At 39.1% G+C, this 72,089-nt stretch overlaps 2 protein-coding genes across 2 annotated transcripts; both read left to right on the forward strand.

Annotated features, from left to right (window-relative positions):
* Positions 1-17,225: 17,225 nt before the first annotated feature.
* TTPA (alpha tocopherol transfer protein) lies at positions 17,226-36,772 on the forward strand. The gene is made up of 5 exons (XM_082046319.1): positions 17,226-19,048; positions 27,423-27,576; positions 28,888-29,081; positions 31,797-31,907; positions 33,920-36,772. Exons 1-5 carry the CDS (start codon positions 18,854-18,856, stop codon positions 34,097-34,099), a joined length of 834 nt encoding a protein of 277 aa, XP_081902445.1. The 5' UTR covers positions 17,226-18,853; the 3' UTR covers positions 34,100-36,772.
* Positions 36,773-37,022: 250 nt separating this feature from the next.
* On the forward strand, positions 37,023-51,838 carry GGH (gamma-glutamyl hydrolase). Its single transcript, XM_082046654.1, has 9 exons — positions 37,023-37,210; positions 37,728-37,842; positions 39,054-39,104; positions 42,245-42,329; positions 45,146-45,284; positions 46,148-46,254; positions 46,360-46,450; positions 47,725-47,862; positions 49,894-51,838. Exons 1-9 carry the CDS (start codon positions 37,075-37,077, stop codon positions 50,013-50,015), a joined length of 984 nt encoding a protein of 327 aa, XP_081902780.1. The 5' UTR covers positions 37,023-37,074; the 3' UTR covers positions 50,016-51,838.
* The last annotated feature ends 20,251 nt before the right edge of the window (positions 51,839-72,089 follow it).

A 72,089-nucleotide genomic window follows, 5' to 3' on the forward strand; every position in this document is an offset into this window, starting at 1 on the left:
ATTTTGGGTTATTTCTCCACACTTCTTCCCAAGAAAGTCAAACCAACCCTCACCAAGCGAGGGTGCAATAAGACAGTAAGTGAAGAATTGTGTTCCTGAAAGATACTTGTCTTAAAAATATCTACAATAATTATATTTTTGCATCTCTGTCATCTAAGAGTATACACTAATTTTATAAATATCACTTTATATCATCACATTGTTAATGATTATGTAGTTATGTTGTCATCTTTGTTTATTTAAGAATATTCAGAAGATTCAGAATCACCTTTTTAGAATAAAACTTTTTTTACAATGAACTGTGGTAACTTTCTTTGTCCTCGGATAACATATTGCACATATCTCCTTATATGAGGTTCAACAAGGCCAAGTGCCATGTCCTGCACTTGGGTCATAACAACCCCAGGCAGCTCTACAGGCTCAGGCAAGAGTGGCTGGAAATCTGCCTGGGGGTGTTGATTGACAACCAGCTGAACATGAGCCAGCAGTGTGCCCAGGTGGCCAAAAAGGCCAACAGCATCCTGGCTTGTATCAAGAATGGTGTGGCCAGCAGGACTAGACAAGTGATCATCTCCTTGTACTCAGCACTGGTGAGGCCCCACCTCGAATCCTCTGTTCAGTTTTGGGCCCCTCACTACAGGAAAGACTTTGAGGTGCTGGAGAGAGTTCAGAGAAGGGCAACGAAGCTGGTGAGGGGTCTGGAGCACAAGTCTGATGAGGAGCAGCTGAGGGAACTGGGGCTGTTTAGCCTGGAGAAAAGGAGGCTGAGGGGAGACCTTATTGCTGTCTACAGCTACATAAAAGGAGGTTGTAGCATGGAGGGTATTGGTCTCTTCTCCTGAGTAACAAGTGACAGGACAAGGGGAAATAGCCTCAAGTTGTGACAGTGGAGGTTTAGATTGGATATTAGGAAAAAATTCTTCATGGAAAGGGTTGTCAGGCACTGGAACAGGCTGCCAGGGAAGTGATGGAGTCACCATCCCTGGAAATGTTTAAAAGGCATTTAGACGAGGCTCTTAGGGACATGGTTTAGTGCTAGAGTTTAGGTTATGGTTGGAGTCAATGATCCTGAGGGTCTCTTCCAACTGAAATGATTCTATGAAAAGCATCTACCTTGTGGGATGCTGCGATCTTGTTAATAAATCCTGATCGGCATACAAGCAAGAGTGAAGCATGGTTCTGACTGACCAGACAGGCTGCTGTTTTCCTCTGTGTCAGGGTCTCTTACTGAACAACCACCACCACCACAACCACCACCACAAATATGTACATCCATTCTCCCTGAGTATTGCAAGAGGTTAGATTCAACCCTGACATCAGTGTATGGTGACAGTGGAATTGTGCCCATTGACACCAGGCTGATTTCAACCCTCAAAAATAAAGAAGCTGCAGAAGGCACTTTATGATTTATATTATGTATTAGTTCTGCATTGCTAAACCATCATTATAATTTACCTTTGCAGGCACAAAATCCGGCCACCCACCCTTTTATCAGTATGATAATAAAAAGAATTAATCACCACGGGCTGAGAGAATTTAGTTAATTTCACTGTTTCACTATTTCCTTGACCACAGTATGTGGGAGAAGGGACCTATGAAGAAGAACACTTGATATTTTGTATTTGCGTCACTTTAAAATATTTAATACAAATCTGGAGAAGGAGGAAGTTTTGTTTTCTTTGAAATACGTAAGCCTCACACCTACTTTGTCAGCATGGCCACTCAGCGTCCCCAGTATAAAGGTATTATTTCTATAATTAGGAACAAAATAAAAGTTATTTATATTTTTTAATATTCAAATAATTACAAAATAATATCATGAACAGGCACAAAAATATGATTCCCCCATTGTTATTTGTAGGAAGAGTGCAACTTAATTTCTGTACTACATACAGACCAAAATAACTTAGGTAATTTCAAAATAGATATAAAATTGTGTTGATTAGTACATAGTACGTTGGTCATTTCCATTCAGTCAACTAAAAGTAACTACATTTCCTCATTAATGACAAATGTCTGTTCTTTATGACTACTTGTAGGTCTCTACTCTTTATATTCTTTATATATCTTATTGTATTGTTTCATGTTACATTATTTTTATTTTAGGAAATTGTTCAGATAGTAGGCCTATCAAGCATCTCTTGGTATAATATACTACTTACTGAATTATATAGCCACATTTTACTGACCAGCGAATAAGATTATAAGTACCTTCTTTCTTTGGTTAGGTATTTGCCATTATTAAAATAATGACATCTCAGTCTTTCTCACTTCTTTGCATTTAAAAGCAGAAGTTAATTTTTCTTTTACTCTGGGAATTCTGATCATCAAAGGACATATCTCAATGTTTTGGGCCTAATTAATTGGGAAGAGAATGTCCTATGCTGAGACTGAGTAAGAGCCAAATTTTGTACATGGATCAGCCCAACAGACTCGTATTTTTTCATTTTTCTTAATTTAGTGTTTTTCAGAGTTGTTGTGACTTGCTATTAACGAGCAATCAAATAGCAACATTTAAAGAGGGGATACTGACACCTGCCATTCCTACCTTCAAAAGCTAAAATATTTTGCTAATTGCTGCTTTTTTTTTTTGCTTTTTTTTTTTTTTTCTTTAAAGAGATCCACTAGGTGGTGCTTGAAATAAGCTACCTACTGTGACTCTCAGAAACCTATGGACAACTGGAAATTATTGTGGCTGTGAAGTATTAAACTGTAATTCAGTAGTCAAAACTCGAATAGGAATATTCTTGGCAACAGGAATAGTTTTGCTATCTAAGTGGTTGGTTTTCTCCTTTTCCAAAATTGAATTTTCTGTTTCAGGACTAAAACTAGGTGTTCACCATTATGGAGATGAACTGCTCTCCATTACAAATTTCAGTGTTTCTTCATCTGGTAGTCTCAGAATAGATCATTTTCCATTAGTATTTTTGACTTTTGAAGAACAAGTTTATCTCCAGACTCAAAGTGATTTGGATAAGTAGTTATTTAAATATATGAAATAACGATGAACCTTGGCATTATTGCTTCATCCGTCCTAAAAGAAGTTTAACTTCCAATAAGAAATGAAGGAAGACTGTTGTGATGTCGATGCCTGTGGCTGCGGGAAGGGGCAGGAAAGCAGTATGGCCAGTTATGCGGAGACTGAGGCTTGTTTTCTCAGGTTATTCTTTAGCCGTTTGCTGTGCAGTCACTCTTCTTAATGTAAACTGGCTTCTTCAGAGTTTTAAAAAAAGCAGGGTCGCTGCTCTGTGGTCAGCGCACCAATGCACCATGCACCAATTTGTTGCCTGATAATTCCCCTGCCTTTCAATCTGACAGTAAATCCTTCTGGCATAATTATTTGTTCATGGCATTCTTCTCTGTCAAAGATGGTGTTTGTTCTGTCAAACACCTGCTCAGTGCTCTGGTGGGAGCTTCAGAGCCCCTTCAGCTGCCAGGAGAAGCTGTGACACCTTCAGCCCTCAGGCCACTCTGATTTCCTCTCCTTCTGCCTTGATGGTGAAATTCTGGTGATCCGGGCTTCACTTGGCATGTGGTTTTGAGGAAAGAGTCCCTCAAAAGGCATTTCTGTGTTCGTTGCAGACCCCAGGAGAACAAGTTCCTGTAACCCACATGGTTAGCGGGGAATAGATGGAGAAGGAGATGGAGGAAATACAATAAGCGTGTTTCCATCCTTTCTGCCTGCCCATGCTGGTGGGCAGGTGGCTGAAGGCAGCTGCCCGGGCCATATCCATTCAGTGCTGACACACAGCCGATGTAAGTCTTACCCAAGAAGTTGGCCAGTGAAGGTGAGACCCATGAGAGGGAGGGCTCTGATTGCCAGGACAGGTCTAGAAGGGCTTCAGCTTTGGGGTGAAGGAGCTGGATAGCTGAAGTAGTGGAGCCCAGTGGGAAAGTGAAGGTCATACTGAGGAGGAGTCAGAGGTGCTGCACTAGTGACTGTTGAGGGTTGGCATGAAGGAAATTGGAAGTAAGCACAGTGGAATAGTTTAAGAGACAGTAAAAATTTAGAGTAAGCCAGGCGTCTGTTATTCATAGAAAAAATGTTCAAAATTGATGTTGAGACAGTGTATGAAGGAAAAGCATGTGTGAATTGCCAGGGGAAGAGACTCTAGATAGTCTATTATAAAAGTCTTTGAAGCATGCACATTTGAACCAGAGAATTCAGACCTAGTTATTGATAAATGCACTGCAGTCAAATGTGTTGTGTCATTTAGGTGTAACAAAAATTCTGGTTTGCTTATGGCCAAAGCACAAAAGGTGGGAAGCAGAGTAAGGTATATAAACTAGGGCGATGTACATGAGAAGCTAATATTTCACTCTTAGTGTGCCTACATCATGTCAGGTATTTTTCATATTTAAAACATAGTCTATGAAGAATCAGCCTAAGGATATTGATCTCACAGAAAAAAAAAGTAGGATTTGGTTCACTGGAAAGATATAGAGAAGAAATTAATCATAAACTCAGCATTTTGTGCAAAGATGATTTATAGGACATGAAAAAAATATGCTTAATTATCTGCAGTGCGTCATGGAATAATGCTGATGTCAGTAATCTGAAATATGCAGATTAGAAAATGTTAGTGCAACTCTCAATTAATATAAAGTTGATAGTTAAATGGCTTCCTCTTTTTCTTTGTTATTGTAATTCTGAAATGGATACACAAGTTTTATATATGTACTGTTTTCTTCCTTCAGTTTGTTGTTGCTGCTAAAGCATAACACCAGTTTCAGTTTTGTATCTAAGTATCTTCATATTTTGGTATGTATACTACCAAAAATTAAAGTCTTTTTTTAAAGCCAGAAGTCACATTTGGGTTGACCAGGTTAGTTGAGTTTATTCTTTATCTACATATTTATTAAATAGGGCAGGGGGCTACCAGCCTAATTCGTATTTTACCACTTCTGTTTCATTTTCGTGGCTAAAGAGGAGACTGATAATTTGCTCAGATGATGTCAGTGGCAGAACTACCAGAAGAACCACTGGTCAGCAACGTGAGTCTGCTGCAGAGGCAGGGCCAGAGCTGCAGGTGGGCATCTCAGCAGAGCGCCGAGAAAGAGGGAGGGAGCTGCTCCCTGTGCCAGGCTCAGGATAGAGTGTTTCCCTCTCCATGTGCAGAAGGAACATACTCTGATCTCTGAGCTTTAACATCGCGCTTATTGTTATCACCTATAACGTGATTCGAAGAGGAAGAATTCAGGTTCAAGAACTGAAAAAGCACAGAACAGATTGTATTTGCCTTGGCAGCACCTCAGCTAGGAATAGAAAGGAGTTAATTTCTATTTCAGTGGCATAAGGTTTGTAAATTTTCACTTGATTAAGCAAGTGGTTTAGTTAGTTTGCCATAGTTTATTGTAAAAACAGCTAAAAGCAACAACTAAACTTCAGGACAAAAACAAGAAAATATGGCTTTTTTGGTGTTTAATGATAAAGTAAGACAGGTGGTATTTTCTTCAGTGAATTTGTAAATTTTCCAGTGCAACCCCACTTAAAAAATATTTAGGTTAAATAAGGAAGTTTTTTCCCCTGTCATGTTCTGAAACTACTATTAGTTTTAAAATAGGCCAAAATAATTCTTGTTGTAACTCCACGCAACTGACCCATGTCAGTGTTCTAGAAACATCTTCTAGGATGATCTGTGAGACAGAAAGTATAAAGTTTAGATAGAAGTCAGTCTGAGGAGACAACTGCAGAAGTATACCTTGACAGAAAGCCAAACCAACACAGCCAGTGTCAAGGGGAAGAAACTTCTTTTGCTTTGCTAGCTTTTTAAAAGCTACTGAAATAGCAGGTAAAGATGTCCTAAAAGCATAGTTTCTGTAGTTTTTCAACAGACTGTCTCTCAGAATGAAGATTATTAAAGATGAATAATCATGGATTTTGCTATGAATTAAACATTGAATGTGTAAGGAAAACAAGCAAATAAAAAGCTAGAGAGAATGGCTGTTTCTCCTGACAGAAGGAGATTAGTAACCAGCCATCCCAGGGATCTGCACTAAGACCATATTATTTTTGTTTGGAAGCAAAACCTTTTACCCACTTAGTCTAAAAATAAGCTAATATGAGATGGAAATAACTCTGTTAGAATTCAAAGATGAGATACCTTACCCCTTTGCAACAAGATAGAGTTGACCAATAACTATTCTGAGATAGAATACAGTATGTGCTCTGTTTTCTGGTTACATTGCCTTCTCCGATACATATCAAATACCATTTATTACTATGCAATTGGTCATACCCTTTTGGGATTGTCACATCCACTTCTCACCTCCAAAACATTTATCAATGGCAACTAAAATATTAGTATGTCTGCCTGGCTTCCTCTCATGGATGATCAGCCAACAATCCTCTCAGCTCAACCCTTCTCTGCCTCTTCTTTGATATCATGGCAGATGTCATCTCTCTGCCTGTCATTTCGGCTATACCTGAACATCTATCAGGCTCCTCTGTATCTTCATCCCTAGTTCATACCTCTTTTTTTTTTTTTTAGCAATTCCCTCTGCATAATGTGTCCAGGGTAGAATTTTCTTTGTCTAATCGGAAAGGCCTGAAGTTCTCATTCATGTTATGGTTGTCTCCTTTATTGAGACCTTTTTCTGGTCTTCTCCTGCTCACACATACTCATGAGGCTGCACAAGTGTGTGTGCATCCTTACACTCTAATTTCCCTGTCATGTCAAACCGGAAATGCTTATCCTCAAATCAAAGCACTTTTTACTGTTGCCATCTAAGCTATGGCACTAGCTTTTCTTTAGCAGTGAGCTAGAATTAGGTGCAGGCCCTCTTTTGCCCTCACTGCTGGGAAGAGCGCCACAAAAGGAGGGTTTTTTCTTGCAAACCCTACTTGAAGCTCTTGTTTGGAACATTTCCACACTTCTCAAGGCCTAGATTGCAGACATGCAATAATTGAGGTTTGTTGTTATGACCAGTATGGTTTCGCTGTTCTCTTAACCTCTGTCTAGCTCTGTCTTTTTGTTTCATTTTTATATGTAGATGAAGGCTGCCCGAGGCCAGGGACCAACTTGTTCTATGTGTGCACAGAACCTAAGAGAACAAGGTAATACAGTAACATCAGCCATAGCAGTAATACCATCAATGCATACGTAATATTATTCATCTTACATGTCTTTTAGGAATCACAGACATCTTTTTGGGTTAACCACATCATGAAACTGCCTTTTCAGTCCTTCTATGCTCATGCCTTTCATTTAGTTTCACTGATACAATACCAAGTTCCCCTGCCTGGACAGCTGAAAGGGCATCACGGGGAAGGACTATTTCAGTCTAAGGATAGTTGTCTTCTGGCTACCTTCATGCACTAAAAGAAAGGAAAATGTTGACAGAAGATAGAAATGGCTGTAGTATATTTCCTGTAATGGTTTCACTATAGGGACTCTGAATGTGATTAATATAGGCAATATAGACAGCATCATCATTCTTTTTAGTTGAATTCACTGAAGAAACAGTAAAAAACAATCAAGAATAAAAATGTCTAATTCATTTATTAACTCACCTGAGTCACTGAATACCCAGTGATTGCCCACCTGGATTAAAGTTTATATGTAATTCAAGAACTCAAATATTGTTTCATTTGGCAGGCAAGGGTATAAGTAAACAGGATTTCCCTGAAGGTAGCAAGGAAAGATGATGCAATGAGGTTATTTATTAGCTTTGGTGTTACTGCCAGGAAGATGGGTAAATACTGCTCTAATGCTTAGAATTTAAATAGGTCAAAATATTTTCACTGCTTAGTCTCTGCCCAACTTCTTTAGAAGTTCCTAAAGATAAGCATCTCAATAAATATCATAATTTTTGGAAGCCCTTTACTCTCTTTTGTTACTTTGTGCCCATTTATCCACTTTTGAAAATCAAGCCATTCATTTAGGTTTTGCAGTAAAACTACTGAGAAACATTTATTTGCAGAAGATATTCCTCATTTAAGCTCAAAGCTTTCACAGAGATCTACCAATTTGGATTGCATTTTTTCCTGAAATGTCCCATGTTGACTGTCTAGTCACTGGAAGTGCAATATCTAACTATACGTCTGACATTTTAAATCCAAACTCAAATATTTTTACAGAGTATGATCTCATCGGCTTTGGTTTTTACAGTATGTAATGAAAGCAAATTTCATTATCTTGGAATACAGTAAATGGATGGTTGTCCTCCAAACAGATTTATTTACATCCCTAGCTTAAATTGGTTATTTGAAAAAAGAAAATATTAAAAAGCCCTCGTTCTTAGTTTTAAAAATTAACAATTTAAAACTAATTAGTGATCTTCTTAAAAAAACAAAACAAAACAAAACACCTGAGTGTGAGATGTTGGATGCACTGATAGAATCTGCTTTTCTTTTGACTAGGATAAGTTAATTCTGATAGTGGTGCATACCAGTCTTAGTTTCACAATGCCCAGCAGACGTGGGTATCACATCTATACTTGTAGTCACTCTGCCCACTGTCCTCTGCAATCCTTCTTGCAAAGTTCTCAGCCTGAATTTGCTCACAGGTCTTGAGAGTGTCTCTACATCTTGTCTATCATGACATATGGCTCCACCATACACCTCACATGTAGAAGTAATGCAAACCAAACTAAGACTTGCCTTGACTGTGCCTTTGAAACATGTAACTGGTCTTCCTCTCTGATATACCATGTGTTTTAACTAGCTATAGGAAAAGTGAGATCTATTATCTGTATATTTTTTATTTGTCTGGACCAATGTAAAAACTTGTGGGAACATTCCTTCAACATTGACTGTTTGGCACCAATCTAAGGCTTTGTTAGATTTTTACCATTAAGACAATGCATGTGAATTAAGGCATCTGATACTGTAACTCTAACTTTTTGAAGGTTTTCAGGCATTATCATTGCTTTTACATAAGCTTTATGAAATTATATACTCTTTTAAATCAGTGCCAAATCTCCTATCATCTACCATTTAAAATACAGCAAGTGGGATTAAGGCTACTCAAGTGATACAGCAAACCCCATTAAAGTAATTTAGGTTAGACTTCTAATGTTACTTAGGTACCTAATTCTCCTTTTATCTGAGTTAATACGAGGTGCATAAATAAATTTTTCGCTCTGGATCTTAGGAGCTTTTGAAGACCCCACCCACCAACATCCACAGTTTTGCATATGACTTACAGATCTGATTTCCTGAGGAAATAAATGTGATCACATTGCCTGCCTGTCTGTCTGTCTGTCAGTGAGTATCTGCTCTGTCTCTCCCGCTCCGAATTTTTGAAACTGACATATACCGTTGACTACATTTGACAGAAAGGCAAGTGCCCAAAGGTGTTAAGTCCTTACAAAGTAAAAGGATTTGATAAAGGGGAGAGGCAAACTTCTCTCTCCCCTTGGGAGCTGCAGCTTGAGCTCAGCTGTCCTCACTTCTCTCTTGTCTGCCCAGGTTCACCAGTCCGCATGTGTGTGGGTCACAACCAGCACAGCACCATTGTCTCTGCCAGATGAAGGGTCTCACCTCAGCTCCAGGAGCAAACAGCACAATGAATGCAGCTGACACTACTCGGCTGAAGATGGCGGAGGAACTTGAAATACAGGTTCACTGGAAACTAGAATGCATTAGTTTCATAGTGTAAAAGGAATCACTTACTAAATTCCAATAGCCAACAGTGAATGGTAGCTTCTCAACACAGCTTCTGAAAAATCGCTCTTGAAAACCACACATTTCGTCTCAAATTACATCAACAGAATTTCTTTAAAACGAGTTGTTCTCTGGACCTTCACAATTTTGCTGTCTTGCAAAGGGCAGAAATAATTTAACATGTCTCTGAGGCAGCAGCCGTACCGAAGAGGTGACATCAGTGCCTACCCTGTAGAAGGTCCTCCAATCTACATTGGTCCTGTGACGTGACACCAGCAGGAGATGCACTGTTGTCTAGTCTTGGTTCACACTGGATTATATTTCTCATTGTCCAGGTTTACCTCATCTTGATCCCAGGTGATGAGCCAGCAGGGTGAGTACCATGTCAGGAGGAACAGAATTCTGTCCACAGGCTCACAGGCTATGGCTCTAATTTGAGTTCTCATGCTTGGGTTTTTTTGTAAATAAAATATTAATGCCCAGGCCCATGAAGCTTTATGTCATCAAGGCAGTGGACAATGATATTACATGCTAAGTAAAAGTACATTATGAAAGTCAGTAGAGACAATTGACCTTCAGCTGGAAAGAGCTGGTTACACATCCTGGCATCCTGGTGTTAAATGAATTCAGGTTGTCAATGGCTCATCTTAAAGAATTCTGTGTTGAGACAGTACCAACTGGAGGCAGCATAGACCAGTTTTTAATCCAGTACATGGAAGGAAAATGAGGATAGAGGTGTAGCTATTTTTCTCACCTACTCAATATTTGAAAAGAGTATTTACAGAGAGTTGAAACCAGTGCTGTACCTGTCTGGAATCAACCAGTTTCTTTTCCAGTAAAGACACAGCATTTATTGATGCATGATTTTTGTCTAAGTATCTAAATAATGTAAAGGTAAATTATTTTTATTCACCTGGCGTAAAATGCAATAATGCAATATATTTCTCTCTACCTCACAAAGGTTTAGTCCAAGCATAATATAAACAGTGCAAAGATTCTACACAGCAGTTTGTTATAATGGCCCAATTCTGGTTGTTAGCACTTATGTTTTGGCAGTCCAAAGCTTGTGTAGGTGACAAGATGCCCATTGTTTCAAACAGGATGGCAGTTTTGCTACCTCTAATTGACTTGATGTATCCTAGAACTGCTTGTTAAAATATCTACTAACAGAATTGATTAGCAGCATGATTTAAAAAAATAAATAAATCTGGGTTTCACAAGAAAAAATACTTATAAACATATCTTTCAAGAAGGAAAATGAAAAAAAGAAATTGCATTTTCTGTGCTGTAAAACGAATCGTTATAATTTTAGATACAGCGTGATGTCGGTTTATTGTAAGAATTTATCTGTACAGGGATATTATTTCATAAAACTACAACAATATTAGTAGTAGCAGTCCAGACTTTAACACATATCTCAGTGTTCTCCAGAAAAAAAAAAATATCCCCTTTCCATATAGTTTAGAAAGAAGGACTGTGTTGAGCATCTCATTCTTATGGTATACCGGATTCTCTCCTATTTGGAATCAGAATGACAGCTGCATAAATTCATCAGGAGAGGTGATTTATTTGAAGCATAGGCAAAATAAAAACCTAAACCCTAGTAAAATGCCATACCCAAAGAAAAGTTTGCATTTAGTTTTACTGAGGTATATAGTATTATAATAGATATAAAACTAGAAGAACAGGAATATGTCTCAGATTAGCTGGTATGGAAGTGAAAGGTAACCATGCATGGTTACCTTTTCTATTTCTGCATGCACAAATGTGTTCATGGTGCACCTGGATACATTTTTGCAGTATTTGCAGGTGCCCTTTTCAATGTTAAGTTTCTATTTACAGGCTTCAACTTGCAAATAGTTTTCCGAATGTCTCAGAGAACCAATGCTATATGTTCTCGTGTCAAAAGCAGGCAGTAGGTCTGACACTGCTTTACTCAAAATTTTTAGACTTCACAGATTTCCAAGGAAGATAAATGTCTTCAAAGCTTCACAATCTCTGTTGAACAAAGTTTGCCATGTACTTATTAATTCTCTGGAAATCACTTTTAGTAGTCTTTGCTGTGCCATCTTATTTGCCAAAACCATCTATTTTTCTGTGACTGTGCTTACAAATAGATCATAGAAATGAAAATCACATCAATGAAAATCTCATTAGTGTCATCCTTATCTCCATAGCATGGTAATCAACATTATTCATTGATCACCAGAAAAAAATGCATGCCTGTTGAGGATATAAAATTAACCATTAATTTTGCTGGGTTTATAGAGCTGATTTCATTTCTAAGGTTTAAATTTCTACAGCAGTGATTCTTAAGCTTTTCCACTCCTGAAGCCCCTTTATTTCTTTGTATTCTGGTCCCCTTCTCATTTACCTGGAATCTAACACAGGCCCTTAGCCCATTTAGCAATGTGTCTGACACAGGGTGGATTTGGTTGGACAAGCTGATGATTATGAAGTTCTGATTATGGAGATTTCAAATCTGTTGAACAGTACAGAGGCACTGTTTATCTAACAGTTGACTGGGTCTCTGTTCTGGTTTATTACAATGTGAGCAGAATTGCACCCTCCTGTTTGAGAATTATGAAGTGCAGTATTTCACAACCAAATCAGTGAAGAACACTGGGTGGCTTAGATAAGAATTATGTTTCCATTAGGTATTTAAATCCCAATAGCTAGGTCTGGTAGCTGGCTTGTGTGAGACGCCTAACCCAGCTGCAGGGATTGTGTTTAATGGATGCCCAGGATTAATCAGTCCTTATGGTGCTAAGTAAATCAGTACATACCTCATGTATAAACCCCCGTTGGGTCCACAAACTGGTCCAGAACCAGGCTTTTTGTTGAGAGGCTGATCTGCAAAAGGGGTGTGTGGGGGGAACAAACAAACAAAAGTACAACAAAGCAGAAAACAAACATATGAACAAACAAATGCAAACAGAGAGAGAAAAAAAGAGAGGAAAAAAAAAAAAAAGAGGAAACCCCAGAAACTTTTGAGGCAAACCTTTTGTATTGTTTTCTCCTGCTTTATAAGGTCAGGCTTAGAAATGGCAAAATTTCAGAAGTTTCTACATGAAATATTTTCGCGCAAGGTAAAAACATGAATATTAACTTCAATATACTGGTTTGTCTTTGCATTTCAAATCTAAAAATGCTTTTTACGCATATTTTGTTTACAATATGTAAAATCTTGTGGGTTTCAGGCAATTGGAATTTGTGCATATTATAGGCTGATATAGTCTCTATGTTTATATAAATTCTTGAGGCTGCTTCTAATATGTAGAGATCATGCTCATTTTTCAAACTTTTCCTCTAGAAATAAATGGAACTAGAATAACTTGTTTGTTCAGAATCTGTATTATGACATTGGATCTCTAGTTATAAATCACTGTTGAACTTCTTAGGGACATGCTTTAGTGCCAGAGTTAGGTTATGGTTGGACTTGACGATCTTAAGGGTTTCCTCCAACCAAAATGATTCTATGTTTCTGTGATTCACTGGTTATAATCTCCATCTGTGTTTACTGTGAACAGTACTGATATTCTTGTATTGTTATTTTCTTCCTAATGTCTTCAGAGGCAAAAGCCTTTTTGAGAGGTAAATTTCTGTCTTGAGATAGAAAACAATGTTTTAATTCAAAAGTAGACTCATTTAATACACATATCTCAATAGTTTTTATGTATTAAATTATATTTAATACATTCCATATTTCCAAAGTAATAGTTTGCCAACAATTGCTGTGAATAACTACTATAGATGTTTTATTTCTCCCCAAATGTCTTCTTTTTGAAAGACAAAAATAACATTTTTCTGTGCCTTTGAGATTTCCATGCCGCCTGAAGGCTTCCAACACAACAGCAACATTTATTCAATGACAGGAGTACTGTTTGACCATCTCTCCTTCTGGATATCTCTGTGTATTATTTGTAAAATACACAAACAGTTTTTGGAGCACAATCCTGAACCAAATTGCCTACTCCTGTATGCCACTTGTTACTCTGATTGCTGTGTTGCCTCATCAGGCTCATCTGATTACGCCCTAAAATGCATATAATCCTAATGAACGATATGTTCACGATATAGCTAAGGGACAGAGTGTTCTCATAGTACGGTGTTTAAGGCGTGTTGTTTGAAGGCAGAGGGAGGAATCAAACCTGGAACTTTTGCAGTACTGGCAAATGTTGTGACCATCAAGTTAGCATTAATATGAAACAACCTGTCCCCTTCTCCAGTGACTATGTTTTAATAACAGAAATTGGTTTCCTTGTTTTGTTTTGTTTTGGTTTTGTTTGTTTGTTTGTTGGTTTGGTTTGGTTTTTTTCTCTTTCTTTTTGACATGTTTTAGTGCAGATTTCCAGCACAGGACTCTGAGATGAGCACATCTTGAGAGTGCAGAGTCAGCACCTAACTCCCTGGCTAGTCAAACTCCATTTAGAGTCATCTTCCCAGGCAAATGTTTCTTAAGTCGGGGCACTGAATACAGCTTCTATGCCAGGGCTTGTATTTATTCCCCCCTGTATCCTGCTGTATACCGTAAACAGGACTAAAAAGTCAACACCATCAAGTAGTTGCAGAGAGCAATCAAGTTCAGTACAAGGCAGCAAAGAACCATACTTGAAACAACACACTCTGAGGTCTTGGCATTAAAGTTAAAGGAAAGGGCAACTTGTTACAGCAAATCATAACACACAGACGGCTGCTGCTGCGGCTATATGGTACACAGTAACCTTATGCTGGAATACACACAGGCAGAAAGATGAGGCGTATAGATGCGCAAATATTCACCCTATCGATCCTGCTTGTTGATTCTGCTTGCAGCTTTTCAGTGACTGCCAGCTGCAGCGACCTGAGTTAGCATCTTTTATCACCTGTATGCTTATCCAGTGGAAATATTGAGAAGCTGCAAAAGCAGCCAAGAATTGTGAGCAGAGGTCCCAGGGAAGGACACTACAGCCAGCCAGACTAAGCGCACGGTCACAGACAGAAATTGTGAAACACGCAGATGCAGGGAATAACAAGAACTTTGCTGAAGAGCAGTTGTTTGATGTTTTTTCCTGGGGTTTTTTTTTTTGGCCCCTCCTCACCACCAGTTTACAGAAGCTCTTCAGTGAAAACCCAGTGAAATTAGTCAGATAAATTTAAACTAAAAATGAGTGATAGATGGAAAACTGTGAAAGGTGAAATTGTGGCCTGAAATATTTAATCAAATACACAGCCAATGGGTAAATCCTTTCCATACGCATGGGCACAGATTTATTTAAAAGGAGGAAGAGATGAGTGTTAAGGAGTGTACACAAGTCTTTCCTCTCTTTAAACACAAACAGTGTGATGCATATTCTCCCAGCCACATACCAGGGCTGGGTCTAGGTGGCCCTTCAAAGTGATGCCTGTAAATCTGTCAGTAAATAAACCATCACTTTTGCAACTGGTTTGGTGCAGATGATTCATACTCTTGCTACAGCAAGACAGCAGGATCAAAGACTTTCCCCCCCATCACTCACTCAGTCCTTGAGTTACCCTGCCAGTTCCTGATTGTGAATGTTTTTCATCATCTCTTCACACACCAAGAATTGCAGGGTCTTACAGAGCAGAATAAACTATATATAATTTAACTAGAAACTTGGGCTGTGCTTATACAACACTTTCCTCCAGTTATTTTTACACCAAGATGGTTTTGCAAATAATCTATATGCTGTAAAAGGCAAGACAAGTTCTCTGCTAGTATACGTACATCAGCTGTCTACTAAGATTGCTAAATTACATTTTATTATAGAGCGAGACTTTTAAAGGCTATTGCTAAGTTGCTGAGTCACCAACCAACCCTGCTAGACAATATATTATATACTTGAAGGTCTAGTACAATAGGGGAAGGTTTGACAAAGTTTTGAGCAATGGTATCAGCACTGGTGAGCAGACAGAAAACAAGGATGGATCATGGAAAAATTCAAAAAGCAGAACGCGTTTACTGACACAACTGGATCTCTTACACATTGGTGTTTAACTTTCACTGACCGACTGACATCTTCAACACTACTATGTCACATGCTGAGGCATTCCTACAGTACTGATTTAGAGAAGGATGACATGTATTATACGTTTTTTTTTTTCTTTTTGCTGTACAAAATGATCAGCTCTCACTACTGAAGTGGGTTCTCCATTCAATTTTGCTTAGCTTGAAATATTTTTTTCCTCCCCCACTGGTATTCCAAAGTCCTTTACGTGAACAGACTCGCATGACAAACTGGGGGCCCCACTGATTTGACTCTCTGTTCTGGATTTCACTGGAAGATTGCATTTGTGTAGGAGTTTGCTTGTACAGGACTGGGTTTTTTCACCTGTACATAATAAATATCAGAGTGATAAATAATTTTTTTTTTCCATGTGACATGCATTTTCTTGTCTCTCTAGTTAAGAAATGGTAATGTAATTCTTCCCAAATTTGTTTCTGCGCTGGATTATGTGATAAGCTTGAAGAAGAAAAACTTTTTTCCTTTTTGGAGAGAAGTATTATTTTGTTCTAGCTGTGGATGCTTCTTTGAGGACAAAAGCAAGAGGAGAGGGCAAGCCATTTGGCACTTTGTAAAACAGCTCACCTAATTATTGTCTTGATTTCCTTACTCACACCTCTGCACTTACACTTTTTATATATGTGATTTCTTAGTAAAAAATCAAAGATCTGAAAATTAAACATTGCATAATGACTTTCTCTGCACAAGTTTAAGCAAATTAACTAGAACTTAATTTATAGGGATGCTGACTATCTGCTGTCCTTACTGACTGAAATAAAGTATTCAGCATCTATGAAAGTTAAACACTTAATCCTGATCTTATTGAAATTTTTGTGCTAATGCTAGCCTAAATGTGTGTGGATTAAAGACAAGCTTCTATTTATCCATATCATTCACAGAAAGAACATAAAACTACAACTATAGGGTTGAAACTCAAAAACCTTTTATCATTTTTTATAGTGTTCTGTAAAAAAAAAAAATAAATAAATAAATAAAAGGAGAATGGACTCATACTTCTTAAGGAAAAATCTTCAGTGTTGAAGTTTGTTTTCCCATTTGCTTCAGAAGCTTTCTATGGATGTACTACTAACTTTAACAGCTCCTACTGCCTGACCTTTCTGAACTTAGAATCATAGAATCATTTAGCTTGGAAAAGACCTTTAAGATCATGAAGTCCAAACATAAACCTTAACATTGCCAAGATCACCACTAAACCATGTCCATACATATACATATACATATATAAAATGTACATGTATGTGATTTTACAGTCAAATATAGTTGCCCACATAACCCTTGAACACTTGCCACAGAAGACCTGTTAAAGTTATGATATTGCTATCACACAGATGTAAAGTTTCTGCTGAAGAAGGGAAAATTCTGGCTGTTTGGGAAGTCTGTTTGTCACAGGAACATACCAAAATGGAACATCTATGAGATATTGCCACAATTTCAGGTCTTTGTTGCAGTAATTATCATAGTCCAAGGACACAAGCAAGGCAAAGTTTACAAACAGGCATATTTTATTTAGACAGAGCTTTCAGGCACTTGAGCACTTTTCCACATGTAATTAAACAAAACAAAAGCTTTACCTACAAGTCTCATCTTGCAACAGGTCTTAATTGCTGTGGTGAAGAATCAAGTATTCAACATGTTGGCTCCTCTGTGTGAAGCCCTGATGATATCACATCTTCACTGTCAGAGACAGGAGCTCTCATTACTGTAACAAATTCAGGATGACTCATGGAATTTTTGATACAAACTTTAAATTTACAGATATTTTTGTAACTCAGTCTTGAGGGAAATCTCTGAAACCATTAGTAAACTAACTTGGGTCAAATATGCAGCCAAATCGTAATCTCAGTTTTGTAGATGAACTAGTTAAAAACTATGAGTGCTCAGCTGAAGAGTGTAATAAAAAGTATCTGTCTTTTTCCCACCCTTTTTGTTTTTACATACAACCCCCTAAGTTGTAAGAATACTGGGATGGCAAAACTAAGTGCTCAAAAATTAGGAAGGGGTGTTTGAAGCAATGTATGACCCTGCTGTGATACCCCTTTGTCCTGCCACCTGTGGTTGGGTTTCGCGTTTGAGTGCCATTTTTCCCATAGAGGCTCTGTCCAGAAACAACCTGCTGTTACTGCCCTCTCCACATTCTGGTTTGTTTCTTCTTTTATTTCCAGCTTGCTTTTTCTTCTCATTCTAGGGCAGGTCCATACTTCATCACACCTTCCTCCTGCCCACTGTTCTATGTGTCCACCTCTTGACTGCTCCACCTCTTTCTCAATTTTTATCCTTTGCTGCAACACTTTGCTCCTGCAGACTTGTTGTTCCTGTTCAGTCCCTTGAGTCCCTGCTTTCAATTATTTTTTTGGGGCGGGCATGATTATTCGCAATCCTCCCACTCTTCACCTGCATGCTTTTAGTTGGGCAGATTTTTTCACATTTGTAAAATGAAGGAGGATACCTGTACACATTTCAGCAGTATGTAACAGTCCAAGACATGGCTAGATATGACCAAAATTCCTATCAAAACATAAGGAAGTATTAAATGTACATGTAGAAAGCCAGAGGAGAAGGTTATCTAGAACAAAGTTTTGTAAACCTTTTAATCAGCCTAAGTGTGCCTCATAAATTGCATGTTAAATGAAGCAGGACTTTTTGCATATGTAGGCCAGACATCTCAAAAGAAACCCAATCAAAGGAAAAGGTTACAATAAAAATACTAATAGAACAATTAACCCTTCACCTTCAATAACTGAACTCACTGCTGGGCAGCAAAGCTGGACTAAAGTTGAATTCAATATCATCATCTTTTCTCCAGGTAGAGTGGATATATTTCTATTACTGCACACTCATGCTGGGGATTCGGTGCTCCAAGGCGGTTTTCCACCAAGACCGACCTCCCCTCTGCACGGCAGTTCCCAGCTGCAATGGAGTTGCAGCTTTTTGGCTATTTAGTATCTGAAGATGGCTTATTTTCCCCTAAGGGGAAGGCCACCATCTGTAGCGCTTTCCAGCAGCCTGGGACGACCCGCCTGCAGCGGGCGGTGCGGGCAGCCGCGGACCCCGCCCGGGCACCAGCGCGGCGGGGCCGGGCCCTGGGGTGCCCCCGCCGTGCGGCCGCCCCACGCCGGGGCCGGCCCACTCCACTCCTGTCCCTCCGGGGCGGAGCAGGGGCAGGGAGGCAGCGGGGCCGAACGGGGCCGTCGCCTCAGAGCCGTCCGGCGGCGGCAGCGGGATGTCGCGGGGGCCGCCGGGCGCGGGGCACCCCAACGACCTGCCCGACCACGCTCCGCGGGTGCGCAGCGCCATCGCCGAGCTGCGGCAGCGGGCGGAGGCAGAGCCCGGGCAGCGCTGGCCGCAGCCCCTCTCCGACTCCTTCCTGGTGAGGTTCCTGCGCGCCCGAGACTTCCACCTGGACCTGGCTTGGAGGGTAAGGAGGGCCGGGGGAGCGGGGCTGGGGAGCTGCCGCCCTTCGCTGCGGAGGAGGCGGCGGTGACCCCTGTGGCCCGGCCCGGGGCCGTTCCAGCCGCCTGCTCGCACCTGGCCCCGCACCCCGCGGCCTGCGGGGGTCTCGCCTCGGGCCCCGGGGATGCCGCGGCACTAGGGCGGCGGGCAGGCCGAGCGGGGCGTCGGGGGGTTTTTGCTGGGGGCGGACGGAGACGGGCGCGGGTCGGACAGGGCCAAGCAGGGACTTTCAGGGTGTAACTAATTGCTGGTCACGCAGCGCGGTGCCGTATAATAGTGCGGTCTGGTGGTTGGCATTGTGTAGCCTTGATGGGGTAATGTGAAGGTTATGGTAGGTGTGGTACGGTCACGTAACTTAGAGGTTGCGGTAAGTGTGGCACTGTCACAACTCCGATCAGGAAACGTTATCATTTAAAGGACATCCTTTTCAGGCTCAGGTTACTTGTTACTGGTAATGATACTGGTTTCACTACAGATTTATAATTACTCTAACATAAAGCTATGAATAAAAATTTAGTTTCTCTTGGAGTATGGTCATTTACAACACTCCTTTCAGTAAGTTTTGGTACTCTTCTGGCTGTTTGTATGGTGATTATCTTTGCTGTACAGACAGTGTGTACATATTTTTAATATCCAAAGGTACAAAGTGTTATTAGTTGTTTCTTTTTTTACAGAAAGATTGACAAGTACTAACCATTCTGAACAGAAAGTACTTCCAAATCTCCCCAGGGCAAAAGCATTTCTTAACTTGTGCCAACTGGAAGCTGTATTTCAGTGGAATTTGGTGTTGATGACACAGCATTGCCCAATAGATCTCACATTTTAGTTTTTGAATTCTCTGTACTGTAGATTTTCCAAGTTTAGTCACCATAAGAGAAGATTGTTTGCATATGGATATATTGCAAGATCAGGGTAGCTAAACAAGAACACGAGAAATTGAATTAAGCCCATAATAATAATTAGCTTTTTAAATACATTTTGTGTTCTTTTCATTTGGGTTGTGAGATTTATGTGACAGCTTTAAACCTGTCCTCCTCAGCAGAAAAACTAGTAAGTCAAGTCAGACTCCTTTGAGATATGGACCTTACTTTTGCTTGATGTTCATGACGTTGTTTATATCAGATGTGCATTAACAATTATAGGACTGTGCCTGTTTTTCTTTCCTAATGAAAGCCATTTTGTTTTCTTGTATTCCCTGCTTCCAAAAAGTAGGGCTTAATGAAGATAATATGCACGCCGAATATTCACTCCTAATTACATTACAATTGGTTGTTATTGATAATTCTGTAGACAGGACAGTGGCACTTCAGAACTTGGCCCGTACGTTTCTCCACTTTCTTGTGATTAATTCTGAGTTATGTTGTAGGTAAGAATTATTCTACAAGGAACAAAGGGATATCTCTAGATCAGCTTCCCTTGTCCCTGACATCAACTAGGAATATTATACAGTGGACACAAACAGGTCCAGGAAATTTCTGAAGGATGTTAAAGACAACTTCTTGGTGCAGGTACTAAGGGAGCTAACTGGCAAAGGTGCCCTCCTAGATTTATTTTTTGTAAATAGAGGGAGACTCGTGGGCAAAGTGGTGGTTGGTGGCTGTCTTAGACACAGTGACCACAAAGTAGTTGAGTTTCAAATAGTTGGCAACAGGAGAAAAACCCTCAGCAAAACTTCAACCCTGGATCTGGGGAAAGCAGACACAGGGCTGCTGAAGGAGCTCGTCAGTAAGGTCCCCTGGGAATCTGCTTTTGAAGGTACTGGGGTCCATGAATGCTGGCCTCTTTTCAAGAGCCATCTCTTTAAAAGTGCAGGAGCAGGCAATTCTGAAGTGTTACAAGTCAAGCAAGTGGAGAAGAAGGCTAGCTTGGCTGAGCAGGGAACTTTTTCTAGAACTTTGTTGGAAAGGGAAAGTGTATGGACGTTGGAAACAAGGACAGGAGACACAGGAGGACTGTGAAGATGCTGTTCACCACTGTAGGGAGAAAATTAGTGCAGCCAAATCTCGATGAGAGTTCAAGCTGGCCAGTATTGTGAGGGGCAACAAAAAGAACTTTTAAAAATATGTTAATAGCAAAGGGAGAATCAGAGATAACATTGATCCATTGCTTGATGAGGTCGGTCACCTCACAAATAGGGATACAGACAAAGCGAAAATGATACCTTCTTCGCCTCTATCTTCAACACTGATGATGGGGCCTGGGACCCCCAGAACCTTGTGGTGGAAGACTGACTGGGGGGATGACAAACTCCCAGATGACCCTGAACTTGTTTGAGACTTGCTGCTCAAGCTGGATGCACATAAATCTATGGGGCCTGATGGGGTTCATGACAGGGTACTGCAAGAGCTGGCTGATGTTATTGGGGGACCTCTCTCCATTGATTTTCAATGGTCTTGGGACTCTGGAGACGTGCCAGTTGACTGGAAGCTGGCAAATGTCCAATTTTCAAGAAGGGTAAGAAGGAAGATTCTGTTAATTACAGGTCTGTCAGTCTCACTTCAGTGCCTTGTAAAGTTATGGAGAAGGTTATTCTGGGAGTTACTGAAAAACACTTGAGAGACAATGCAGTCCTTGGTCATAGCCGGCATGGGTTCACGAGGGAAAGTCCTGCTTAACCAACTTAATTTCCTTTTATGACAAAGTCACCCATCTAGTTGACCAAGGGAAGCCAGTGGGTGTGGTAGTTATGGATTTTACCAAAGCTTTTGATACTGTCTCTCACAGTATCCTTCTGGATAAATTGTCCAGCACCCAGCTAGTCCATAATATATTGGGTGAGCAATTGGCTGACTAGTTGGGCTCTAAGAGTAAATGAGGTTACATCAGACTGGTGGCCAGTCACCAATGGTGTTCCCCAGGGCTTGATTTCAGGGCCGGTGCTCTTTAATGTTGTTATAAATTATCTGGATGCAGGAATCAAATATACGTTAATTAAGTTTTCCGATGCTACTAAACTAGGAGGAGCTGTGGTCTTCCTTGAGGGCAGAGAGGCCTTACAGAGGGATCTGGATAGACAGAGAGTTGGGAAATCACCAACTGTATGAAAGTTAGCAAGAGCAAGTGCAGAATTCTCCACGTGGGATAGGATAATCTTGGTCATATGTACAAAGTGGGGGATGAGAGGCTGGAGAGCAGCCTTGCGGAAAGAGATCTGGGGGTTTGGGTTGATGGCAAGTTGGTTATGAGTCAACAGTGTGCCCTTGCAGCCAAAAGGGCCAACTGTGTCCTGGGGTGCATCAAGCACATCACAGCTAAACAGTCAGGGGAGATGATTGTCCCACTCTATGCTGCACTGGTGCAGCCCCACCTCAAGTACTGTGTGCAGTTTTGGGTGCCTCAAAACAAGAAGGACATCAGACTATTACAGTGTATCCAGAGGAGGGTGACCAAGATGGTGACAGGTCTTGAGGGCAAGACTTATGAGGAGTAGCTGAGGTCACTTGGTCTGTTCAGCTTGGAGAAGAGAAGGCTGAGGGGTGACCTCATTGCAGTCTACAGCTTCCTCAAAGAGGGCAGTGGAAGGGGAGGTGCTGGTCTCTCTCTGGTGACCAGCTATAGGACACGAGGAAATGGGATGAAGCTGCATCAGAGGAAATTCAGATTGGGCATTAGGAAAAGTTTCTTCACTGAGAGGGTGGTCGGAACAGGCTCCCCAGGGAAGTGGTCATGGCACCAAGCCTGTCAGAGTTCAAGGAGAATCTGGATGATGCTCTTAGTTGTATGGTGTAGTTTTAGGTTAGATCCTTCTGGGTCCCTCGCAACTTTCAGATATTCTATGATTCTATGACTAATCTTCAGGAGTGTGGAATCTAAGCTAGGTTAAGAGATGGAGTCTACAAAGTAACACATTTCCTATACCCTGCTTGAGAATCATTCCTCTGGGTCTGGGGACCTGCTTTAGAAAAATTAAGTCTTTTTAGAATCTCTTTAGAATTTCTGGATCTCCACAGATGCTAAGTTTCTAAATTTCTTGTCTGGAACCTTCTTTGAACTAAGAGATTCTGCTGTTCAAAATCCACCTGTGTTTAATCTTTCCATCTAGAATTTCAGGTTTCCAAATGCTGTAGCTACTTTTACTTAATCTTCCATATACCACTTTACACTGATTTCTAGGTTATTTCTCTTACGGCATGGGAAGAAGACAAGAAACATTTAAAAAAGGAAAAAGGAATGTGTTTATCTGAAATCAGTATATTAAGGCCCAAGAGACTTATTGTGCAAAAATCTATGGTGGTCATAAGATTAATTTTCATCTAACCCAAGTCTGACCTCATGCAGAGGTTATGTTAGTACTTCATCCTAGACAGAGCCCTCCTGTCATCAGTCTAAACAATGTCTGCTCCCTCCTGTGCTGGTTAAATGTTGCATCTCAGTTTGGAGTCCAGATTGATACAGTTCTCTTTTTGCCAACTGGGTTTCTGTGTCCTGCTGCATAGTACTTGTAAAGCAGCTAAGGGATAATGGAAGTTTTGTGGCTCTGTCAATGTTTATAACCAAAGGTCTTGAAGCTTTTGTCAAGCATCTTTCTTGGTATGGGCTTATACTTAGACTTAAATATGAATTAAGTGGCAACAGAGCAAACTGTTTCTTGATGCATCCCTGGTTATTACTTGACACAGATTTATCTGAATGTTGACATCTCAGAAATGTTAGCTTAACAGAGAAACAAGGCCACGGGTCTCCATTAAATGTGCTCAAGCTATGGCTTTATATACCCCTTTTTAATATACCAGCTATGTATATATGTTTGACTTTATTATTGTGATCAAAAACACTGTCACTTGGATTCAGTAGTGATATGTGAAATCTGGAGAACTGGCATCTCCTTTCCTCCCTAAATCTTTTTGCCTAGTGCATTTTACTACGTCCTCGTGTTATATCCCACAACTCTTGTATAAGGCTAATTCTCAGTGACTTGGGGATACTGTCTTTTTGTACTTGAAATAGATTATACTCTGGGGAAAAGAATGAAAATCTTTAAATTCAATAAAAATGCAACATCGAAACTCTATGCCAAGAGATGTTTTCATAACATACCACTTAGACTTTTGTAAACATTGGTTTTATGGCACTCAAAATTGCCTAAATATCTGAGATCCTTTTAGGAGTTCTGATAAATACAAAGGTATATAGCCAGACTTTGTCTTTTCTCCGCATTTGACTTACGGAGGAATCAAGACTTCCTAGTGTGTTGCACTGCTTAGAGTAACTGATGTACAAGAAGGATTGTTTTCCATAAGTCAAACATACTGCCAAGTCGCAGGCATTATTTCTGAGGATCTTCACATTGTTCAAATATAAATAGCAAGTTTAAGTCAATTACTTGGCTGCTTTTCTTCCATTAATACAGAGGGGTTTCACAGAAAGGATGGAAAAGCCCCTATTAGGCTCTCTGGCTGACTGTTGAGAAAACACAAATCAGTCAGCCAGTCTTCCCTTTGTGCTAAGTCCAGTCTGTAAACTGACATGAGCCAGTCTTCTTCCAACTGTCAAAGAGATATTGCATGTGGAACTGGGAAAGTTCTATGTCTCTGTAATAATATTTTAAATTTTGTGTCTGTGTATACCATATGTTTAAATTCTGTGTAGCTATATACACATAATTAAAAAAAAAAAAAGAAAAAAATACCCAAAGGTGTGTGATTATGTACATATATATATATCTCTTTATATTCTAAAGTCTGAGCTGTTGGTTTCTTCTTCAGAGATTGCCAAAACATTTTTTTCCTAAACATCATGTGCATTGGTACAACTGCTGACACAGAGGCCTAATTCTGTCTAGCATCCTCGTTAATATGAAAAAATAGTTAACAACAATGAAAAAATGTACATATACAAATACATTGGTTTCTGTAACAAGCATGTGGTTTTCTAGTTCTTTTAATTCTAAGTAAAGTACTAGGTTCACTTTGTTTTGTAGCACATGAATTTTGGATTAATCAGTAACTTTATCATCTCTGATGTTCAGAAATCTGGAACTATCCCCAAAAGACCTCAGGAAAAAAACTTCTTAATTAATGTTTAACTCCAGACACTGGAGTTTTTCATCCAGCTTTCTCCATTTATAGAGTTATCTTGCATCTATTTTCAGGTGCTGATCAAATGCTAGGTAGGTTATTCAGTTTGTAAACACAGATAATTATATATTGAGATGTTTTCCCTGTGTTAAAAGTATGAGACGTATTTTATACTAGGTAATGAGTGTTCCTGTTTATCCTGATATTAGGTTGATTCATCTTCTATATCCAGACTGGTTGTTATGTATAATATTTCTGTTTGTGTCTGTGTGTGACCTGAGTATGTCCAGCTGCTAAGAAAGGGATTGTTTACATAAATGAAAATTTACAGAATATGTCCCAAAACTAGTTGTAGATGCTATGGAAGATTATCTGATGCTAACCTTTACTTCAGCGCTAAATCAGTTCAGGTAATTAGATTAGGTTTTCAAAATCTGAGACCCCTTTAGCACTTCCTGGCTTTCTGGCCAAGGGAAATATGTTTGGAGCTTAGCCATGTCACTTGTCTATGTCAAAAGATGCACCACTTGCCCACGTCACAGAAGGTGTCAGAAGTATTCCAACCACATACTTATTCCTTAATGGACTCACCAGTAGGTAAATTATGTCTTCCGTAAGGATCTTGTGTGTGTCACAACCTGTGAACATCATTCCCTTTCCCCTGAGGTCCAGATTTCAAACATTTGCCTTTTCCAACTTGGAAAATGTAAATATTCACTAAAATGAGAAACTAACTATACTGACAAGATACAATTATTTAGAGGATTGAATTAACATATCATTTTTATTCTCACCTTGTTTTGGCAGGTAGTTCTTGAAAGAGTTGTTTAAAATATTTATGTAATTGTTAAGCAGGTTCATTAAGTTGTGGTATAAATGATTTTACAAGAAAAGTGGGAAAGAGTGAAGATATTTGCATAGTTGTTTTGAGCATGATTTTATGTTTTGCTGCTGTTTAACGGTCTGTATTTGAAAGACCGAGGAAAAGAACATAATATGTTGACAGTGCCGTCTGGTTGGCACAAAGTGGTTGGGATTGCTCAAACAGTGCCCTTTACAGAGAGTCACATAATAACAGAGTGAGATAATCAGAGTACCTAATCAGGCCTGTGTTTGAAATCATAGTGAATTTCTATTCTACAAATTAACTTTTTTTTCCTACTATGCCCTCTCCCCATCCCCTACCTGGCCTTTTTTATCTGTTTGGTTTTAAGTTGGCCTAGACAAACTGATTTAACGCAGTCAAAAGCCTTCTAGTAAATTTCTCCTAGTGGCTAAATGTTTCTTTCTATAGTGTATGGTTTAGGATGAGGCTTTTATCAACTTTCTGATTGCCAAATCAAATGGGATTCTAGTGTGACAGATTAACTTTTTTGGTTTTGTACCTATAAATACATATTTATAGGTGCTATTTCCATGAGGGATATAGATAATTTCTGAGCAGTATATCTTCTATTTGTAGTAAATTCTGCTGACAAACAGTAGTGCCTTATAAATAATTTCCTCATCACAATTTATTTGAGAGACCTTCAAAATATTCCAAGACTTTCATCTGAGCAGAAAAGCCTTAAGCTGAAGAAAAAGTGCATGTTCTATGTGAAACAATACAAGAAACTTGAAAGCAGAGAGAAGGGTAAGAAATAAGACTAATTATCTAACATAAGCGTGCTATGAGGTACAGGGTGGTGAGTCTCAGGTCTCCCTCTAAGAGTCTGTAGGTATCAGCATAACAGATGCTGTGATGTTCCAAGGGATTAATTCAGTATCCACTGAGGTTCCTTCTGACCATTCTTTCTATGAAAATGATGAAGAAAATGGTGCTTACATAGATAAAGGAAATTTCTAATTTATATAAGGTTATGTTTTATTAGTTGGAGCTGACAGTTCTTTTAACTCAAATGCTTCTGTTGTGAAATACGGAGTAATTGAGAAATGAATAAAAATTAATTTCTGTTAATACAAATTAACAGAAATAGAGGACTGTTGGTTGATGCTTTCATTGTGGTGAACCCATTTAATCTGTAAAACGGTGCTGAGGGTCTGGTGGGGTTTTGCCGTTTGATGAAACACAGTAACAATTTGAGAGGCTAGCTTGTGCATGCTACCTTTGAGATTTAAACCTACATTTCAGTTTGTTGAAACGAGTCACTTAAAAAATTCTGATTCTCATAGCTCCATTGAAGGTCTCGGATTAGAAGTCTAAACTGTAGCTACTTAGGAAATTTTAATCCAAAATCTGTATTACTTGCTGTAGCTATTTTTTAACTGTGCTTTTCATGTAATGCCTGATGGCTATCTGCCATCTACATTTATTTTTTCCAGTTATTGAAGAATTACCAGAAGTGGAGAATTGAATGCCCAGAAATAAGTGGAGATTTAAACCCATCTTCTGTTCTTGGTCTTTTGCAAGCTGGGTATCACGGACTCCTGAGATCAAGGGACCCACATGGAAGCAAAGTTCTAATATACAGAATTGGTGAGTGACAAAATTGCTTGGACCCATTTCACACCTACCTCTGGAAGTGATGGTTTTGGGTTTTTTTGTCATTTTTTATTTGTTTGTTTTTGGGGTTTTATCTCTTTCATTTGTTTGTTTGTGGCTTAGTTTTTAATTATCACAATTTGAGCAGCAAAATACACGCATTTTATGGGTAATATCAGAACATCTTAACTAGTATGGTAACGTTTATGTTTCCTGTTAGAAATACCTTTACATTAATATAAAACTGAGTTTATTGAGCTGTAACAGCTATATCACTTGACTTAAATACTGTTTTGGCTAAACCTGTACAGTCCTTTATGGATAATGTATTTCCTTTTCAGTGGAGTTCTTGTCTGCATAAAAACAAACAAACAAACAAACAAAACTCTTGAGGTTAAACCCCTAATACTTGCAAGAAGTGTGGTTATTTGGGTCTGAGTGTCCCAATAATTATTTGTTTCTCTGCAAGTTTTCAAAGCCATGTGCTAAGACTCTGGTACTGGTGCACACAAAGCACAGAAGGGAGAGAACAGAAAAGAAGGTGTACACCTAGTCACATATCAATGGCCAGTTTAGATGTGGATTAAAATTTCACTGGGTTTTCACTGCTTAGATGTAGCCAAAGAGCCCTGTCTAACAACACTATGAAGATCCTTTGTTTCACACACTCCCAAAAGTCTTTAAAAAAGATGTAGTTAAATGGTCATGTGTTACCATATTTCTTTGTGCTTGTTTTAGACAGAGAAATTATTTTTTGCCAGCTTTTAAAGAATTGCTTTAATATCAGCTGGTCTAGCAGAAAATAATGTGTCTTTTTGCAAAGCTGTGTTCTCTGAAGATTTCATCTAGGGTTAAACTCATCCCATGTAATTCTTTGCTCAAGCCTCAGAAAAACACATGGAATTCACTGAATCTTGACAGAATTGCTGCACTGGACAAAAAAATATATTCATTGATTGGATTAATGATCTGCAGTTTCTGATAACATGATTGTTTGAATTAAGCTGTCAAGTCAAAACCTTGTACTGGAAGCTATGCCCATAGGTGGAACATACTACATTAAGTGGCATCTATTAATATAACTGTCTAGCATTAGGTGGTACTGTCTATAAAATAGTTCAAAAGATGAGTGGCAGAGCAGGCACACAAAATAACTTCTGTACTGGCAAATCTGTTTATTTCAGGACCTTTGATATTGCTGGTTACTTGTTGTTCCTGAGCAGCACATTAGTAGCAGTAACAAGGAAAAGTACAGGTGTATGTGCTGTCTTCATGGTAATGCAGTGCAGTCTATTTACTCCTCAGGACAATGGGATCCCAATTTATTTACGGCATACGATGTGTTTCGTGTAAGTCTTATCACATCTGAACTCATTGTAAAGGAGATTGAGACTCAGCGGAATGGAGTCAAGACAATCTTTGATCTGCAAGGGTGGCGATTTGCTCATGCATTTCAAATCAGCCCAGCAGTGGCCAAGAAAATTGCGGCTGTGCTCACAGTAAGTGTGACGTATTGCTTTATGGTTCTTCATTGCTATAACTCCCAATTTTTCATCTGTTTTAAGCTATGGTAAATTTTCCTTCTTTAGACCTTCTTAAAGTCTGTGCAGCTTGAAAGAACAAAATTTTAAATCCTCTAGAAGTCAGACAGCTCACGTACATGTTGTGCTTTATTTGCCTTAAAGCATGTTCTTGTGTAGCAGTAAATGTCCTTTAACGTCTGATGTTTTGTAAGAACTCCACTGATCTCTTACAACACAAGAATTTCATGAGTGTAAGATCAGATGAAGCCAAATTTTGTAAGGATCTGTGTTTGTTATCCTGTTTCGTCTCCTCTCTTCCATTCTTTTGTACATTAACTAAACATTTTAAAGCTTTTTTTTTTTTATTTCCTGAGACTCAGAGAAGGTCAGAAGCAGCATATGCTAAGAGTAGTTAAGAGTAAGATGGTACTGGCTTGTTATTGATATGGATGATGCTACTTAACCATCCAGCTGCTACCAACAGAATGAATAATGTTTATGTTCTGCTTGGTTTTACCCCCAATTTGAGCATTATTTTGTGCAATTTGCTGCTACTTCACCTCCTATTTTTCACAAAACTTCTAGGGACTTTACTGTCTTTAAGACTTGTTCCTCTCTGTCAAATTCAGTTGAACTTTACCAAGGGATTTGAGAGGAAAAAAAAAAAAAAAAACTAACAAAATTTAAAAAGGGGACAGAGAATTGTCAGGAAGGCTACAATGTAGTCCTATAATCCCGTTTTCCTTCAGAAGTTATGTTGAAAATCAGTAATAATAAAACTTTTAGCCTGTGATGTGGAAATTAGCCAGGGAGATAATCTCTTGCTCTGGTTTAGTAAGGTTTATATCTGAGGTTCAATCGAAGCTTAGTCATTGAATGAATATCATCAGAACTTCAGCTGTTCTTCCTTTTTGGTATCTACTGTAAAACTTCAGTGAAACCAGCAGGTATTCCCAACTTTTCACATCTAGAATAATAACTCTTGATGTTTGCATGATTCTGGGCCATATCTCATGAGAACAGGATGTGCGAGAGTGTTTCAGTTGACCTCTGAGCTAGTAAACAAGTTGCTAGTAATTTTTTAACCTTGAAATAGAGCAGAAAGGAAGAAGAACAGGATTTGAAATTACATCTAATGGTTTCAACCCATTATCTCAAACCAGGAAATTATTTGAATGTGATGTTTCCATCTTGATCTATTTCAGATTTGTTGCATGTTTTTCAAGCTTCTAATTTTTTATTATATAGCTATTGAAAAAAAAATGCAGAAACGCAGTGTTCTTTTCTAAGATGAGAAATAAGTGTAACTAATTTTTGTTTCAGATTCCTTTCATCATTTTAGCTGAGTTCATATATTCCACCTAGAGATTGTCTTAGTATTGTTCAATATGCTCAGAAGTAAAAATTAAGGAAGCATAGTTTCAACCTTGAGTTTTTCTTGAGAAATGTGTGTTGCAAATTACAATCCGGTATGAAGAAACATAAATTAATAGAAAGAAAATATGGACTAAGGAATGGAAACCATAGTAACATTATTAAGTGATATCACCTTGAAAAATCTGTTACCCCATGAAAAAACAAATTGTTTTGTGAAAAACATGATAGTAGACTTCAAATATATGACAACACATAGTAACATGCTGTAAACCTATAATCTGATAGTTTTAAGGTCTTTATCCTACATTAAAATCTAAAAGGAATTGCACTTAAGAAATGTGTAGGGTTTGTGTTTGTGTTTTTTTTGTTTGTTTGGGGTTTTTGTTTGGTTTTTTTTTTTTTTTTAATAAAATGATGCATGAAATAATGTGAGAAAAGCCACTGTACTAGTTGGGAAAACTGTGAGAAGTACCATTTTTATAGGCAGAAAACTAGTTGCAGAGGTGGTATTAGCTGGGATATGAATGTAAGCTATACTTTCCTCATGGCATAATGCTGTCTTTGAGCACTGCCATATTCTCTTTAAACTTGAAAAGGTCTGGGACTTCTAAATGAATCTTGAATGCAAGTAGAAGTATTTCATATTATAAAGACTGTATAGCATATATAATTTTTATTTTCATTATGACAGTAATCTTGGTGTAAATCTGAAGTTCTGGCTTGGGCAAATTCCCAGTAATTTCAAGGCTCTAAACTATATTTATAACATCTCTAAATTATATTTATAATTTATTTAACTTAAACTTAGTAGCCTCAGTGGTTTATATTTATATATATTTACGTATTATCATTCAGGTTGTGAATTACCAATTAGAACACATGGCTGGATAGCTTTTTTGGTAAATCAGCAGCAGAATCTCTTCTGTGAAAAACTGTACTTCTGAGGAAAGGCTGAGCACAAGCTTTGTGTACATTATTTATATGTAACTTGGTGAAGGTTTTCTTGTTTGTTTTTTGTTGTTTTGGGTTTGTGTTGTTTTTGCGTTTTTTTTTTTTTTTAGTAGCCTCTTCTCATACTGTTGTGGGTTTTTGTTGGTTTTATTGGTAGTTTTTTTCCTTCTAATGGGAGGAACAATATGTGATTTTCTAAGCATTTTTAGGACAGTGTAAACTAAGAGCACTCTGAAGTGAAGCAAGATCAGAAAGAGTGCTCCAACCTATGGACTAGATAGTTTTCACATATTTGACCTTAATAATAGAATATATTTAATAATACATTCCTTTTCTTTTGCTGTTTTTCATGTGTGTTGACAGGATTCCTTTCCTCTAAAAGTTCGAGGTATCCACTTCATTAATGAGCCTTTATTCTTCCACCCAGTCTACGCTCTAATTAAGCCTTTTCTCACTGAAAAAATAAAACAACGGGTGAGTGCACACAAGTATTCTTTCTGCTATAAAATTCCCACATGACAATCTGCAGCACTTCCATTAGACTCTGGTGCTTCTGAGCTCTGAAGAGTATAAATCATTTCTGAGTGTTAGTGCCATTTGGGCCTCCGGAAACTAATTGTAAAGCATTCTCAGTTACCAATAATGCCAGAGTTGTAAGTGGTAGCTGTTATCACCATGATAAGATAAAAACTGTGGTGACACAGAGAGGTTAAATGATTTGCTTGAGGTCACATAGCAATTCATCTGCAGGACTAGGAAGAAACAGATCCTGGATCTCCCAACACTCTGCCTATAAATGACAGTCAGATATTGTCACTGAACAGTGATGTTATGCTTCAAATTGTGCAGAATTAGTAGAAGACAACTTTTTAGTTCTGAAAGATCTGCAAAGGCACTTATGCACCAAAAATAGGTCAAGCTTAAGTTCAAAATTTCTTTACAAATAGCTTCTTAGTTGTTTTAGATTGTTTTGGATTTTTAAATCTTAAAACCCTGTTTGTGTTTGGATGCAAAAGCATGCCAAAATTCTAGAAGAATTCTGGGTATTGTAGCAGAGGAAGAATATTGGTGGTTTCAGCTGGCAGAAAAGGAAATACTGTGAAGTGTTAACAGCAGGAATAAGGTAAAAAGTAAGCAACACTGCCTGTTGTTATTCCCACTCTGCAGCCTCCTCTTTTCAGCACATGGATCTTGTGCATTCGCATTATCTACTGCTCACCAGGACAGTAAATCCAGATTTTTTTGGTCACTGTTATCTGTTAGTTGCCAATCCCCTTTTCCTAGCGTGTGTGTTTTGTTAGGGGAGAGAGGCAGGATTGTTTCTGCCAGCCTTGCACAGTCAGTCCCTCACTCTGGAAAGATGAAGAAACTGAGTGTTGTCCAGCAACCTGATGCTGTGGCCCTTCTTCTCGCACATTAATAGGTGTCAAATAAGCCCCTGTCACCTGTCCAGATCAGAATATCTCAGACTGGAACTCAAAAAGCAGAAAAGAGGGCAGATGGACAGTAAAGGCCTGAAAGAAAACAAATGAGATATCCCACTTCATGGAAAGGAGATTGGCTTGTCTCTGGCTTAGGGTTTCAGGTATGATCTGAAAAAAAAGCTCTAAGGGTCACTTCCACATACTTTAATAGGAATACTTATTCTTCACTTGTTATCTTACTACCTGAGGAGGAAGTGTTAGATAAAGGCAGCCAACTACTTTTTGAGTGCATATTCTTGTAATCTATGTGGAATAATAATTACAGAAAATTTTTGTCGGGTGTTAATAAGAGCCCTATACAAGTTTCTGACTGAAAGTCATGAACAAGTGTTCAAAATAGCTACAGTAAAGCAAGACAAGAAGAACCAAAAATGACAGTATTACAAGGGTTAAAGTGGAGGAGAAGTCCTAGATCTAATTTCAGCTGGAACTGAAACATAAGGACTGAGATCCAGATTCTTCTGAATATCCTTCTTGGCACATATCTGAACCTACATACATACTATGTAATGTTGTTTTTAAATAACGTGTGGCAGGACCAGATAGTAATGGCCAGGAGCCAAACACTGTTCTTTTCTTGGAAATGACTGAAAAAGAAGTACAAGAGAACTATTATGACAGGCCCAAACCCCATGGTTTAGCTCACCTCAGCTGTACGGATGTAGCGTGTTCCCTCACCCACGTCACTAAACCGGTCTGGAACAAGTGTGTGGCTGGTTTCAGCTCCTGTGCTTGCAGCTGTATAAAATGCAGTTCTCTGGTTGCAGTCCATGCTTCATCAAGCTGCAGATACTGAGCGGGTCAGAGTTTGAGCACCCGTGGGAAGCACACTCACATGGTGGTACTTTCTTCTTCATTTAAGGAGCTCATTATGAACAAGAACGCTTGTTTAGTCCAACTAAACTAGTGGCTTCGGCTCTTGCACTAAGTTTCTTTGCTGCCTGTTTTCACTCGGTAGTCTAGCATTCATACCCAAGTAACGCTTTTCATCTCTTGTTTTAGGTGTATATGCATGGAAGTAACTACATGCAGAGTCTGACCGAACATTTCCCAGTCAGCATTCTCCCACAGGAATATGGGGGGGAAGAAGTCTCCATTGAAGAGCTAGCCAAGGAATGGACTGATTTCATAATGGCATCTGCAGATTATCTTCATAGCATTTCTTTGATTGCACAGGAATAACCTTACTACAATATTATATCAATTCTTGAACAGTGGAAGTGGGATTAAGTGTAATATGAAATCTTTCATGTAAACTTGAAATCACTGTAAATGAAACCAGTATATCTTTGCAGGGTGCTGAGTATTAATTGACTGCACTTTTGTACTGACTGGAGTCTATCAGTATGTACGTCTGAAGAGATTTATGGATTCTGTATGTTTCCAATACTGTTTGTAATTGATTAACTGCTAAAAGCTGAATAGTGTGTTGGATATCAGAGACTGATACTGCTTCTGTTAAGTCTTTGGAGACAACTCATCTGTAATAGTGCAGTCCAGAACCTTATGCTTAGCTCTTGTATCTTGGTTTGTCACGATGATAGGATACAAAAAAGAACCAAATGTGAACCAGGCAGACTAGTTAGCTGTGGAAATAAGACTACAGGTCTCATTTACAAAGAGTGAAAAGAGGCTGCTTTTTGGACTGATTCTCAGGGAAAATGGCTGCTTTGTTAGTTTGAGTCAAATTGAAAATTAGTCAGCAACAGTGAAACATTTGTGCTAATCTTTGTGCTGCTTGTGCAATTCCCTTTTTGTGTTAACACAGTAATTACCCAATTTTATAGAGAAAGATAGGGAAAACACACCCCCATGTAGCTATTCTTCCAAGGACAGTATGAATCAGGAGAAGGAACTGGTGAGAGAGTCAACAACCTTGAAAACTCTGGTATCTTTCTTCCCAGAGCTACTGTCTATAGACAAGCTATATGCAGCTCAGATTATGATCACCTTTAATTCCTACTGTAGACCACTGCAGAGGTCAAGAGCGATTAGATGTTTGCAGTATCTATTTGTTTTGGAGGGTGAAGTAGATTATCTTTTGTAGGTCTGAACTTTAGAAGTATTTCTTCTGTGGGTTAAGGGCGCTTTCAGGTCACTTTGGACCTCAGTGTACGAGATGCTGGATATCTTCACTTTATTTTCAGAAAAGTAATTGGCAGCTCACCAGTCTATATCTTCTGTTGGGCACTGGAAGAAATTATTTTTAATTTCTGTTGAGCCCTCCTCTGTAGGGGTAATAAAAAAAAATCTGTCTTATTGAAAACGGATTTTTTTAAGGGACATGATTCAAATGTGAACATTGTATGTGTAGAAGCTATCATGTTACGTAGAAGCATCATGCTGCAATCCCCAGTATTCAATAACCTAAAACATAGTTTTACATTTATTTCAGGTTTTTGTTAAAAACTCTGTAATGCACCAACTGCTAGTGTTTGTTTACCCAATTTTTAGCTCTCCTGTAATAACCCAAGGGGTCTTTGCATTAGCATTATACATTTAAACATTCCATATGAATTTTCATATAAATGAATTCATAACAATTACCTTGTTTCTCAGGTGGCTAGAAATGCTAACTTTAGTTATTGTGGAATCTTTAGGACATTGGGATGTTATAATAATATATGCTTAGGGGAGAGAAATGAGACTATCCTATTAAGTCAGAAATGTCTTATTTTAGATTATGATTAATACTGCATTATTGCAGAAGCCATTGCAGGCTAACAAAGAATAGCAAGAGGAACAACTTTGAAAGGCCGATAGATTACTTGCTGGTTGTAGTTTCTTCTGTTGTGTTAAGGCCAATGCCAGATACAAAGTCCTTTACAGACTCACAAGGACTTCTTAAAGTTGTTGTTGTGGTTTTTTTTTGTTTTCTTTTGTTTTTCTTCCAACTCCCTCATTTTCTCAAGTGCATTTTTTATTCTTTCAGAACATCTTTGATATGGAGCTTAAATTTGAAGAAACACTTTTCAGATAGATTTTCATACATTCATATCTTTCTTATAGCTTTCTTTTTCTCAGATTGAACTATTTTGTGATATAAAAGCTCCTTAAATAGAGGAGTTCAGTGAAGTGCTAATTCTTCTTTATAAGAAAATAAACTAAGTAGTCAGGCATCTGGCAATTCCTCAAGTGTGTAAATCAAGTTCTAAATCATTTACAAACTGAAGAACTGAAGCTATTGTCTTAATTTTATGCTCCTTTGATTTTAATCCCGGAATGTAAACTACATAAAAGAATGAACTGTGTTTCAGTGAACAGGAAAACTCAAACTCTTCCTATGAACCCAGTCTTTAATCATTGCTGGTTTATGTAGCAGACTTAATTCGATTGTATATGCATATTCACATGGGCTAAATTTACTTGTTTTTTTAATCTTCATTTGGACTACACCAGCTCTATAAATATAATGTCCTAAATGTCTTCAAAAAGATTCTGAATCTATTATTAAATGGTAACCTGTTGGCATAAGACAGCAGGTAGAGCAGAGGTGCAGTTATTTGTCATAGACTGTTAATTATTTTTTAATCTTTACGTGTTATAAAGAAGGTAGGGACTTTATCTAAGGGACAATTGCGGTTGCTGCTGATAATGAGAGAAGATAATTAGGACATTTGCATAATGAATGGAAGAGGTAAGGGCTTTGAGCTGCAGAGTCAGCAAAATACAACAGTAAAAATCTCCAAGTGCATTATTCATCTCTAAGAAAATCAGGAGTGCCTCTAAAAAAAGCAAGCTGCTGTTAAATGATGCAAATATAATTTACTACTGACTATGCACAGTGCAATGCAGAACGTTTTTAATTTTTTTACGTATTAATATCATTATATTAATAAACGTTTTCTAGTCGAACCAGTCTCATCTGTCACTTTCTAATGATCCAAGCGTTACTTTTCCCGAGCAGTGAGACGGGGCCTCAGCAGGGCCGAGACCACCTCCTCCCCGCGGGCACAGGCCGCCGGCGGGGAACCCCGACCGCGGGAACCCCGATCCGGGGAACCCCGACCCGGGATCCGCGACAAGGCGACGGCCCCGAGCGCGGCCCAGCGCCCGCCGCCGGAACTACACTTCCCAGCGTGCCCCGCGGCGCGGCGGCGGGTGGGCCAGTGGCTGCGCGGAGCTGTTGGTCCTGACAGGCGGCGAGCGACGTGGCCATGGGGAGCCTGGCGGGGCTTCTTCCCCTCCGGGCCGCCACCTTCCTCCTCCTCCTGCTGCTGCTTCTCGGCGCCGCTGCAGCCTCTCCTGTGCTGCGCGGCCACCTGGCGAAAGGCAACGAGAGGCCCATCATTGGTAGGGGGCGGTGGCGGGGGAGAGCGGCGGCGGCGGCAGCCGCGGGGGGGGGGTGACGGCCCCTCAGCCCCCGGCGGCCGCTCCACGGGGGTTACTGGCGGGTAACACGGCGGCCCTCACTGTCCTGGGGGAGGGAACGGCGCCTACAGCCGGCGTGAAACCCGGTGTGTGTGTGGAGTGAAAGGTTTCCTAAAGCGTGGGTTTGGTTAAAGCTTTCATAGACAGTGTTATGCCGTACATTGTTCAAAAATCTTAAAATAACACTAACTTATTTAAGAGGAGTAGTAGTACTAAATAGTTAAAGCAGGGACGCTGACTCTTAGTCAGATAATGTGTGTTTACTTGGTACCTTGTCACTAGGCAAAGTAATCGATGCACCATTGTGTCAGTGTTTGTAGTTCTTTCAGGTAGTAAATGTAACACTAATGTGGCGTATAGGAAATGGGAGTTCATTTTTTCTTTCTGTGCATGGCATTTGCTACTTGTATAGTGTAATTTTTTTTCTTGGACCCCTCAGGGATATTGTCACAGGAATGCCACTTTGAGAAGTTCCACAGATTTGGAAATTCTTATATTGCAGCTTCGTATGTGAAGTTTTTGGAATCTGCTGGTGCCCGAGTTGTGCCAATAAGGTAGAATTTTACATCCTTAGAAGGGGGTAATAGTTGATTAACACAGGCACAGAAAGCAGTTATGCAGCTTTTCTGAGCGTTTAGAGCTCTTCCATGACTATTTGAAGATGCCACAATTTGCAGGGTGGTTTAGAAATCAGAATAAAAGCAGGCTGGAACATGTAATTTTTTATAGTTCCGTTTATGATAATAACATTTCTTTGAAAAATTTTATTTTCTTTATCCTGTGTAATTTGCATCCGTGGCTTTTGAAGTTACCTATATTCTGTCTTAACGTATAGTGCCCCATAAATACACGTAGATATCTAGTTATATATACATACGATCATTTGTCACGTTCTGTAGCCCTAGAATTCAAGTAGTGGAGGAAGGCTGTCAGTAGTCCTTGAAGAAACCGAAGTCCAGTTCTGCTCAAACTATTCATCAAACTATGTTGTTGTGTTTTCCTTGTTGGGTAAAAAGGAGCAGAGTAAGTAACAACTGGCAATATTTCATAACAGCTATAAAATAGTAAATGCACTGAAGTCAGGTGCTAAAATGATAATTGTCAGAACTTAGAAGCTATACTAATGCCACTGCAGAAAATTACAATAGGATTTATCCGCACAATCCAATAAGAGCACCAGGTAAGTGCCTGAATAAGTAGCCAGTGTTCCTCTCGTAGCTGGTGGAGCTTTCAGAATGTTTGCTGTCTAGAAGCTTCATCAATGAATAGAAGCTTCTAATTCTGGCAACTATGTTAGGTGCAGCAAAGCTGGACGCTTAGAATATACTCAGTGTATCAATTCTGCTGGAGTGTAGTCATCATACTGGTGTGCTGGTGTTTTGCGGATGCTGAGGTCTTGCTCATCTTCCCACCTCGCAACTCTGTCTTTGCTGAAGATAGGGTGTGACCCACTGTTTGCAGCTCGGCCTATCTGGGAGTCAAGTGGAAACCGGAGTTGCCAGTCTGCAGGAAATAACCACCATGCAACTCATGTAAATGTTAAATTCAACAAGTGTCTGCAAAGGGGTCCCCTGAGTTGTACATGTCACAGTCCTATTTTTAGCCTTGTGGACTGAGCTGTTCCAATTGAAATGTTTCATTTTATACTGTTGAAAGCATGCTTTCTACATATTTTCTGTATCATGTTTCTGTTCAATAATGTTGATATTTTGCGGTTAAATATGAATATTTCATATATTATGTAACTGTTTTCTTGGTGTTTCAGATTAAATCGTTCAGATGAAGAATATGATAAACTATTCCACTCCATTAATGGGTAAGTTTTGAGCACTGATTTTCTGTTAAAAGATGTGATAGTTTTGGTTTTGAGCTCTACTGTGCTCACAAGAATACTGTCTTTCTATTCTCTTGAGAGGTCATGCTGAGTGCTGCAGACATATAAATATGTTCTAAAGACAAAGAGAGCACCATTTCATCCAAAGTCAGTCTGCTGCCTTTCCTTCCTTGAGGAGCACGTCAGATAATCTGCAACAGTGCCATCTTGGCATTGTCCTGTGCTTGTCTGCAGACAGACCGAAGTGGCATTGTAGTGGTTAACAATTGTACAAGTGAAATAGCTCACTTCTTCTTTCTTAATGCTTCCTTCTTCCTCATTTGAGTCCATCACTTTAGTTTTGGTATTTAATAGCACTTGCTGGGTGTTTCACCCCTGTTCCTACCCTTTTTCACTTTTGCAGTACTCCTCACATTTCATCTATCATAAAAGTTTCTGATTTCCAGTCTCTTCTACCCATTTTTCTGTGGGTGCTTTCTTTCTTGCTACTTGAATGGCCCGTCTTGCCTGTTGTGATTCTGCGGCTTAGGTCTTTGCTTGACAAACATTCTAATTTTTCAGCTGACCTATGGCAACTGTCCACCCATGTGCTTTTCCTACATTTTAAATGTGGGCTATCTAATTTAACACATTAAATTGTGGACTAAGCGCAGGCATAACCGTTTATAGTTGCTGTCTGCTAAAAGTGCACTTTAGAAGAGTCAAGTCAGCTGATGCTACACTTCACAGCCTTGATTTTATGTAAGCCTACGGCATGTGATTAGGTTACTTGCAGTCATGAGATGAGGATCTTAAATCGTGAATATTTTTGTTAGGTTTATGCATATACTAGGATGTTAATCAACATACGTAGAATTCGCAGATTTAGACCTGTGGCTGTCTGGGGAGAGCATTGTCCTCTGTTCCACAGAATGCCCTGTACACCAACATGTGGGTCTTCACAGTCTTTTGGTATGAGCAAGTATAAGACAGTGACACTTCTTCCCTTGTGGCTTCTCATGTTGGAGTCAAAATGAGTAATTTCATCCCTTTCTCATGGCTGCCAGCCTCTCTTTCATTGCCAGAAGGATTTTCACCAATGGGCTCTTCAATTATTTCTACCTCATCACCTTCCTTGATGTAGAAGAAGGTGTTAGGCAAGTAGATCCAGTTCTCTTATCCTTCTGTCATTGCAGTGACTGGCAGTGGGTTTGTGCTGTGTAGTTGGGTAAGGATGGTCTCTATTTCCTCTTATTGCTCTCTGCTGTTAGTTAATGGCTTCCACACTATAGCTGTGTGTAAATAACAAATAAGATCTCTGGAGGGAAGGACTTTCCATTATGTGGAAACTTACAATAAGAAAGAGATACATTGATCTTTCATGTAAGAGGTTAACTCCAGATTCTTTGCAGTTGGAAATTATTAATTATTAAACACCACCTTCTTAAAATCATGAAATTTACTATAGTAGAGATGGAATTTTATGAATACAGCAATGTACTCCTGAAATAGCCTTTGAAATTCAATCAACTAACCAGTTAGAGATACTGGAATAGAAGTAGTTACATTTCAATGTGTATATGACAATGTCAAGCCATTATCATTGCTACTTAATGGGTTACTTCCTTTTTGCATTAGCAGAAATGACAATTGTTTTTCCTAATTAGTATTGGCCAGTTTTTTTTATTTGAACAACAGGAACAGGTGAAGTGATTTTTCCAGCACTTCCATGTAAGCCTTATTTGTCTAACTAGATATTTGTAGAAATCTATTATCTGGCCTGTTTTGAAAATACCTTCACCTGTGTTCTTTTTCTATATTGGCACTGCAGAGTAATGTGATTTATATTTTTGTGAATACTGCTCTACTTTTCCACTAAATACTTGGTGGCTTTTGCATGGTCCTCTGCCTCATTAACCCTAAAATAAACCTGGTCACAAGGATTTAAATGCACATGCACTCTGCAAATGCTTGGGATCATTTGAGATCTTAGTTGGTTTTGGCTGCTTGTTAGTATCTTACTGATACAGGTTGCCATTTCCAGAGCACAGAAAGGTATAGGAAAACCTTCAGCCATTTTGGTAAAAAATCAGCAACTGATATAGGTGGCTTGAGTAAATTTAATTGAGGTTCTGCTGCAATGGGGTTAGGGAACACTCACACATTCAGTTCTGTCAGTTTTGCCAGTACTGTTCCAGTTACAGCTAGGAGAGACTTCCTTTATTTCATGTTACTGTCTCTGATGGTACTTGATTACGTTCTATATCATTACATGCACATGTGAAATCTCTGCTAGACTGTACTGAGTCTTTAATGGTGTTTGGGTCTGGGGACCCACACAGAGAATTTCCATTGCTGATTATTTTTTTGTGGTAGTAAAAGATTGTGCACTATTAATTTGAAATTGTCTCTGAGTCTTCTTCGGCTGTATTAGATCCCATGTGACGAAAGGCTATGGCCAAATGTACTTTTTTCCTTTTTTAATAGAAACTTTTTGGTCTGTGTTGTCTGCCATAAGAAGGTCACTCTGCCAGGGCTACAGTTCTTTATTGAAACTGAACACGATGAACTGAGGTTGAGGGCAGGATTTTAAAGTGCCAGGGAGAACCGGCTAAGAGTCAGGACAGGTTTTGATGGAGTCGTGGCACATAACCCTTTTGTATACCAGCTGAAATCTGTCTGTTTTGTGTATTTTCTCTTTGCTCTCTTCTTACATTGCACTAGACTCAGTCACTGCTTTATAATAATAACCATTCTTCAGTATAAGAGCACTGAGATTTAGGATAAGATTCAGTTAAAAACTAAGCTTAGCTGTCTGCATGTGCACTAGCTGTTTAAGGTCATGTAATTAATGGGATGCTAGTCAGTACAGCCAGTGGAGCCTACAGGGCTGTTCAACCTACTGACCACTTAGGTGTCTGCTCTAGAAAACCTATTCAAGTCTCTGTTGACTTTTCTGACTAGATCCCTGCTGTCCATAATAGAAGCTTAGATGCGTGTCTATAGATTTTTGAAATGTAAGTGTCTTAATGTAGACTCAAATCCTACCCTTAAAACTACTATCAGACCTTTCTCTGTGTACATTGTCCAAGTTTTAGTTTGGTCACTGTTGCTAATCAGATTCTTGGATTGTTGCCTTTCAGGGTACTTTTTCCAGGAGGTGGTGTGGATCTTAAGACTTCAGAATATTCCAGGGTTGCTAAGATATTTTACCACAAGGCATTAGAGGTAATTACTAAGGAACAGTCTGTTCTTGTTATCATCACTTTTCAGAGATCAAAATGACAGGGAGGATTATATTTTTCATAGTTTTGCATTGGAATCCAGTGTGTTAACTGTAAGCCTGACAATAAGTAGCTTATTGCTGGCTTCTGCATAAAAAATCGTTTAATACCTTACTATTCAGACTTCTGACACCCTCTCCTGTTACATGTTGTGTCATGGTCTTCAACTCCCAAGTTCTTCAGATGAGAACAGTATCTTTTATTTATTGTACCTCGGGCTTTATGGCTGTGTGGAACTTCCAATAAAGTAACCATAATGCCTTCCAAAAGCAGAGAATATCCATTGACGTTGAACACTGAACAAAGTTATACTTAAAAGTAATCATTTGTTGAAGTCTTATGATTAAAGATTAGACTTGGAAAGAATTCTAGAGAAACTCTCAAATAAACCAATTTACAATAACATAACATTAAAGCCTCCCTTTGCATATGTGTTACAGCTAGTGAAACACGTTTATTCTCACTTATCTATAGGCAGATTTAAAAATATTTCTGGAGGTGCAGATGAGGGGCCTGCATTGGCATGTTATATTGTTTTACCCATTTCTTTGCATTGGTAACTGTAAATGTAGCAGATTTCTTAAGAAACACTAGCTTAATATAAAACATGAAAAAAGGTGGAAAGAACACTTGAAAGTTTATATTCATTGTTTTTTAATATGTGTATGATCATTAGCTTTACTAAGAGAATACTGAATTTCTGGGAAACCTCATTCTATCAAAGAACATCAGGAAGGATCTGAATCCTTACTGAAGATTTAATTCTCTTAGAGTGTAAGGGTTGTTTTTTTTCAGATAGTAGTCAACACATTTTGAAGTCAAATTTGCATTGTGGAAAAGTGTGGAGATTCACAGAGCTTCATATACAATCCCTACGATATGTTAAGGATCCTCCGTGTTCAAATTGAATAAAAATTTTCTTCCTTTTTTCCTCTTTACTGACTTTCTTTTCAGCTAACACTGATTGAAATTATTACAGAATTCATACTTCAGAAATTTTGCCCAATTCTAGAGGTTGTTCTGAGTAGTGCTTAAACTCATGCCATGGTAGGAGCATTCATTGGCAGTGAGGGATTCCTCATCTACCCTTGCTGCTGACTTCCCGACAGCCGTCAAGGAAAGCACAGGTAGTGCCTTTGTGAGACCAGTGAGCTGCTGCAATTCAGTAGTTTAAGCTTCCTACTCTTCAGTCCCCATGGCACCACTGTTGTTATACTGTTGTGTGTCTTTCTTCATGGTGATTGTTAGTCTGTTGCCTTAAACCTAAATCTTGCAAAAGCTGTCTTGCTTTTCTGTAAGAATCTCATTTGTCTCTTTGAAACCGCTCACTGTGTGAAGTGCAGCCTCTGTCTTTGTATTCAGTACTGAGGCAAGGTTTCTTGTGGTTGGCAGTACTATTACGAAATTCTATTGACATTTCATAATGATTAACTGTATTGTATATGTCATAATTTTAAGCTCAGAGAGGCAGGTTTATTAGGTGGTATGTATACTTCAGGTGAGTTAAAAGCAGAATATTTTCAGTTCATCATAGGTAACCCTTAGTAATAAGTCATTTTTTTCTGTGCTATTTGTGATGTTTGTTTTGATTTTCATCTTTTGAGACTTAATTATCACTATAAAATACCGACAGTTTTACTAATGTAAGCTACAATAGTCAAGAGTGTATTAGCAGGTACAGAATTGAGTTAATTTTATGGGGGTTTTTTTAAACGTATGAGGGCTCTTTTTCTCTTCATTTTCAAATGTTCATAATGAGAAATTACTTGGTTTGGCTTTGCTTTAATATGAATAGAGGATGCGAAATGCTAATCCTCATTAAAGTCAATAGAGTTTTACTAGCCAGGCAAAAACCTAAATGAAATACTGTTTTCCAGCTTTTAAATTAGGTTTTAAAATGTGATGTCTTGGGTGTTGATTAGTACATGCTTAGCCTTCAGGCTAATGTTTATTAAAAAAAAAGCAGGGAGACGGCACAAAATGTTTATGGTTCAGTTGTAACTTTTCTTCAGCCATAGTCTATTTTTTGCCATTAGTGGTTTTATTCCTTGCTTACATGAAAGATAGACAGTGAAGTTTCAAGTCCTTTGTGTAGCCATGCATGATGGGTGGTCCTGAAGATGCTGCATTATTATTAGACTTCTTTCTGTAAATCTTCAGTGTTTTGCTTTGAGAAGCACTTATATGGGCTTTCATTACCATACTATCAGTAATGCGGTAGGGTGACATTTTTATTCTAAGCCTATAATTTCAGCTTTCTCAAAAATGGTGATAGGGCGGGTTATGCGTAACTTAAAAATGTTTAGAAACAAGGTACGAAAGACTACTCAGATTTCACAAAAATGGGAGTTCTGAAACATCCCAGTCTATAACATGTGCTTACTATCAGAAATAAACCATACAAAAATGCAAATTTCCACTGTACTTATTTAAGTGATAGGAAGCTAGTTGTGTTCTCTTTTTGCTTTCCTTTTCTCCTTTTTACTTTTTTCTCTTGCTTTTCCACTTGTCTGTCGATTTTCATTCTTTTGAAAATGATTGTCACTTTTTATGTTGCTTAAACTCCCAATTTATCTTTCTGGAACACAGATCCAAAGCTGCTAGTTAAACAAGCAAATCAGAATGTCACTTAAGACCGTAGCAAAGCTAGCAATAGGATTTATGTTTTCTTAATACAGATGTGTGGCCACAGGCATATGGACATTGCAAAAGGCCCTTGCTATGTGTTCATAACATGCTTTGTTGCTTTTTATTTTGAAGGCTAACGATAAAGGAGATTATTTTCCAGTATGGGGAACATGTCTTGGACACGAAGAGCTTACATATCTCACAAGTGGCGAAGTTTTACTTGTTAATACCAAGACAAATGGTTTTGCACTCCCTCTGAACTTTACCTCAGGTGAAAAATTCCATTGTATCGGATGTCTGAGTTTTTCTGAGAGCTGCTGTGGTTTGTTTGTGATAAATATGCAGGCGTGAATGTTTGGGAGGTTCCTGATGATTAGCTTGTTAAATTATTTCTTATTAAGTTGCCATGACTGTTTTTAGAAAGTCACTGCCAACTTTATCACTTCTAAAGCAGAGATATGAGCAACAGCCATTTGAAAACAACAGTAGTCAGCAAAAAGACACAGTGACTCTTTGAGTCATTTAATAATTTGGACCTACAAAAATAATGTGGGTTTAGGTCCCTTTTTGTTACCGAGTTGAACAAAATTCACAGGTCTGAAACCTATCAAACTCAGGGAGCAGGTCATTTTAAAGTTTACAAATTGCATCTTTCCTAATGATGAATATTATCATTGCTGTCCCACTTGTACAGTATTGAAATCAGAAGATATCCCTTAAGATAGAGCTGTGCCACTCAGCAACACTGGTGAAATGTGGCCTCTGTTGATACTTTATCCATTAATTTGTGAGTAAGCCATCTGTGGACCATGAAGCATTCAAAAATTCCATCATTTATGCTCATTGTGAATGGAAAGATCACTGAAATGAATGGTAAAGAACGATGCTTATTGAGAACTTAGGCAGCAAAGTTGGGTCCTCTGTATGTCAAGACTGGAGGACAGTGGTAACAGCGTATTGGAAACCTGTAGTAGTTATTTCACTGATTTTCCTTGCATGTATTCTAAAATCATATGGTTATACTATAGAAAAAAGTTTAGTGCAGTATTTTATTAAATTTGTCTCCAATATTAGTCCATCTGTTAGCAGCTTGGGTAATGGACAACATTCTTTTTTCATTTTTCTTTGTAATAGCTGCAAAAAACAGTAGATTATTCAAGAATTTCCCTGATGATGTATTACATGCATTTGCTACTAAGCCATTGTCATCAAACTTCCATATGTGGAGCCTCTCCATGAAGGTATTTGATTTTTTTTTTTCCTGAACACAAATGCATTTGCTCTGTTAAAACTAGATATAAATGAGCAAATAACATATTTTTTTTCTTTTCCCCTCCTTATCACAGAATTTCACAAAGAATGAAAAGCTTCGTAATTTCTATAATGTTCTGACCACTAACACCAATGATGAAGTGGAGTTTATATCTACCATGGAAGGTAGGGAAATGAATTTCCTTTGTGAACTGTGACCATAACAAACTAATTCTTTAGGGGTGTAGTGGCATTGATGTTAATTTGTTCTGCAGGCTTGCTGTTAGAATAGCAGAGTGAGCATCAGCCCTGTTGGTGCTCTGGCTGTGAGGAACATGCCCTCTTTGCAGAGATATTTTATCTTATGAGTATGTATCTGTGAGCCTAATTACTGACTTGTCTCACATGCTGTTCCCCTTCCAGATATGCTGTTACACTTTAGCACTGGAGTATTTCAGTGCTGTGGGGTGAAGTGTACAGCACTTGTCCTGTAGTAGTTTAACCCCTGCGCAATGCAATGTGCCTTTGTTGCACCTTGTTTTCTGTCTGTCTGCTTATGCTTGTGTTCCTGTGATGCTCTGTATCTGTTTGCTCTAAGGAAGAACAATTCAGAGTACTGAGGTAACGGCAACATCCCTCGTTACTTTAGCAGCAATACTAGTAATCAGCCTCCTCCAAAAGCCTTATGCATTACTTGTCTTGTGTGTGTTTTGCACCAGGCTTGCTCAGCTCAAGAAACAATTTAGCTCTTTAGGGAGTGTTTTATCTTGATCAGTGCACTACTAGCAGCTCTACAGTGAGGCCCAGCTGCTGGCCCATGGGATTCCTCTGGCCATCCTCCAGAAGAGGAGAAGAGCAGTTTGATCAGAAAAACTGATTAGGCTAATGACAGACATCTCCTGTGCCTGCAAGCGGTTAATCACGAAGCAGTCATCAACTGCTGTGCTGCTATTCTCTGTTAATCGAGTTAAGGACTGGTTTCTCCCTGTGGGTATCAGGTCTGGCACAGAGCAGATGACAGCTGCCCCTGGACTGATTGGGCCTTGAAGGAGAACCTAAGACTTGGATCTGTCCCATGGAACTGCCAGGGGTTTCCTTTGTGCCTTTGAATATTGCATGTTGAGCGTTGCTGGCAGTAGATAGGACGTTTTGAGACTGATACACTTGTAACACTACTTTTTAGTTTATACCTATATATATAAACATTCTGAAATGAATAATTAAAAAAGTGATGTACAAAAATCTTCTTGCATGGATTGAGACCCTTCTTTTACAATATCCATTTTGTTTCCTTTCAGTTCTACTGTGAGTAACAGTTTCAACTTGCTGTTTAAACTTTTGTGAAACTGTTGATAAGTAAAGTGTTTTTATAGCTTATCCTTTGAGTTTCTTTTGCAGTAAGGCTAAGCACGTAATTCTTAAGGCACAGACTTTTGTTATGTGCTTTGTGTTTGTTGCAGCATACAAATATCCAATTTATGGTGTTCAGTGGCATCCAGAGAAAAATGCTTTTGAGTGGAAGGATTCACCAGGCATTCCACATTCCCCATCAGCTATAAGAGCAGCATATTATATAGCTGACTTCTTCGTTAACGAAGGTAAGACATTTATTATCTATAAATGTTGTTTTTTTGGAGTGAAAATCTTTGAAGATGACAGACCTCCTTTTTGGCTGTCAAAGTTCGGTACCTCTGCTTTCCGAGAAGATTATTCTGCAAACTTTATAGCCTTATAAAAAAACAAGGGATACTAGAAATAGAATGGCTTGGTAAAAGTGACATCAAAAGGCCAGATATTCCACTAATTCTTTTCAGTAGACTGACTCAAAAGCATTGTTTGTGCTATGCCTATCTACCATTTTGAATGGTCACTGTAACATTTTAGCCTCCCTTGCACAAAGACAGCGAAACAAAAAAAATACTCCATTCATAATTTCAGAGATTTCTTTAGTTCCAAACTGAGTTAGAGTCATTCAATGTATTCTCAGTTTTGCTTGCAAAATACATGTGCCAAGATTATAAATACTGCTTGGGCAGTATATGGATGTATCAAAAGGATGAAATACAGTGCCCAACATTTATATACTATAGAGAGCATAACAAGTTTGTAAATTTTACAGAGCTTCTGTAAAAGCTGGAAATAACTGATGTGTAAAATTTTTAAAATTTATTACACTTTTGGTCTATTCATTATAAATAAGCAAGATATAAATACTGGAGTATTTGAAGGGATCAAACTTATTTTATTCCTTTATTTATACTTACTAAACCATTCTGCTGAGACATCATTTTCATATTTTAAAATGACTGTTTATGAAATTGTCTTACTTGATTGAGACTATGAAGAAACGTAATCAATAACCTAATAGAGTTTGGTCTCTAGAGTTGATCCTAAATAAAGAGAGTCACCTAACTGGAGAAAGCACGTCATGATTCTGTGGTTTAAAGAAATGCAACTTCTGCTGACTTGGTCAGTGAGAGTATAGAAATAAAAGTTGTGCTTTGTACAAGTTCAAGACTCTTTTTTGCAATATTTAGTCCTATTCCCATTCACTAAAAGGTAGCAAAATCATGTAAAATTCCTTGTCAGTATCCATAAGCTTCGTGTATCTTAAGAATTTTGATAAGGTTCTTATGGGGGGAGACTAAGACAAAATTAAAAGGGAAAATAGAAGAAAGTATAGTATGCGTCTCTTTTATTTTGTAGTCTTAATTCTAGAATGCAGTATGTTTTCTAGTTTTGTTTGCTATGTTCCCTACTATCTGTCTGCACGCTATAGTAGAGGCAGAAGTAAGCTTGCTTAGGCCATTATCCAAGTAAATGTAGCAAAAGAAGTGCCAGCTCTGTAAGTCCTGTTGAGACACAGTACATGAAAGTTCTTTTATATATGTATACACATATAATGAGCTTGTGTGTAGTACCACACAGATGCATCACTAGCTTTTGGATCTGTTGACCTTCAATTCTAGTAGAGCAAACTTCTGTCAGCCACCTGCATGTGTCTACCCCTCATCTCTTATACCCAATCACAAGTTACTTTTTATTACCACCCTGATCTGTGTACAGCTGCTCTAAATGAGTACTTCATATTGTAATGTTGCAATGAGTAGTTGATAGTTTTAGAAAATAAACCACAGGGTGAAAAACAAACTGTTTTCAGCTGGCAAAATATACTCATCTGTGATCACTTGATAACTAAACCATTCTACTGAAATATCATTTTCATATCTAAAATCTTAATTCGAACTTGTGTAAAGTTGCCAACATGATAAACCAGACAAGGATTCAGTTTGTACTGTAGTCACCAGCACAGTCTGTGCTGACAATGCAGCTTCCAGTAGGCTGATACTCTTTCAGTGTTACAGGTATTGGTATCTCTGGTAGATACTGCCAGTATCTCATGGATAAATATTTTTGTACAGTCTTGGCTTTAAATTAATTATTACATTTCTCCCTCTCTGGTAATAAAATATGCTGTAACCAGCTTCCTGAAGATGTATCTTCACAGTTCTTCACATATAAGTTACTGTAATTCCATTTGCTGTTATGCTACACAGAATAACTGCCTAGAAAGGTGATTTCAGGGAGGATAACAGTAAAGTGATCTGTACTTTTACGATGTTTTACAGCCCGGAAGAGCCTGCACCATTTCCCCAGTGAAGATGAGGAAACAAAAGAATTGATTTATAATTATACTCCAGTTTATACAGGAACATTTTCTTCATTTCAGCAAATCTATTTTTTTGATTGAATGTCATGTCAAAGGTGCAGTGCTGCTATTTATAAATGTAGTTATTTGTCAGCATTGTGTAACTAAGCTGACATAGTGCACTGCACATGACAGAAAGCCAGAAGAGTTCTCTTCCTTTACAATGATTTATCCTATGTTTCTTTTGCACTGTTGGACCATTAATATAAAAATTTACATTCAATAACATGGTAATTGTCTTGGATCACACTTTAAGGTAAGCTACAGAAAAATGCATTTTTCTTCCAGGGAAGAGGTCTTGATTTTGCTTATAAACTTGGAAGTAATAATGTTTAGTACAAGGAAAAAACACGGTATTCATATATTTTAAAAGATGAGAGTTATCTTTGTAAAATGTTGTGGACTATGATAGCGCTAGAGGCTTAGGTATGTTGCTTGGTAAAATCCTATCCTTTTCAAATTATTTAACACATGAGACTCTTGGGTTTGTTGTAAATATGTGTATGTAACCAAGTTCTTGACAGGGACTATTTTGTCTTTTGAAAAATTGACCAAAATAGTAAGGAGGTGTGATAGCAAAGAGACATTTTAGACTAAAAAGCACGTTATATCTCATTTGTCAAACTGTTTCTCTTGTACATTCAGCATTGTTTAGAGTGTTTATACCTTGTGATATCTACAGAAATATGAGGATGCACTGAAACTGGGGTCAGCAGACAGATATTATTATGAGATGCAGATGTCTGGGTTTTTTTATTTAAAATAATGTAAACCTAATTTTTTCATTACATAGTCTGATTTTTCCTGTAGCTACTGGATAGAACTCTCACTTTGAGTCTGGAGATAGTTTGCTACTAACTTAGTAAAGGCAGTAGCTTCTTCCTGTCTTGTTGGACAGTTTAATGTAGCTGGAATTCAAACAGCAGTTGAATGTATATGAGAAAACTATTAACGTTGACATAATGTGATAATAGCAGTTGCATTCAATACACTGTGATACCTTTTTTTCTTTTTGTTTGCTTTGTTTTGCTGCACACTTAGTAAAAATTTTGTTCAGTGGTTTTATGTGGTGTCCAAAAAGGGACTAAGATGAAACTCTATTGCACAGCTCCCAAACTCCGTTAAAATCAATAGGGTTTTGGAGTTTATGAAGAATTCAGGTTTGTATCTCAGCTGTGTTTTGTAGTGCTTTGTACTCTGAAGTACCATATCTGAATAAAGCTGATATGTTTCTCAGGTTTTTCAAGTAAAAGACGCTCTACTTGTTCTTTATCGTGAAACAACTGTGTAAGAGAATGTGAAATGCATTAGTTAAAAAACTATAAGGAAACATTAACTGTGACTAACAGAAAGGCACTACCAGTTAATTACAAGCTTAAACGTGATATTACAGACTATTTCTACATTTGTCAGATCAGCCAAATTTAGTAAATGGAACTAGTTTTTAATATAAGTGACTTTATTAACTATATTAGCTAACTCCTGAGTAGAACCAAGTGTAATAAGAGGATTATGTTCTACAGTTGCATATGAATGTTGCACCTAAGAAACCAAGTCCAGTCTTCTACTTTTTGTTCAGGCCGAGTTCTTTGCAATAGCTGTAAGTATTTGCTGAACTAAAGAGGGCAGGATTTAGCCTTAAAAACAGGGATCAATCTTGCAAGTGAAATGTCTGCTAACTGCAATGGTAGCAACTAGTCTTTAAGTGTGTAACTATAAGGGGTCCTGTGTGTAATACGATGAGAAAACAGTGTGTTTATGATGAATTTGTATGTTTCTTTCCTTTATATCCTTTATCTTGAAAGCCTTATTCGATAGAATCCATGATTTTTCTATGATGCACAAAATAAACTTTTATTCAAGCAGATATGTATTTTTATTTTCTTTTAGATACCATGAATAAAGCACTAACAGTCATTGCCTTTGTATTTCTGTCTGTGACAGTCACAAATCACGAGGCTACTGTAACCTGTGTTCACTTGGTATGGTCATGTCAGCAAGTCAGGGTGAGGATAAATGAGATCCTTGGCCCAGCGCAGGCATACCTACAGCACAGCTCAGGCAGGGACCCATGCCCAGGGCCTGAGCTTAAATGCACTTGAACACGGCTGCTGAGTCAGGGGGAAGAAGCTTTCAACAAGGCTGTCCCCAGCTCTTGCTCGTGCAACTCATCCCAGGTGCAGTGCCAGAGCTCACTTGTGTGTGGGCAGCCTGTCGTGGTTTAACCTGAGCTAGCAAAAAAACTGCGACAGCTGCTCGCTCGCTCTCCCCCACACCGTGCCCCGAATAGGGGAGAGAATCGAAAGGGAATGGAGAAACTTGTGGATTGAGATAAACACAGTTTAATAAAATAACACTAATATACTACTACTGCTAATAGTATATATAAAATGTAAAATAGAATATAAAATATACTCAATGCAATTACTCACAAACTCTGTATGCACTTAGCAGCCAGTCCCAGGAAGTAGCACCCTGGTCACAGAATCACAGAATGGTTGGGGTTGGAAGGGACCTCTGGACATCATCTAGTCCAACCTACCTGCTAAAGCAGGTACACCTAGAGCAGATTGCACAGGAATGTGTCCAGGAGAGTTTTGAATGTCTCCAAAGAAGAAGATTTCACAGCCTCTCTGGGCAGCCTGTTCCAGTGCTCTGGCATCCTCAAAGCAAAGAAGTTTCTCCTCATATTCAGATGGAACCTCCTGTGCTTCAGTCTGTGCCCATTGCCCCTCATCCTATCGTTGGGCACCACTGAAAGGAGTCTGGTCCCATCCTCTTGACACTCACCCTTGAGATATTTATAAACATTGATGAGATCCTCTCTCAGCCTTCTCTTTTCCAGGCTGAACAGCCAATCCCAGAGAGAGAAGAGAGAAAAAGGCAGAAAAACCCAGAGGCCTCTGCAAAACAGCAGGATGGCAAAACACTGAACTAAAGAAAGTCTCAAACAGGACTCCCTCAAGCAGGTCTCTATCCTGGCTCTGAGAAAAACCTAACTGGAAGATCCTGACTCTCCTTAAATATGAAGCATGACACTAATGGGGTGGAATATTCTTATTGATCAGTTTGGATGTTAGTCAAGCTCTGCCCCATCTATGCCCCCTTCCTACCTGCCTCACACCTGTGGACAGTGAGCTCAGAGGCCTTTTGACTTAGACCAGAGCAATTAAAAACATTAACTCTCTCCCAGGGTGTTATCTTCTTGATCTTAAACTAAATCTAACCAATGACCATGCGAGCTATGGAAAATAAAGGTTTCTAACTGCATGAAGAAAATTAACTTGCTTTCAGTCAAACCAGCACACAGCCAAACCCATGCGAAGGTGGGAAGGGGTTGCAGAACCGGTGTGTGCTCTCAGGACGCTGAGAGCTGTAAGCAAAGCAACTGCTGTCTGCAGTGTCTAGCGAAACAGGAACTTCTGTCTGTTGCTTGTAATACCTAATATTGTCCATCAAATTCTCAGAAGCAAACCAGAGGAACCCAGAATTGGCTAGCACTCATCCAATATAGGGTTTAAAAATTTGGTTTTTAGAAGTTTCAGTAGATCTTCTCTCTGCTCTAGGTGATGTACAGTATGTTTTTTCATTGCTTAGACAGAACTTCTAACATAGATTTTGGGATTAATGCTGGAGTGATAAGGAGCCTGTGGCCACACACTCAGCTTATTCAGACTATGGCTTGTGAGCCTAATCGTCTTGCTTGCTTGTGTGTGGGGAAAACATCCACTGATCAGCAAGATAGCCCTGTGTGTCTTGCAGATTGTATTTAATCATCTTCCAGAAGGAAAATTCTGAAATGGCTTTCTCTTTGTACTATTCTGTTTTTACCACTAGATGGCCTACAAGAACCAGCATTTTGCAATTTTGCTGTCGGGTGTGGTGATGTCTCAAAAGTTCAATGTGACATATTGAATAGGATATTTGCTGTACTGTGGTATTTACTTATGGTCCAGCATATTTGGGATGTGGGAGAAGAATGGAGGAGACAGAATAAAACTGGAATATCATTTGCATAACTGGCCAGACTGGCAGGATTGCAGGAGGGAAACAGTACATGAGCATAGAATCAATTCAGCTGGGATTAAATCTTGCTTCCAGTGAATATTTTAAAACATTTGAGCATTAGCTGGAGGTCTCTGGAATGACATCCCCATTTTCAGGTGGTTGTTCCTCCCCTATAGCTACAGAATCCGTCTTGGTTCCATTTTCTATAAATATGAAGCTAGCTCATGCAGAACAGAACAGCTTAGATGGGAAGAACTGAGAACCTGAGTTTAGAAAACTGGGAGTTAGGAAAGACCAGTTTGAATTCCTTCAGGTGAGTTACAAGGAAGAAAAATCCTAAGTGCTCTAAGAACTGAATTAAAGAGTAAGAGGAACAGCTTAACCCACAAGCTCCTTTGTGGTGGGTGATAACCCAAAACAACCCACCCCAAACCCCACCGCTTTGGGGCTAACCAGCTATGCAAAATTCCCTCGCAAGGTTGTGAATCCAAAGCAGAGATTCATGTCAGAGCAGATCTTGATCCTATTCCCACTTTAATGCTGGCTAACTTATTTTTAGGCTGATTTTCAACCTTTTTCACTTCATCATCAGTGCCACCTTATTCATTGCTGTGGATGCCACTCATCAAAAAGATATTGAAAGTCAGACTGTGCTGTGTCTCTGGGCAGATTTCCGTAGAAATTAGTGGCCTATTAGGGACGTGGTGGTTCTTTTATTGGAACAGTGAAGTAAGTACGGGGACAGTTTGCACAACCAAGAAGAAAGATAATAGATGGTTTCCCAGTTGCGTGTTATCCCTGAGTTGCCCTTATGAGGCAGGAGTCCTGAGGGCAGAGAAATAGCTGTGTATGTGATCAGGCAGCTGAAGACTGCATGCCAGTGCATGCTCAGATATGTTTGGGTTTGAGGCGGGAGGGTATACACAAGAAGACTTCATAATCACAGTAATTAAATTATTTTAAAATTTTATTTTATCTGATTTTTTTTTCTTCTCTGCAGTTCACTTCTATCTATCTGGTGGTGGTATCAGAAAAGCTTTGTAAGTTGGCTGGCATCCAAGTCTCATTAAGGTTTCTAAATGTCTATTCAAATTATTTTGGTTTGAGTACTTACATGGAAGACAGGTTGACAGATACTGTGAGATGATGGATTACCTTCCCTTGTGAGCCTTGTGTCTTTCCCCAGGCCAGGCTTTTTCCTAATCCAGTACTTGTTTATAGGGCAAATAGTGAGGGATATCCCACCTGTTGATCAGGATATTCTTCCATCTTTTATGACTTCCTCATAGTGTTTATGTCTGTTTCGTAATGTAAACAGCATGTTTTAAGAACAAGCTTTCTTTGTGAGTTCTTATATAATCAAAAATTCACAAGACCATTTCAACCAAAATGTCCAGACCATCTAAAAATAGCCATCACTATTTGAAAGAGTTCTCAAACAAGACAATTGTTCCTAACTTAAGCAAAAACCCTCAAGTTCTCTTCTTTGTGATTCTCAGAAATGTAGTGAACAAACATTTCTCACAATCAAGCTTCCTGTAAATGGAAAGAAAAACCAAAACAACCAAAACCAAAACCAACCAACCAACAACAAAAACAATAACAATGAACCAAAACAAATCAAACCACCAAAGGCTGAAAGGGGTAAATTCTCGCAATTGTTGCTTCTGATCATCAAAGCCGTGGGGCTGAGTACCATATAGCCTGGCACTATGTACCTCCTGAGGTTCCTTTGATGGTCTAGACTGGAAGGTATTTCACTGTGGTTTTGCAGTTATAAATGTCCAAGAGCTGATTTTATATGTGTGTATTTTCTTACTGTTTTCCTGAAGAGTAAATCAGCAAAACCAGAAAGCCTGAAAGAGCAATTTTCTAGCTAGGAACACATTAGAAAATTAGTTTCCCCTTGAGACGCCAATATTAACAGGCTGGGATCACCTTCTGATTGAACTTCAGGATGGAATGTTTAAACACTACATACCTGTACTTCACTGGGGTTTGCTCAGCAGCTCTCATACTAGGCTAATTTCTAAGGGCCTGCTTTTTCAAGACAGTGAGACATATTATTGTGAGTAATTACTCTATTAATATTATATTATTTACTAGTTATTAATACTACTAATACATTTTATTAATAATAATGTTAATGTTAGTATTACAGAGCAGTGTCATAGATGAGTACAATGAATAGCTGACAGACAATTTTTGAGATTTTCCTAAAGACTCCCTGGCAGAATGAAAGTACGACAAAGATTTTGGCAAGACCCATTCTCATCCTGAATGGAGTTAGTCCTTGCAATCCTTCTAGGCTTCCAAATTAACCATTAGCATTTATACCACTGTAGCACTGATGGAGTTTCATGGAGGTCACTTGCACCCTCTCAAAGCAAATCTGTGCCTTGTAGTTCCTGAGAAAAAGAGAGAAACCCGAAGAACCTTATTACTTGCTTTGACTTAATTTGAGAAATTTGTACTGATTAATTTTCATTGATATTTGTAAGAGGCATCTCAGTCCACCCTTTCAATCAAGAGTACCAGTAAACCTTTGCCTCTGGATTTATACCCACAACAGTTCTGTTTATTCTTTATGCTACTAAACTGAAAAAAAACATTTTCCTCTTACTAGAAACAAAAGCTGATTCACCCGTCATCCCTATGATCTTAAGCTTTACTTCTACTTTTATTGCCCTCTGAAGCTGCAGAGCTATGGTTAGGTAGCCAGTACTTTAACACAAATATTTTTCACATCCTTTTATTCTTAACTATCAACACTCTTGCTCTCCCTTAGTTTCGTTTACAAGGCTTCCTTAAGAAAGCTGTTCAAAATGAGCCAGAGGTTTCCTCTTTATTTCCCACAGCCAGGGGGGCTGCTACACATGAAATGAATTAATTTGGACTAATTTCCAACTGTTTTGAACAAAAGAGAAGTGAAACTTGCAGTGTGGATATACTGTGGCTTTTAGCTGCACCTTAGTGCAGTGAGTAGGGAAATGTTATGGTATAGATGAAAATGTATCTTTATACATAAATTGTATTTTAAGAGAAGCTGAATCACATCACATCAGTGTGGGGAATACCAATCCAGTCAATAACATCTGTTTGAACTGCAGGGCTTGCCGGGCATCTTTTGTTTCTCCAGGTTCCTCACTTGAGTATTTCGATAGTGGAGTCCAGGTTATTTTACAGTATACTACCCTTTTGGCAACTGTTCCTGTGAAGGCTCAGCGTAGATGGTGACAGTCACACCAGCGCTTTGGTGCTAAATCCAGCGATACTTTCTGTGGCTTGGCTGTCTGTGGCTGTCAGGCCACAGAACTGCGTGGGGGAGAAATGCAAGTCACATGGCAGATACGGTTTGAGGGTTTCACAAACTACACCCAATCTGTCATGTCTCACTCACACTTAAATGATTTAGGAGAGTTTCATTTTCCTAAAAGCAGAGAAAGCCTGAGGCTTGTACTCAGCCCTGCCACACTGGTTAACACAGATGTGTGCACAAACCTTGCCATGTATTTGTGCTGTTCACAAAGGACTAGAAGTGATATTCATAAAGGCCATAAGGTGCCAAATAATGTTCTGTCTTCCTTTGTGCTTTATAAGGGATAAAATGAATACCTATGTAGCATGATGAAATTTATTTTATTTAGAAATTACATCTTGTTGTCCATAAAACTGGGGTTTGTTTTCTCTTCTGTGGCTGTCTCCCAGACATTAGCCTATTTGGTGTGGTGGGTGACACGAAGCAGATTTCTCCTGGGATCAAGTTTTCCCCAGATCGAGGAGTGGGAACATGTTTATACAGTATCATTAGGGATAGGGTTTTGTGTGGGAAGAAAAAGAATCCTGTGGAAAAAAAAAAAAAAAAAAGCTGTATTTAGAACAGAGCTTGATTGTCCTCAGTGCTTAGTTACAGGACAGATGACCCCATATCATAAATGAAGGGGTAAACTGACATTTTTCTTATGGACTTTGCTGCAGCCTCTAAATCACAACCACACATCATTTTTATTCCTTTAGCACAGCTTATCTTCTGCTAAGCTTACAATGAATTCATTGCATGTTTTTAACTCATTACTATAATACAGAAGAATATAATTCAGACAGACGGATGATTAATTATATGAGAAGTAATTAAAAAGAAACATGATCTCATACTTTCATGAGTAGCAGGATTTTGGTAGTTGTCTTGTCCTCTGTGTCCTGTGGAACTTATTGATAGATTATAATCTAGATAACAAGACTTCAAACCAGAAAAGAAAAATTAAAGAGCTTCATTTATGCAATTTGAAATTAGACTAGAGCATTAAAAAATAGAGGCAATTAAAATTTGGAATGTCTCATCTGCCTGATTAAGCATCCAACAAGATGCATGGCTGACACTCCTCTCCAATCTTCATTTATTTGTTTAATATTAAAAAAACTCCTCAGATGTATATAAGCCATCTGCTGTTCTCAGATTCAGTGAGCCTTGGTATATTATGCATCTGCAAAGCATTTTCATTTTATACCATTAACTATGGAAATTTGCTCATGAAATTTTCCAGTAAAAAAAGCTGATGCTTTCTAGACATTCCTGATTATGGCCCAGTCTTCTTGCCTCTTTAGTCTGCAATCACTCTATTTTGATCATCACACCTAAGCTGCAGACTGCTTTGGTGTGATAAATAACACCAGCCAAATGACAGCAGCCAGGCTAGGTCCTTATCAACACATCCGGGCCGCTTAACCTCATTATTTCTTCAGTGCACTGCAGAAATCTCCACCTGGAGAGGCACCCATTCTCAGCTCGTGGACCACAGAGCAGCCTGGAGCCTGGATCATGGTGTGGTGAATGTCACGGTCTATGGTGCCAGGGTGAACAGGAGTGCCTGACAGAGTATGAGGGCTTTCAGATGGAGGAGGAAGCCATGACTCCTGACATGGAGTACAACGTTACGTACAACCTACGTAACGACCTGCCTGAGCAAGCAAATCATCTGGACACCTTGGCTCCCTGCTTTATACCCTCTGTCACCCCAAAGTCATGTGAACCATCCCTTGGTGCTGCCCCTTCCCCTCTTGCAAGGACAAGTTGAGTCTGCAGCTCTTCCTGGGCAGAAGCGGGGTTGCAAGGAGATGTGGGAGGAAGCCCAGACATGGCAGTTGCAGTCGGTTAACACTGTGAGTTACTTCAGGCATTGGACTTCCCGTTTGGCTCTTGTTTTTTCTTAATTTGAACAACTACTGTGGCATTCTGTCCTCTACCTGCCTGCCAACTGCAGAGTCTGAAAGATGTAAGTCTTCAGAGGTGATCTCGATGTTACAGATCAGGACAGGGACGAAATAGCAGTGTGGACAGCTACCATTTGTGAGTAGCTACCAGTGTGGGTAGCTACCATTGACTTTCAGTGCTGATAAGCTGCTTCCATCAGCAAAATGCCAGAAGGCCATGCATGAGGGGAGTAGTCCCCAACTCTCTGCTGCAGAGAGCCTGTTATGTAGCACCAATTCTGTGGGCCCCTTCAATCCCCTGAGGGAAAAAGTGGTGGTGGGGAGGTACCACTCTGATGAGTGAGGTATGATTTCACTATACTAGGCCCCATCACATCGTAGAAAAGTCTTTCTCTGAGGAAAGGTGGTAGCTGACCCTCTACCCATGCATGGGGCACTGCTCAGCTTCTCTCCTCCATCAGTCAGCCCACTGAGGTGCATGGAGGGGAAATTGTTGGTGCCACACAGTGAAGTTTTAATCTCTCTCAGGAAAAAGGTGAGATCAGAGAATGGAATTTCTCATTTGCGAAGCATGTAAACAATATTCAGGTCAATCCCTATGTGACCTGGGCTTCTCTTTACCTACAGCTGCACCAGCGCTTCCCATTCACGTTGCAGGAGCAGCCAGGACTCGATGATGATATGTTGAGCGGAGTGAGCCAGACACAGCTGAGGAGGTGAATTAGAAGCTGCAGAAGCCGATGGATGGGGTGACTATCACAGAATCACAGAATCACAGAATCACAGAATCACAGAATGTTAGGGATTGGAAGGGACCTCAGTAGATTATCTAGTCCAATCCCCTGCTGGACAGGAACACTTAGATGAGGCTACACAGGAATGTGTCCAGGTGGGTTTTGAATGTCTCCAGAGAAGGAGACTCCACAACTCCCCTGGGCAGCTTGCTTCAGTGTTCTGTTACCCTCACCGAGAAGAAGTTTCCTCTCAAATTTAAGTGGAACCTCTTGTGTTCCAGTCTGAACCCATTACCCCTTGTCTTACCATTGGTTGTCACTGAGAAGAGCCTGGCTCCATCCTCGTGACACTCACCCTTTATATATTTGTAAACATTAATAAGGTGACCCCTCAATCTCCTCCAAGCTAAAGAGCCCCAGCTCCCTCAGCCATTCCTCATAAGGGAGATGCTCCACTCCCTTAATCAGCTTTGTTGCCCTACGCTGGACTCTCTCCAGCAGTTCCCTGTCCTCTGGAATTGAGGGGCCCAGAACTGGACACAATATTCCAGGTGTGGTCTCACCAGGGCAGAGTAGAGTGGAAGGAGAACCTCTCTTGACCTACTAACCACCCCCATTCTAATACACCCCAGGATGCCATTGGCCTTCCTGGTCACAAGGGCGCAGTGCTGGCTCATGGTCATCCTGTTGTCCACCAGGACCCTCAGGTCCCTTTCCCTTATGCTGCTTTCTAATAGGTCGTTCCTCAAACTATACTGGAACCTGGGGCTGTTCCTACACAGATGCAGGACTCTACACTTGCCCTTGTTATATTTCATTAAATTTTTCCTTGACCAACTTTCCAGCCTGTCCAGGTCTCGCTGCATGACAGCACAGCCTTCTGGTGTGTCAGCCACTCCTCCCAGCTTGGTGTCAACAGCAAACTTGCTGACAGTGCATTCTATTCCCTCATCCAAGTCATTGATTAATATATGGAATAATACCAGCCCCAGTACTGACACTTGAGGCACTCCACTAGATACAGGCCTCCAACTAGACTCTGCCCCATTGACCACGACTCTCTGGCTTCTTTCCTTCAGCCAGTTCACAGTCTACCTCACTACCTGATTGTCCAGACCGCACTCCCTCAGTTTAGCTGTGAGGATGCTGTGGGAGATTGTGTCAAATGCTTTACTGAAGTCAAGGTAGATCACATCCACTGCTCTGCCATCATCTATCCACTCTCTAAGTGTCTTGCTGGGTCCAGGTATATTTAATGTACTCCTTTTTTCCTTTTTGCCATTTGTGTTTGTACAGCCCTCCCTCCTTCTCTTTCTTTGCAGAAATGCAGCAGAAGAGCAGAGAGAAGTCAGAAAGCTGTGTATGTTACTGGTTGCACAGTAGCTTCTCCACTTTGAATTTCAGTGTCTGGCTGCACAGTATGTGCACTCCACGCAGTACACAGCCCCATTGCAAACTAAGGGAAGTCAGCACAAGAAAGCAAGCTCGGTGTATTTTATTTTATTTTATTTTATTTTATTTTATTTTATTTTATTTTATTTTATTTTATTTTATTTTATTTTATTTTATTTTATTTTATTTTATTTTATTTTATTTTATTTTATTTATTTTATTTTTGTTTGTTTTTTTGTCTTGTTTTGGTTTTATTTGGTTTTATTTGGTTTTATTTGGTTTTATTTGGTTTTATTTGGTTTTATTTGTTTTTAATGTCCTTTTTGTCCCCTATGTAGCAGAGCTTGAAAGGAGGAAGTGGATAAAACGACAAATCATTATGGTTGCACCTTATCCACTTACTATACAGAATGCAGTTATTAAACCAAGAGGACTGCAAATGCAGAGCACCTGGCACAAGCACAAAGAAGTACTCCAGTTTATGATGGTCTCTTCCCAGACTGGACAGAAACTTAATCCAATGCAAGCAGTGTCTGGAGCTCACCAAGTGTGCTGAAGGAATAGGCCACCTGCCACTCCAGTGGGCACTAATTCAGCTCTTGCTGGGTCTATGATCATTGGTAATAATCTTTATTACTGTCACGGGGGCTAGTTTAAAAGATGGAGACCTTCCTATAGCTGTCTGCAGGGTTGCCCAAATAAGCACTTGCTACATGGCATTAAACTTGCTGTATGTGCCCTAGGGGTGCTGGATTTAAGATTTACAGTACTAACTGTCTGTATATTCATAGTGAACAGAACAAGAGTTGTTTGTTTACAGCCAGATCAAAGCTAATACTCACTACAAGCCAAAGGTCCCAAAAGATTATGAGATTACTAGAAATCTGGGAAATATCCCAAGACCTCAGATGATGATCCCAAATGATGCCAAGCAGGTGTAATTTCTGGATGGGAAGAAAGAACACATCAAGGAGCAATGGCTGTGCACTAGCCCTACACAAAGGATCCCCATAATTTTAATTCTGTTGGACTATATCAGGCTTTGCACTGTATTTTTGTAGTACAACTCTTCATTACAGTATGGTTTTCAGCAAAGTCTTTTTGTCTGCTTTGGAAAACTATTTAATAAACTCTTCTGGGATTTGTTTGATTTTGCAAAAATAACAACAGGAAACCAACATAGCACTGAGTTTTGGTGAGAGCAATAGGACCTCACGTGGTGTTAACAGCAGCAGGTACAGGAAATGCTATTGCTTAGTTACTTTTTCACTGAGCACTGAAGTGGAAGCAAAGTCTGGGGACTTTGTCAGATTTCCTGACTGTGTTTTTAAACTACTCTAAGTGTTCAGTAGCACATTTGACTATAATGAAGAATAGTACATTTCTGGTTGAGTCTTTTAACCTATTCCATGGAGGTTTTTGTTTTGTTTTGTTTTGTTTTTATTGTTTGTTGTTGTTTTCTTTTGTTTTGTTTTCCCATGTCTCACTTTTCTACTGAGGGAAAAAGAGACATAGATAAAACCCAGTCCCATAAATGGCAACATGTTGGTTTTAATTCCTGAACACAGATACGCTTAATTATTTTATCCAGCTGAAAACAAAAAAGAAAACCCCATGCCTTACAGCAATATACATTCATATATAGCTCCTAATAACTGAAATCCTTCAATTTGTCTGTAAAGAACACCCATTAAAGTTCTGCCTAAAGAAGGTGGCACAATGCTTTATATATAATCCTCATACTTAAAAAAAATACCTTTCTCTTTTTTAAAAAAGTAGGCAACTTCACCATCAACCTGCACACACACATAACATGCCTTGAAAAGAAGCCATCGGAAACCTACATGTAATGGAAGGGTCCCAGTGTCTCTTGGTTTCCTGCATAGATCGTTCTGTTCTCTTTTGTTCACTCCTCACACAGCCCATGGAGTTAATCTCTTCAAGACATGCATATTTTTTCTATATTACCTCTTCTCTCCAAGTATGGAATATTCCCTTTCTTATGTTTTCTTCTTCGATGCACCTTTCAAAATTCTTACATTTTGCACTGTTTTCCATGATTTGTGTCACATGTCTTATCATTCCCTCCTTTTAGTCTTTACCTTAGTTTTGCCTTAAAAGAGGCAGAGCTTTTATAGCTCTGAAGTTAAATCTCATGATTCATGGGATGGTTTTGCTGCTACTTTCTCTATTCCTTTTATTTGCAAATGTAGCCATGCTCAGAGCACCTTTTAGAAGAGGAGTTTTAAAGTATGTGTGGTCATTTCTCATGTGTTCTGGATGGGTTATCTGGTTTGTGAGTTAACCAGGTCATTGAAAAAAACCCCAAAGACCTTACCTTTTGATACCTCATTCCCACTTCTCAAGGTGGCATGTGTATGCCTAATTAATATATGTCCTGCTTTAAATATGTTTTTGCTTTATCTAGGTTTCCTCAGATACTCAGGAGCTGACCATACGCTGAACTGTCTGAAGCTGAGTGTGTTTCATCAGAAGATCAGGAAAGTAAAACCACAGGATGTGAAAGTGCATTCCTCCGGCTTAACTCTGGCTAGGACTGAGATTCCCAAATTAAGAGCATGATTACCACAAACTCCATCTTGGAGCAAGGGCTCCTTTTGTCCCCCTCCTTTGATAATGTCAGATGACTAGACTCCTAAATGTAGATATTTCATATTAAAATGCCTAAACTTAAGTGAGATTTATCTATTTCTACTCATACATCAGCCATCTTAGTCCAATCCTTTTGTTTTAACAAACATTTTCTGCAAAGTGGCTTTAGCGTAGCTGAAACTCAAGACATCAACTAACTGGCTGTACACTCCAGGTCTCTTCTGTTCACCCATTTTCCATTTCTATTTCATTGTATAATTTGTTCTAATGTAAAAATGTAAACCAGTCTTTGCTAGTGTATCTTATGGACTCTTGACTCAAGTGAAAATCTTATTCTCCTAAGGTTTTGGAATTTTTTTACCTTAAGACTTTTAAGTCACAGTAAAATCCAACTCTGATAATTAGGTGTATATTATACATATCTGGCACTGAAATTCCATGTTAGTTATCCACTGTAAAATACATTTACTGTTACTGAAGTGAGAGAAGCAAAGAGATGATACTTCCCAGAGCAGGTAACACCATGAGCTTCCAGTTGTGTTGGCAATCTGTTTGCAGAAAACAGCAAGGTCAACTGGTAAAAGTAGGTCTGTTTTGCAGTGCTTTGTCCTTATATATTTTATATAATTCACAAACCTGATCTTAGCACTCTGCAATGACTGATCCCGGTGGGACTTGTGATATTTCATCAATAAGTACTAATAAATGCTAAATTATTGAAACAGCATTCTTAAGAGTGCTACTTCTACAACTAACCATGAGGTGGCACAATGTGCACAACAGAACAGCAATCAACCCTTCCTTTCAATATTCTGTTGTACATCATATTCTTTGGCACATTACATTTCAATGGTGGAAGAGAGGTTGTAAAACTAGTGGAGCTTTTAGAAACCCTACACTATTACAAAAGCAATGACAAAGATACATATTTATTTGTGTGTGTGTATGTTGTGGTGTTTCTCACTCTAGCAAATAATAATTTTGAGCATACTACTACATGATATTGTTAAAATTGAAATCACTTTTTTTTTTTTTTTCAGTTTGTTTTCCACTCTTTATCTAGTTTTGCTTTACTATTCTGCCTTTTGTAAGTCTGATTAATCCTTTACCCCAAATCTATCCCAAGTCTCTCTTCCTTCACAGGGCTAGCCTCTCCGGGCTTGATTTTCCTTTCAGATTATTAGATTAATAGGAGTGGGCAGATTAATTAATCAGTGGGCAGATTAATAGGAGTGGCTTTCAAATCAGATAAATATTACACACTCATTAACTGCATATTTGAGTTTAACACTTCCCAAAACACACAGTTTACCTTAACAAGGTGGAGTCTTAATTTGGATAAAAATATCTCTCAGAGTGCATGAATGTAATATCTCATTATCAAAAGCACATCAGAAATGTGTTTGTTGAGCAAAGCTTTTTGTATTTACTTGCTTGAGGAAAAAAGGCCAAAGACTCTGTAATTCTAAAAAAAAATCTATCATGAAAAGATTTCTGGCAGATTTGGAAAACTCCCTGGGAAGCCATAAATCAGCAATTGGATAAATGCCATGGGTCTTGCTTCCCTAGTAAATGCAGTTTCTATTACAGCTGTCTCATTTTGATCATTGGAGCACCTTACAGTAAAGGGATGCAAAAGGGAGTTTATTTTAAGCTCTCGGTGGCGGATACTTTATATAGGAAAAATCCTGATCCTTCCCAGCCCACAGAGACAAGTGGAAGGGTGAAAGAGATGGGGCCAGGATGAAGGTGTTATGTGAACCTTTACTGAGGGCAACAGAAGGGAGATGCTCATCCAGTGAAGGTGACCTGAGAGCCACAGGTGATGGCCAGACCAGCAGAACCCTGCCTGTACTGATGGGGCCCTGTCACCCTGTGCCCAATGAGAAGAGATCACCAGCAAAGGTGGCGGCGGTGACAACGCAGGTCCAAGGTGGAGCTGAGAATGGGCCAGCTGGGGTCAGGTGGTCCCTGTCCAGGCACAGGCAGGGCCACAGCACAGCTCAGGTGAGCACCAAGGCCCAGGGCCTGGGTTTAAATGCAGTTGAATGCAGCTCCTGAGCAAAGCAGGGGAGGTCCCCGATGGGACCTCAGCTGCAGGTGGCAGAGCCAAGGGATGAGGCAGCTAGACCACCTTGCTCCTTTTGGAATTCTGGGCTCCCCTGGGTTTCCTCCAGAGCTGCAAACCAGTGCTGGCACCAGGACAGGTCCTGGGGGTGCTCCCATGGTCAAGCAATGGTCTCCATAGGCATTATCTTGGTCCCCAAACACTCCAAGGGACACTCCCTACTGCAGTGTAGGTACAGCCCCTCAACTAACTTCCAGGCAAAGAGATTTACTTGAATTATAGGGCCTTTAGAAACAAAAACATGACTGTGAATACATATCTGTAAGAATGGCATAGAAGGTTACTGTTTATTACTGCCTGCAACCTATAAGCCAAGCAGCTTTATTTGCTAAGAAAAACATACTGTGGTGTGAATTATTAATATCAGAACAAGGCTGTTTAAACAAGTTTTTGGCTTGCATTTGCCCCAACACTTGGGACTCTCTACCTGCTTACCAGTCTGGTTCTGCGTACAAAAATGAAGCAGGATAAATAAGTTCACCCTAGTGACGTTTTATTGAATAGCATAGACCAATGTGCAGAGTCAACTTGTTTGCTTATATGTAGCACAGTTCTCATTCCAAATGTCATGCGCTAGAAAATGCTGTAAGCCTTCCTTGTATATGATGCTCTGCTAATTTGGCAGGTACGCAATGTTGTGGAAAAAAAAAGAGAAATTAAATTACTCTTGGAGTTGCATTCAGCCAATTTATAATTCAGCTTCAGTGAGTCTGCTTGGCACTGTTTTGAAAGCATGGTTGTGTATGGCTAGTGTGAAATAGGTAGGAAACTGGGACAGAAAAATTAAAGAAGTGATTTTGGGTTCTAGGGGAATAAGCAAAACCTGAACATTTTTTACCTTACTAGTGGTATTTATACATGGTTGCTCTTTAGTGAGACTATCTTCAGTGTCTGTTGCTGGTTTTGAAGGGCAATAAACCATATAAAAGCAGCTATTCCACAAAGCTGTCATGTTCAGGACTGTGCTGTGTGACTGACCAGCAGGTCCACATGTGGAGGAAGGAATTAAATCCACAGGTTTAATTTGTTTAAAATCAAAGAGAAATATTCAAACTATGAAGGAAGTGAAAATTATGGCAAGAAACCATCTTTACCAGCAGGTGCCTATCAACCTGGGGAAAACAGAACATCTTATATGCAAGTATTACATATGGTTACCAGCAAGCTGTACGGGCTACATCTGTGTCCTTAGCTGCTAAGTAATTGTTTAGGGTCCCAAACAGCCTAGTGCCCCCTTACAGCAAAGTACTACTGGTATGCCTGGGTGATCAGAGCTGCTCGGCCATGCTGCAAGCACACCACCAGCAGGCAATGCAGACATAGGTCTAAGGGGCAAACTTTGCAGCAGTAATCTTGATAGGAAATATCTTCTTTATGTGCCTGTTTTCACAGATCTGGATTCCATGATTGTCCATAAAGCATATATTAGTTTGCCTGTGAACCCTCTGCAAAGTAATGAATCTTTTAGGCTGATCCCCGGTTATGGTTGAAGGGATAGTCAGCTCCCTGGACAGAGAGGAGAGTGAGACCACTTTAAGGCTGCACTGATGAGGGCACCCTCCACCTTATGCAGCCCTAACCCATCAAACCTCTGCCATGACCTCAGGGTCCATCCCACCCACCCTGCTCTAAAAGTGCTATTCTGGCAGGCAATTATATGGTTCCATCACTATGTCAGGCATTAAAGAACAGATTTCTGTCAAAATGCTCAGTATAGTGGGTACGAGCTGAATTAATTTGAAAAAAAACATCCTGCTGACGTTGGACCTTTATATGGAAGGAACATTTTCCCAACTTGAAAAGAAACTTCTTCAGTATATAAAAGAGCTCCCAGGTTGTAATTTGTTGTAATTAAACTAGATGAGGCTGATACTGGAAGGAGGCAGGCCAATTAGTTTGGGATGTCAGTTTTTGTTTGCCACTGTCAAAGTCTGTTAAAAGAACTTGATAGATTGCTGGGTTGGCTTTTTCAACCAGATAATCCCCACGTGAAAGACAGACAGGCAGCTGAGAAGAACATTGTAGTTGGTGTTGAAAAAAAGCTGCACTTGATAATGTGGCACTTGGATGTGACAAAAGTGTTGCAGATCCTGAGTTTGAAAGAAACAAGCCACCAGTTGTTTGGGCAAAAATCTGCCATTTTAGGGCGAGGACTACAGCTTTTGAGTGGTCCAGTTATGTGTTCTCAGGTTTTAAAGATGAAAGTTTGTCTTGTCACATGTTAACCAGTTCCCATACCTTTAGCTTCAAACTCCAATATCCTTATTAGCATACAGTAAACAATATTTTCTTAATACCATCTTCTGCACTACCAAAAGAAAGAAGGTGTTACATAAAACCAGGCATATTTCTCATGGTTTTAACTAGTAGAGCTCCTCTAAAAATTAGTCATAGTAATTAATGTCATATCCTAGAACAAAAAAAAACCCCTTCAGCAAATCCAGGGTATGAACTCTTTCATTTTAGAGAGTTCTTTCAGATCATAACTGAACTTCAAAAAATTAATTTATTTCAATTTTTTGTGTCAAAAATCTCTATGGATAGGAAAGAGCTAGAGACATCAGCCCAACAAATAATGCCTCCAGCAACACCAGAATTTGTAATATGTAATCACTCTATGCCTCTGTATCAGGCAAAAATCTGTTCATACATCTTTCTCAACATGGTTCCTGTTTTCAGGATGTCCTGGAGACATCAGCTGCTCTTTTAGAAAACTGGTGGTACATGGCTCAGTTCTTAGTGAGTGTGTGGTCCCATATTTCTGCATTCACATCTCCAGTTTGCTGTCAAAGTACTATTGCAAAACTGATTCTCTGTAAAACTTAAATTAAGCAGAAACTTGGGGAAAGGTAAAAAGTCTAAAAGTTTGAAGGACAGACCTTCAGCTGTTCTAAGTTGTTACAGTAAGACTTAATGCCAGCGGAACATTTTATACCATCTGATAATCTACTCGGAGGTTTTAGGATTGTCAGCAAATTCTGTTTTGCAGTACAAACCTAGTCATTTCCTGAAATTGCATGTTACAGTTAAGTGTAGAAAACTATCCAAGTTTATTTACAAAGCCAAAAATTATTTCCTATGTAGCTGGCTGATCTGAGACTCATCTAACGCCTTACTGAAAGTATGTGTTGCAAAAATAAAGGAATTATTGCTCAAGGCTTCTTACAAAAATGCTAGCCAATATCTTCCACTATATTGGAGGACACGGCAATTAACATTCAAATCCATTTAGTATTCTCAAGACTTTTTCCCCCAACATGTACAGATTGATTGGTAGTATTTTTTTCTGTCTCAATTTAGAAAAGAACGACAGTTTCCCTCAGCATTGTAGCATACATTTTGGCTTGTTCTAATGAAGACAAATTCCTCTCAATCAGGATCGTTCTGTTTATTAAGTGAGACTGATGGCAGACTCACTGTATTGGTAATGATTCTGAGATTTTAAGCATATTTGGGATACACTGGTTTGTGTTCCCCAGCTAAAAAGCAGTCAGTATTTCAGATGGAAGAAAAGTCAGGTTCTGCCTTTGCAGAATTTTTTGTCGCATTTATACAGCTCTCCATTAGCAAGCTGAAAGCTGAAGGACCCGCAGAAAGGCAGGGCTTAGGTATATTCAGAAAAATTTGTAAAACACAGTCCAGCGGATGTGTCTGTCTTGGTAGAAAATTAAACAAATTCCAAAGCTCTGCCAAACTAGACCGTGAATCTGTGCAACTGGCGGGGATGTAGCACTGCTTCCCTTTCCTAGTCCTCAGCACTGGGTTCAGCTGGAGGCCTTTAGTCTGCCAGCCCATAATAATTAATGCCAGGAAATGATGTTGAAATGTAAAGTCAAAATGGGAATCATGTTGGTTACAGGAATGATTGTGCTAGATGCCCATGTCCTGGGTTCTCTCTGTACTGGAGAAAGTTGAACCAAGGCAGCTCCTGGAAACTGTTGGATGCGGAACAGTGCTCAGACAACCCCATCTCCCAAATTCTGGAGCCATCACGAACAGAAGGCTGCAGGCAGTGGCTAGGTAGACATCATCACCGTTTAAGCCATCTGTTGTGCTAAGCAGAAGTAAAATATTAAAGAATTACATTAAAATGTTTTAACCTTATTAAAATATTACAGCTATACTGCAATTCATATTGTATCTTCTTTGTGATGCCTCAAAAATGATATTATTCATATTAGTTTTGTAACAAAATACCTGTTTTTCAGTGTTAAGCTGATGTCTTCAAGATGTGAGAAACCTAGTAATTTGCAGTATTTTAGAATATAGGGGAAAAGAGTGTAGGAAGGAATACACAAATACACAAGGACAATACATGTATCTTCTTACAAAGCATCTCTCTTTTTGGCACAGTCTGACTTCACACACAAAGTCATACCATTTGAGGTATATCCAGCCCCAGGAACGCTAAGAAAGGGTTTTATTCAGTTGTCATTTCTATTGACTTTGTCTTAAAACTTACTTCATACTCAGTTTCAGGGAAGGTTAACCAATGTTCAGGTTTTGTTTTCTCCAAAGGCAGTGACGACTTTGATTGAACTATCTGGAAACAGGTGGATTCACCATAAGAACCTCATCACCTAAAAATGATAGACTCTACCTTCATTGTATTTTTACATGTTATTAGCAACTCCATTAGGTTCATATCAATAAATAACACAAATAGACTTTAGAAGGAAAAGAATCAAGACAAGTCTTCTTTTGGCTTTCATCTGCCTAGACTTGAAAATACATGATTCAAGAAAAAAATGCACATTTAGGATCTAGGTGTTGTTGGACCAGAAATTAATTACCAGCTGAAGACTGTTGTGGGCCTCTGTTCAGCTTATGGTGGAGAGGTAGAGATACACATGGCAGACGGAACAACCTTCCTGACAGGCCCACCAAAGAAACCATAAAATGAGAAAGCACAAGACTAGAAACAGCCCCAAAACCCTGACGAGGTTTCTGTTGAATGCTCAGGCACACACAGGCTCTGTGGAGAGATGTAACTCTCTGGGCAATAGAGCTGTGCACAGCACTTTACATAGTAATTAAAAAGAAAGAAACAAAGTGTTCTGTTAAAAAAATTGCCAGCTCCCCAGAGAAAATAGCTTTGTGTATCACTTTATGCTAGTGGAGACAGAATAGAAAACAAAATACCACAGAGTTGCATACATGTTCTTTGTCTAGAAGTATATACAAATATACAAATACAAATTTTTACACACATTTTCAGGTTTGTTTGTTTACTTCAAAATTAAGAGCAAAATTAGTCCCCAGAGGCTTCTAAGGCTTCAGTTGGTGCCTCATACTGTACATTCATGCTTGGCTTCTTCCTGGGAGAAGGGAGGAAAAGAGTTTAAAAATGTGCAAATTACAGATACATAGAGAGCCCTGGATGTCAGGGTTCCTAGAGATGGACAATCATAGAGCAGTCATCCTTCTTCTCTTCAAATCAGAGATAGTTACTGGTGGTGGGGTCAGGGCAAAAGAGATTAGGGAGGGAGAAGGAGCCATATATGAATTGCAATAATTACATGAGTACATTAGTGCTGGAACATCTGGGTAAGAAGAGTCATAGATCAATTCCTACTGCATACAGCAGTTCAACCAATGCAAGGAATGGACATCATGAATTCTAAACACAGCATTAAAATGATCTCATGTACACTGCTAGGGTTTGACTCCTGCTGCATATTTTGGAGTCAGAATTACTGTTTACTGACACAATCTTGACCAGGGACAGCATGATTCTATCAGTCAAAAAATACTCACTTTTTTGAGAAAGACACAGCTTCCTCCTAGTTTTCACAGGTTGTTTTGTTTTCATGCCTTAACACTAAATGTTGTAAAAATATTGAAATAAAAACAGAAAAAATTTACAATTTACAAGTGTCCATATAAGTAAATTATTCAAAAATTCAAGATCATCTACCAGGATCTACGAAATAACAATGTTGATAATGACACTGAGCCTGTGGGAAGAACAGTCCACATGCCATCAGAAACGGATGGTGGGTTTCTTCCAGAATGATAAGTCACAAGGTT

This window comes from Streptopelia decaocto (assembly GCF_964273445.1).
Source record: "Streptopelia decaocto genome assembly, chromosome: 2".
In the NCBI taxonomy this organism is placed as follows: domain Eukaryota; kingdom Metazoa; phylum Chordata; class Aves; order Columbiformes; family Columbidae; genus Streptopelia; species Streptopelia decaocto.

Excerpts from the sequence above, each read along its gene's own strand:
- TTPA (XM_082046319.1), top strand. The coding sequence starts at position 18,854 with ATGTCGCGGGGGCCGCCGGGCGCGGGGCACCCCAACGACCTGCCCGAC. Across the intron at positions 27,577-28,887 it reads AGTTCTAATATACAGAATTG|GACAATGGGATCCCAATTTA; the intron begins GTGAGTGACAAA and ends TTTACTCCTCAG. Across the intron at positions 29,082-31,796 it reads AAATTGCGGCTGTGCTCACA|GATTCCTTTCCTCTAAAAGT; the intron begins GTAAGTGTGACG and ends GTGTGTTGACAG.
- GGH (XM_082046654.1), top strand. The coding sequence starts at position 37,075 with ATGGGGAGCCTGGCGGGGCTTCTTCCCCTCCGGGCCGCCACCTTCCTC. Across the intron at positions 39,105-42,244 it reads CTATTCCACTCCATTAATGG|GGTACTTTTTCCAGGAGGTG; the intron begins GTAAGTTTTGAG and ends GTTGCCTTTCAG. Across the intron at positions 46,451-47,724 it reads GTTTATATCTACCATGGAAG|CATACAAATATCCAATTTAT; the intron begins GTAGGGAAATGA and ends TGTTTGTTGCAG.